The sequence below is a fragment of the Macrobrachium rosenbergii genome, chromosome 15 (assembly GCF_040412425.1).
Source record: "Macrobrachium rosenbergii isolate ZJJX-2024 chromosome 15, ASM4041242v1, whole genome shotgun sequence".
Taxonomy (NCBI): Eukaryota; Metazoa; Arthropoda; class Malacostraca; order Decapoda; family Palaemonidae; genus Macrobrachium; species Macrobrachium rosenbergii.
This window is the reverse complement of record NC_089755.1, coordinates 20701280-20773368: the sequence shown is the minus strand read 5'-3', so window position 1 is coordinate 20773368 and position 72089 is coordinate 20701280. Positions and strand designations below refer to the sequence as shown.

Here is a 72089-nt window from a genome sequence, read left to right as displayed (position 1 = left end):
TTCCCTCTTCAGTCCTGTAATTAATTTGCCTTTATTTTCTCGGCTGAAGATGCTTACAGATGAAAGACGCCGCCTGTATTTCGATAGGTGGTATCATAATTAATCGGTGTACTGGGCAAGGGGTGACGCGGGAGATAGGGAGAGAATGGGGAACGGGGATGATTAAGAAAGAGAGAGAGAGAGAGAGAGAGAGAGAGAGAGAGAGAGAGAGAAAGAGAGAGCTTCTTGGGCCATTAACGAGAAACAAAGCCTTAAGGCTTGTTTATATAATTTTGATTTATTTGTTTGTTATTATGTTTGAAATAATTCAGACAAAAGATTTCTGGGTCTAAAAAATATCATAAGTTTGATTAAAAGCAGTTAAACTTGGAAACTCCCTTTCATTCTCTGCCTTAAAACTTTGTTAAATAACAATGACTTGAGACATACACACACACACACACACACACACACACACTAATAACGCCTTAAGAGAGTTTTCTCTCTCTCTCCAACACAAGGACTCACACATGTACACACATACACACACGCACATAAACTAAGCAGAGAGCGAGCGAGAGCCCGCTTCTGTTCCTCTTCCTCCAGCTACTGCTGAAGCTGAGGCTGAGAAGGGTCCTGGAAATCACTTATGGTATTTGATTATTACAACTAATATCGTATCAAACGGCTGACCTCCGGGTAAGAAGGACACGAAGGCAAGTTTGATATTCGGAAACCGAGACAATTAGTTTCCTCCGGAGATCGAACACCCTTCTCTCTCTCTCTCTCTCTCTCTCTCTCTCTCTCTCTCTCTCTCTCAGAGTTCACAACAATGGGGCGATTGGGACGAGGAGGACTTTGCAAAGGCCCCAGCCGCCATCATTACATTTATGAATTGATCTTGTGGCTGAGGGGATGCTGCACCTAATCTAGATTGCATGAGATGATGATGCCGGGACCCGGGGGAAGGACGGAGCGATGCGCACACCGATACGAACATATAGTAATATTGATTACTTTACCTGCTTTTGTGATACCCCAAGGTGGAAATGGAGTGAGGCTCTGATAATGATGGAGGAGGATATAAATGAGGTGGATATTTATACTCTTCGAAAACACCGACCAATATCTTGCTCTCCTTCGAAAGAAACCTTTGCTGCTCGAGAACTTCCATTTTTGGTGATCGAAGTGAAAAAGAATTAAAGGTGGACAAGCAGGGATTTTCTTAAACGTCTTACGCCCCCTCCCCCACTCTCTCTCTCTCTCTCTCTCTCTCTCTCTCTCTCTCCGTAGACTAGGGACCGTCATTTCATGTTTTTAAAATGCTTATGCTTGTAAGAGTTGTTACATATCTGTGGACTATAAAAAGTACATACTGTTTATGCAAACACAGCAAGTTTCTGCATTGATATATGGTTATGAAAACTTATAAACAAAGCAATAACGCATACGCACAGACAGGCATGAAGCGTATGTGTGTGTGTAGACAATGCAAAGTAAAGTCAAACAGTTATCAAATGCTTAGTATCCTACAAGTACCAACACGTGAAAATCACAAGAAACTTCAAGAGGACGCAAATGCCTAGACTTATTCATGTAAACATGTGTGCATGTGCATGCACATATTTACATATAAATGATGGCCAGCGATGGATTTTTATTGTGTATAAATTGAATGTGACAATTCTCAATATCCATTTAAACATTCATACATAAACACTATGAATATATATATATATATATATATATATATATATATATATATATATATATATATATATATATATATATATATATATATATATATATATATATATATATATATATATATATATATATATATATATATATATATATATATATATATATATATATATATATATATATATATACACACACATATATATATATATATATATATATATATATATGTGTGTGTGTTGTATATATAAATTATATAATATATATATATATATATATATATATATATATATATATATATATATATATATATATATATATATATATATATATACTGTATATAGTATATATATTGCAACAAATCACTGTAGACGTGTGATGATCATATGTGCATCAGCCAGCCAGGAGAAGGGTGAAAAGAAATGACTTGAACCAAGTGCTTTCATTATTTCTACACCTCATCTGAGTTCAGATACACGTGCCAAGGAAACAAATACAGAGTTCCAAGAAGACTTCGTGGCAAGACAAACAATGCTAAAGAGACAAACAACGCTAACAATTACCGAACAGTGGTAATGGTTAATAGCCTACTTGTTTTAAAATACAATTCGTTAAAATTTCATCAACTTTATATAAACCTAGGCTAGGCTGATATTTAATGAATTGCCAGTCTTTTTAAATATACAGGATTCTATATATATATATATATATATATATATATATATATATATATATATATATATATATATATATATATATATATATATATATATATATATGTACATGTGTGTATATATGTGTGTATGTATATATAAAATACTTATATCTGTTTATATATATGATTTGAAGGTAGTATCGCAAAGATATGATATCTTAATTAACTGTTTATGTGTATGTATGTGTCGATGTGAGTAATGTGTGTTAAAAGACTTAGAATGATTTTCTTCTTTGATTTGAAGGTATTATCTTTTAAAGATATTGATATTTTAATTATAACTGTTTAATTATGTATGGTCGATGGAGCTAATCAGAACGTAAAATATAAGAATTTTTCTTTTTAGACATTTCAACTTAAAGACTTCTTGTGTTTTACTGTGATTATAACATGAGACGGAGTAATATATGACAAATATTATTGAGACGTAAATATATATATTTTTTATATTTTGAAGATTGTCAACTAAAACACAGGAAATGTTTTATATGACGATTTTTACAAATGTATATATATATATATATATATATATATATATATATATATATATATATATATATATATATATATATATATATATATATATATATATTCTAAACCCGGAAGGGGACTTACCACGAGGGAGGATGCATTCTGACTACAATTCCTGAGTTGGTAAAACATATCACACATTACCACAGTTGGGAAAATAAGAGACCGGGTGTAGGTTCCGACCGGTGTGACTTTATTTCCAAGCCATAGACGAAGGACTGTTAGAAATCACAATATCATAACACTACGGAGACAGTACTGACAAACATATACAATTATTTCAGACTATAGATCCACTAAAGACAGGTGTCAAAGTAGGAGTGGTTTTAAAACTCATTAGGGCTAGTGGTAGAAATCACAATATACTCTCAAGAGACAATATTGATAAACGTACAGACCGTACGAGACTACAAATCCACAAAATGATTCATTAATTGTTAAAAGCTGATGACTGGAACATCTGCCCAAAACCTTAAACTGAATATTTGCATGATCCCTGATAGAAAATTCGGGATTTGAAAGTTTAGTGCCAGTTCTATAGCTGACAGCTCTATGGAAGACCGTCGATTTGGATCTGAAGTAACGGAAAAAATATGGCTTCCTTGGTGTGCATCCCCTGTCTTCATTTTATTGTTGGGTTTTCAGAAACTTCCGCTTGTTAAATATATATATATATATATATATATATATATATATATATATATATATATATATATATATATATATATATATATATATATATATATGTATATATATATATATATATATATATATATATATATATATATATATATATATATATATATATATATATATATATATATATATATATATATATATATATATATGTATATATATATATATATATATATAGTATATTTTTAACATATAGATTTATATGTATATATTTAACATATATATATATTTATATATATATATATATATATATATATATATATATATATATATATATATATATATGTGTGTGTGTGTGTGTGTGTGTGTGTGTAGAATCTACTGGTCACTTTTACCAGACACATGTAATTCTAATAGCCACAATGCCCTCTTCTCGAATTCTTCGCGCTTTTTTGGATATGCTTGTAACTACAAAGCTGTAAGATCCATTCGCAAGAAATTGAAGAGACTGTGATGGCCGGTCGTTGGAAACGGACCTGCGTCACCATAATCACAAGGAGGTCACGTTGCCGACCTGATCTGCTCGTGGTCAGGTCGGCAACTTGACCTCCTTGTGATTGTGGTTACGCGGATTCATTTCCCGCGACTGGCCATCACTGTCTCCTCAGTTTCTTGTGTTTGGATCTTACGGCTTTGTAGTTACAAGCATATCCAAAAAGCGCGAAGAATTAGAAGTTAAGAGGGCATTGTGGCTATTAGAATTACACACACACACACACACACACACACACACACACACATATATATATATATATATATATATATATATATATATATATATATATATATATATATATATATATATATATATATATATATATATATATATATATATATATATATATATATATATATATATATATATATATATATATATATATATATATATATATATATATATATATATATATATATATATATATATATATATATATATATATATATATATATATATATACAGTATATTTAACAGGCAGAGGTTTCTCAAACTCCAGCATTATGAAGAAGACAGGAAGCACACCGATAAGTCAAGGATGGCATATTTATTCCGTTACTCCAGATCCGAATCGACGGTCATAGGGCTGTCAGCTATAGAACTGGCGGTGAACTTTCAAATCCCGAATTTTCGGTCATGGATCATGCCGATAAGTGTAAATATTCAGTTTAAGATTTTGGGCAGATCTTCCAGTCATCAGCTATTAACAATTAATGAATCATTGTTGATTCAAAAACTGGTGCCATCACTGAACACCCAATCCACTTCTACACCTCTTTATCTCTCGTGAACTGTTTAGGTTTTTTTCGGCTCTCAGTCACTCCTTCCTTTGCTCACACTCAACAATTGGTCTTTACTCATATTTTTAGCCCACTTTTTTATTATAAGTAATTTTATATATTTCAAAATTTTTCACCTAATTTCACTGCACTAATTAGGTATTATTACCTTTGAAGTTTGATAATGAGGCCTGCTGCTTGGCTTCGAAACATTGCAACAAAACGTGAGGTTATCCTGCCTTAATAATATATATATATATATATATATATATATATATATATATATATATATATATATATATATATATATATATATGTATATATATATATATATATATATATATATATATATATATATATATATATATATATATATATATATATATTCTTACAGGTGTATACCGGGGATGTGATTGCTATCTCTTATTCAACTTTCAATGTCATCTAACAAGTTGGACTACACATGTAAACAGATTAGGAGAGTAATTTAACAGTAATTATAATGGAATCTTAAGAGAAATTAAAGGTTTCACTTAATGAATTATAATTAATGAGATCAGAAAAGGTCTACACAGAAGTTTGATTACTAGTTCTGTGGCACTGTAATTACATTAATTCACACATCAATTAGTGCCACTAGCAAGATCAAATGTGGGCTAAACTCTCCAGTCTTAAGATAACACAAAATATACAGTAAAGATGATCACACTGAACATAAGAAATCTCTTATAATAAATGTAAGAATAATAATACTCTTGCTATAGACAATAATAAGAAAATAATCTTCAGATGCAAATATCTTGAAGGGATCTTCTCAAAGTCAGAAGATGGGAATGTCACCGTGGATAACAGAGGGGCACACATCTGCACAAATCACCTTTCTGGAATACAAAATGCAGTGTCACTCAGTTGCGAAAATAATTACACATTCACTTTGGGAGTGCTGAAGGCTGAGAGGGAAATTACTCAAAAGATAATAGATTGCAAAAAAATGGATAAACTCTTATGTTTATGTTATACTGAGAATTAACCACTTCACTACACTCCGAAGGAGAGTTCGAGGGGATGAGATATCTAGATCAATATGAAATAGAGTAATAGATTTGAGCACCAAACAAAATCCAATTTCAACTGTACCTTAGTCTGTCAGATGAGATGTCTTGATGATAAAGCCAGATTTTGAAATTTAAGGAAAGGGCTCAGTGGTGGATATGATCCGAAAGGCACAACAAAGGTAACTGTGTGGGAAAGGGAGTGGGGTCGGAGTTCCGACCAGCAAAGATTCTACCTCTGCGCTGGCTCATGTAGTTCTTGTCTCACGCGTGACCCTTGAACTCTCCTTATATCCTGCCGAACTCCCGCACTTTCTGTTTTGACCAATTCTGGGCGAATACCATTAGATTTTTCCAGCTTCGCTGTTATCTGTTGGCGGGTAAGGCTTTAGCTGAAATAGAAATCGGACGACAGCACAGTGAGTGTTTTCACGGCTCAAGGTTCAGCTACTTGTGTGGTCTTAAATGTATTTCTAATATCTTAATCTATTTCTTTTACTGTTGATTGAATCGAGGAGCCTGCATCATGCATGCACGTTACAGTATATATATATATATATATATATATATATATATATATATATATATATATATATATATATATATATATATATATATATATATATATATATATATATATATATATATATATATATATATATATATATATATATATATATATATATATATATATATATATATATATATATATATATATATATATATATATATATATATATATATATACATACATATATAAACATGAAGCTACAAAAGTCATTTAATATCCAATTCACGCTACTTCAGGAATATCCACGAGGGGGGATTATCAACGGAGGGGAATTTTTAAAGGGATTATCAATGGAAGGAAATTTTTTAAGTGATAAATGTATAGGTATTGCCGGGTCTCAGTTCCTCGACACAGTGCCTTCCAACGACTCCATTCAACGGTCAAACCATTGAGCCACCAAGAGAGGTATAAGTTAATGCCAAATCTGCTGTACTTATTTGCCAGTCGAGAGAGGGAAATTGTACTTGGCTTCGGCATTAACCCACCCCCACCATGATAGCTCATTGGTATGTTTGGAACATGCAGCTGTTATTATGAAATTTTTATCACACCATGATTTCTATACAATCATGAAGATATAAATTTCATTTAATATCCAATTCACACTACTTCGGGAATATCCCCGATGGGGAATTATCGATGGAGGGGAATTTTTTAAGTGATAAATGGATCGGTACCTCGGGGTCTTGATCACTCGACATAGTACCTTCCAACAACCCCATTTGACCGTCAAACCATTGAGCATCAAGAGAGGTATAAGTTAATGCCAAATCTGCCGTACTTATTTACCTGTCGAGAGTGGAGAAATTGTACTTGGCTTTGACATTAACCCACCTACACCATGGTAGCTCATTGGTATGTTTGGAACACGCAGCTCTTATTGTGAAATTTTTATCACAGTGTGATTTATATGCAATCATGAAACTACAAATGTTGTTTAATATCCAATTCACGCTACTTCGGGAATATCCCCGATGGGGAATTATCACCGGAGTGGAACTTTTAAAGTGATAAATGGATCGGCACCACCGGGTCTCGATCCCTCGACACAGTAGCTACCAATGACTCCATTCGATGGTCAAACCATTGAGCCAACAAGAGAGGTATAATTTAATGCAAATCTGCCATACTTATTTACCTGTCAAGAGTGGGGAAATTGTACTTGGCTTCAGCATTAACCCACCTCCACCATGATAGCTCATTGGTATATTTGGAACACGCAGCTCTTATTATGAAAATTTTATCACATGGTGAGTTATATACAATCATGAAGCTACAAATATCGTTTAATATCCAATTCACACTACTTCGGGAATATCCCTGATGGGGAATTATCACTGGACGGGAATTTTTTAAGTGATAAATGAATCGGTACTGCAGGGTCTCAATCCTTCAACACAGTACCTTCCAGCAACTCCATTCGACGGTCAAACCATTGAACCACCAAAAGAGGTATAAGTTAATACTGAATCTGCCTTACTTATTTACCCATCGAGAGAGGGAAAATTGTACTTGGCTTTGGCATTAATCCAACTCCACCATGATAGCTTATTGGTATGTCTGGAACACGCAGCTATCATTATGAAATTTTTATCACACTGTGATTTATATAAAATCATGAAGCTACAAATGCTGTTTAATATCCAATTCACACTACTTCAGGAATACGCCCGATGGGGAATTATCACTGGAGTGGAATTTTTTAAGTGATAAATGGATCGGTACTGCTGGGTCTTGATCCCTCGACACAGTACCATCCAATGACTCCATTCGACAGTCAAACCATTGGGCCACCATGAGAGGTACAAGTTAATTCTGAATCTGCCGTACTTATTTACCCGTCGAGAGAGGGGAAATTGTACTTAGCTTCTGCATAACCCGCCTCCACCATGATAGCTCATTGGTATATTTGGAACACACTCTTATTATGAAATTTTTATCACACTGTGATTTCTATACAATCATGAAGCTACAAACGCCGTTTAATATCCAATTCATGCTACTTCGGGAATATCCCTGATGGGGAATTAACTTATACCTATCTTGGTGGCTTAACGATTTGTCTGTCGAATGGAGTTGTTGGAAGATACTGTGTCAAGGGATCTAGACCCAGCGGTACCGACTCATTTATCACTGGAAAAATTCCCCTCTGGTGATAATTCCCCATCGGGAATATTCCCGAAGTTGTGTGAATTGGATATTAAACGACATTTGTAGCTTCATGACTGTAGATAAATCACAGTGTGATAAAAATTTCATACTAAGAGCTGCATGTTCCAAACATGCTAATGAGCTGCCATGGTGGGTGTGGGTTAATGCCAAAGCCAAGTACAATTTCCCCGCTCTTGATGAGTAAATAAGTACAGCTGATTCGGCATTAACTTATACCTATCTCAGTGGCTTAATGGTTTGACCGTCGAATGGAGTCGTTGGAAGGTACTGTGTCGAGGGATTGATACCTGATGGTACAGATCCATTTATCACTTAAATATTCCCCTCTGATGATAATTCCACATCAGGGATATCCCCGAAGTAGTGTAAGCTGAATATTAAACGACACATGTAGCTTCATGATTGTATATAAATAATAGTGTGATAAAATTTCATAATAAGAGATGCATGTTCCAAACGTAACAATGACCTATCATAGTGTAGGTGGGTTAGTGCCGAAGCCAAATACAATTTCCCTGCTCTTGACGGATAAATAAGTACTGCAGATTCAGCATTAACTTATACAGTAAACCCTTCGTATTTGTGGGGATGCATACCACACCCCTGCGAATAGCTAAAATTCATGAATACTTAAAACCCTTGTAAAAACACTTAGAACTGCCTGTTTTGATCATTCAAACACAAAAAAAACTCTAAAAATGCTGATACAGGTATTATCCTACTTATGATGGGGTTAGGTTCCAAAAAACCCATGGTTTGTTGGAAAAAGTGTATCACGAATACAGCCTAGCCTACACAAGGGTATTCAATACCATGTATACATGTACATGGTAGCCTAGCCTACACTATAAAGTATACTTTGTACATAAACGGTATAGTAATTATTATCAGCTAGTTCTGGAGGTTCATGCAGATTGACTTATGATAATTCAGTACAAAGAGAAACTGAATAACAAACAAGAATTAGTTTAGCCTACACTATGGTATATCGTATACATATGGTAGCCTAGCCTACATTATACTGTGCTCTATATTCACATATTAATATCGTATTATACAAATATCAATATAACGAATATGCATCTTTTCCATGGATCTTTTAAAATGTTATGCTTTACTTCACTGTATCCAATAATATTGTATATATGCTTGTATTGCTTTTGTGTTATAAATTGCGATCATAGCAGCCAATGTTTTGGTTTGGAAATCGATTACGCGGTAAGTTTATTTCGCTGTATTTAGCTCAGTTCATTGTGGTTTTCTTGCTTCTAGTTAGTGTAAATGAATCTCTTAGTTACTTTATTTATATGGGGCAAGGTTATTTTTCATTATACGAAGTGTTTTCAATGTAATGTTGTTTCCATCAAATGTTATGATGTTCTTTCCTTTATTGTTGTTACCCATGTAAAGAAGTTTATTATTGTAACGTTTGTTGCTTTTTCTTATTTGAATTAGTTGATATTTCCTTTATAGTTGCTTTATCATTTCTAGTTTTGTTTGTTGTTAATTGTTAGAGTCCCAAGGACAGTGTATTTTTCTTACTTCATTAACACTCTAATAAAATATACAGTATTTATACAAATTAAGTGAATCATAGTATGAGCCTTTCTTTTTTTCTTAACCCACAACTGATGAGGCTCACGACCTCAATCCTCTAAGGCTCTTCTCTCTGTGTCTATCTTCTTCTCTCTTCTTGAAGCTTGCTTTTGAAGGTTTTTCAAAGGAAATGCCCATCCCACCAATAGGAGGGCAGTCACTTCTGTTCTGCCTTGCAGATGTCCTAAGTGGTTGGAGATTATCTAACGACGTCCCTTTGGGTGTGATTAATTGATTTTAAGTCCTCCTTTGTGGGGAGGACTAATGACATCACCGGGAGTCTTCTGGTTCCGGCGAAAGTTGAAAGGTCAGCTCACATGTGAGATGGTATAGGCATTCCTTAATGATTGCACTTACATTACGCAAGCGCCAATGTTTTGGCTGTGTAATCATGCCACATCCTGCTTTGTTATTCTCTCTCTCTCTCTCTCTCTCTCTCTCTCTCCTCTCTCTCTCTCTCTCTCTCTCTCTCTCTCTCTCCGTCTACCATTTGTCTATTAATGGTTCTCTCTCATTTCTTTTTCTCTCTTTTATATTTACGTTATCCTAACTAATATTCTCCTAGCTATCATTACATCTCTCGGTCACCTACCGAACATTGTCTTCAATGTTTAATTTTAAACAATAAAATGGATACAACAGTAATAATTAAATTGGCAATAAAATGTAATAATGGACACAAAAAAAAAAAATTTCTCCGATTGTGGAGGAAAAGACATTAGTTCATTAAAACATTCTTAAAATATAATCATATTAAAATATCAAACATATCAAACCATAAGTATATTAATTCATAAGTATATTAAATGAACATTCAGAACAATAAACATATTAAATTATCATCATATAACAAATAATGCTAACATCAATTGTCAATTATTATTATTACTGAGTTCTGTCAATATCCCTTGTATTTTTCTGATTACAAGATTTCTCATTATTAGGATAAACAAAATAACAGTTACCACTATAACCACTAGATTTACTAATGATGTAATGAGAAACTTATCCCTTTAGTTATTATTGATTTATTTAGGAATTGATTCATCATCCTTCCCTAATATCTTTACACTACTATTGTAAGAGTGATTGGGACTATAAAATGTTTTCATTTTTGTTGTGGACATCGAATGTGTAGCAGTGTAGTCAGTCCCTCGTTTTGTTTTTCTTTCACTATGAGTATGGGAGCGCTGTCCCTGGATCTTTCATCTGCATTTTGGCAACACTAACAAAACATGTAAGGACTGGAACTCTCTCGAAGGTGTGAGAAGGACGTCAACCAGTCCACCCTTCATTTTGGCTATTTTACCAAATTATTAATACAAATTATTATCTATCCCTTGCAAGGTAAGCTTTTAAAGTCATAATATTACCGTTAGTTCATTAGTTGGAACAGATCATTAACATGAAAGAACAGTAGCAGACGAGGATTCAAGTGTAGAGTTGCATGCCCAGTCGAACGTGATTGCAACGCCTTAACATGGAAAATTTTCATTGTTGTGAAAGATGCTTCACATTCATTAGTTGTCATGAGATTCTGCTGTGTTAATTTGAATTGTAACTTAGCATTTGATAGGGTTGTAAAACGTTAAAAAAAATTATAAGTGTTTTGTTTATGTAAAGTTTTTTGTAAATACCAGTGCCAAAAGGGTACCACAAAATGGCCGTCCTACAGGGCATCTTGGGGTTACCCCTACCTCCCTCATGGAAATTTCCACTGCCGATCACGATCTTAGACTAGGCTATACAGTAATTTAAGAAGACCTACCCTAGACTAATCCTGTTTGAATGAGGAATTATGACTATTTTTGTTAAAAATAGTTAGGCTATATATATAAATGCTTGGAAAACTTAATTACACAGGATTTAGCCTGTACCCTCATTAAACTAACTAACTTTGTGGCCTATTGTAACCTAGTCAAAAATCAGCCATGTAAACTTGGCATAGGCTATCCTTACCGATTTCTGAAGAAGCCTAGCCTAGACTATATCCTATTAAAAGGCACCTTAGCCTAATTTTACCTCAATTTAGTTGAGGTTTTTCTCAGAAATCTTCCAGGTAGCCTAATCCATTGTCATATATTGTGTACAAACATTTAGTACTGTGTGGAGTAGGTTATCAAATGATTTACACATTATTGTGAATTAATTGATTCCAGGGCTGCTCCACATTTGATACTTATCCTGTTATGAAGGAAAGGCAATTCCCATAGTATGTAGTGGATATATATATATATATATTTTTTTTTCAGGTCTCTCAATATAAAGTTATTTTTGTTGTTTTAAACTGTTCACTTATATTGTTTTTCTTGAAGTCAAAGTTAAATAAAAGGAATATATCCAGGGATCTCGTCCAGGAGTTCTAACGAATAGGTAAATTAACCTGGTCCAGGAGTTCGGAAGTATGTAACTTAACCTAGTTCAGGAGTTCTGAAGAATGTGTAAATTAACCTAGTCCAGGAATCGTGAAGAACATGTAAATTAACCAAGTCCAGGAGACTAAGCCTAGGAGAATTTTGGCATGATGTAATGAGTAATAAAGAAAAGAACTGAGGACTAGGGATTTTCTTCAGTACCACCTTACCCTTACCACTTAAAATGGAAATCGGCGCTTCAATCATCTACCAGTGGGAAGACATCACCTGGCCTCATCGGTAATAAGACCCATACACCCAAGGAGTATCATGTAATAGCAGGTAGGACAGGCCTACTCTAATTCCCAGGCAGCGTAAACGTCAGTAGTCTTCACACCCACCCTGTCAACTATGACATGGTACCATTCTCCAACCCCTGTCTCCAGGCAAGAAGACTGACGACAGTGCATGTGTATATTAGTATTATCATTCTCATATCTTAATGTCATGTAGGGGGAAAAATTCCCCCGTGACAGTGATAAAATTGGGGAGACAGTTTCTTTATAGTAGAAATATTCATCAGCACAGTTCAAATTTTCAAGTTTCTTTAATTCTAACTGAGACAACTTAAATTCACCGATTATATATGGGTAATTTTTATATGGCACATGTTTGTTGAATTTATGTGTTGTGAAAAGATGGGGTTCATATTATAATTGGTTTGCTATAACTAACTGACATGATGTTGTAAAAGATTTAGCATTTTTAAACCTTATTTTTATACAAATGCTGTGACATTTAATTTTAGCTACAACATTAAGTCGAAATATAACTTAAATACGTCTCGTTGTGAAATTAGCTATTTTTTCGTTAACAGATGACATTGGCCGTTTGGGGGCATGTTTGATTTATGTAAAAAACAAGGTTCAGTTCGTTGTTTTCACTTGATTTCATCATAATACGAGCTTTACGTATTTATCTTTTATCGCCTTGAAAACAGCAGTAATATGTGTTCTTTCATGCCCAGTAGTTTTGATTAAAATACTTTCTCTCCAATTTTATTTATGGTCGAGTTTCATCCATGTTGCTGATGCATGATAATTTAGTGATTAGCAGCTTGAACATTGTTTTCTCAGCTTCAGTTACAATTTGCAGCTTAAATTTAGCAGTATATTTCCTTGCCTATCTTTTGTCCATACCAAATAAGAGTATAATGTAAAAATATATCAGTCCTATTCTACTCAACGGCATTTGTAACATAACTACGGTAATTTTTACTACCGTACAATGGTTGAAATACAAGCAAAACAGCTGTTGGTATCTGATTCGGTTATAAACAAAACAACAGTTTCTCGTTCGGTTGCTTATGGCTGTGCGCAATTACGCTAGAGTATAACGTTACTAACAATACTTTTATTATTCTCTTTTACTTTTTTAGCTAGAAGATGGGATAAAGAGATGGAGGAAAAGAAGCTGGTCTATTGTAATTTGGTCTCTCTAGCTGCTTGATTGCAAGCTGCTGCCTGCACCCGTGCGAAATTTAAAAATATTTTATAATTATTGTTGTATCAGTATTAATTGCTTACCCCATCACAAAATTCAATTATCGTAAGGCGAATTATCATAATTCGAGCACTACCTGAGTACCTGAGTATTTTAACAGTTTTATCACAAAAGGTACATTAAGTCATAAAAATTATATGAAAATACAACAGTTAGAGAATACTTCTCAGTGAAAAATACCGTGAATGGGCGAATTTTCCGCGAATAATGTGTATATATGTTAAATATAGAAAAATCTGTGAATTGGTGAGTCCACGAATCATGAGAACGCGAATACGGGGGCTTACTGTACCTCAATTGGTGGCTCGATGGTTGGATCATCAAATGGAGTTGTTGGAAGGTACTGTTTCAAGGGATTGAGACCTGGTGGTAACGATCCATTTATCACTTAAAAAATTCCCCTTCGGCGGTAATTCCCCATCGAGGATATTCCTGAGGTAGCATGAATTGGGTATTAAACAACATTTGTAGCTGCATGATAGTGTATAAATCATGGTGTGATAAAAATTTCATAATAAGAGCTGCGTGTTCCAAACGAACCAATGATCTATCATGGTGGAGATGGGTTAATGCTGAAGCCAAGTACAATTTTCCCGCTCTCAGTGGGTAAATAAGTAAGGCAGATTCGGCATTAATGTATACCTCTCTCGGTGCTCAATGGTTTGACTGTCGAATGGAGTCATTGAAAGGTACCGTATTGAGGGATCGAGACCCGGCGGTGCCGATCCATTTCCCACTTTAAAAAAAATTCCCCTCCGGTGATAATTCCCCATCGGGCATATTCCTGAAGTAGTGTGAATTGGATATTAAATGGCAATTGTAGCTTCAGGATTGAATATAAATCATGGTATGATCAAAATTTCATAAGAGCTGTGTTCCAAACGTACCAATGACCTATCATGGTGGAGGTGGGTTAACGCTAAAGCCAAGTACAATTTCCCTGCTCTCGATTGGTAAATAAGTACAGCAGATATGGCATTAACTTATACCTCTCTTGGTGGCTCAAGGGTTTGACTGTGGAATGGAGTCGTCGGAAGGTACTGTGTCGAGGGATTGAGACCCGGAGGTACTGATCCATTTATCACTTAAAAAATTACCTTCTGGTGATAATTCCCCATCGGGGATATTCCCAAAGTAGCATGAATTGGATATTAAACAACATTTGTAACTTCATGATTGTATATAAATCACGGTATGATAAAAATTTCATAATAAGGGCTGCATGTTCCAAACGTACCAGTGAGTTATCATGGTGGAGGTGGGTTAATGCCGAAGCCAAGTACAATTCCTCCTCTCTCAACTGATAAATAAGTATGGCAGATTTGGCATTAACTTATAGCTCTCTTGGTGGCTCAATGGTTTGACTGTCGAATGGAGTTGGAAGGTTCTGTGTCAAGGGATTGAGTCCTGTAGGTACTGATCCATTTATCACTTAAAAAATTCCACTCTGGTGATAATTCCCCTTCTGGTGTATTCTTCAAGTAGCTTGAATTGGATATTAAATGACATTCTTAGCTTTGTGGCTGTATATAAATCACAGTGCGATAATAATTTCGTAATAAGAGCTGTGTTCCAAACATACCAACGAGCTATCATGGTGGGGGTGGGTTAATGCCAAAGCCAAGTGTAATTTTCCCGTTCCCGAGGGGTAAATAAGTACAGCGGATTCGGCATTAACTTATGCCTCTCTTGGTGGCTAATGGTTTGACCGTCGAATGGAGTCGTTGGAAGGTGCTGTGTCGAGGGATAAAAAATTCACCTCAGATGATAATTCCCCACAGGGATATTCCTGAAGTAGTGTGAATTGGATATTAAACAACATTTGTAGCTTCATGATTGTATGTAAACCATGGTGTGATAAAAATTTCATAATAAGAGCTGTGTGCTCCATACGTACCAATGAGCTCATGGTGGAGGAGTGTTAATGCCAAAGCCAAGTACAGTACAATTTCCCCTCTCTCGACTGGTAAATAAGTACGGCAGATTCGGCATTAACTTATAGCTCTCTTGGTGGCTCAATGGTTTGACTGTCGAATGGAGTCGTTGGAAGGTACTGTGTCGAGGGATTGAGACCCGGCGTTACCAATCCATTTATCACTTAAAAAATTCCCCTCTGGTGATAATTCCCCATCGGGGATATTCCCGAAGTAGCGTGAATTGGATATTAAATGACATTTGTAGCCTCATGATTGTATATAAATCACGGTGTGATATAAATCTCATATATATATATATATATATATATATATATATATATATATATATATATATATATATATATATATATATATATATATATATATATATATATGTATGTATGTATGTATATATGTATGTATGTATATACATTATATATATATATATATATATATATATATATATATATATATATATATATATATATATATATATATATATATATATATATATATATATATATATATATATATATATATATATATATATATATATATATATATATATATATATATAAATTTCTGACTCACGTCGGGATCAACCCAGGTCTCTCAGGTGGAAAGCAAAGTGCTATCCACTATATATAAGTCTAAAAGAAGTTGGAACCTGAGCAACTGCACGGAATTACCTGGGCAAGCTAACTGCTTGCATACCAGCGAAGTTTTCCCCAACTTCCCGACTCAGCAATGACCCAATAGACAGCCTTTCATTCAAATTATCCCTTCTGGAGTGAATAAGATAGAAATCATCAACATACAATCACGTGTGGAACAGAAATAAATTTCTGACTATCGATCGATAGGTCTCTCATGAAAAGCAAGAGTGCTATCCACTGGGCCATACAAAGTCTAAAGGTCACTGCACCAAGGAATTACCTGGGCAAGCTATCTTAACTTCCCGAATTCACAATACCACAGTTTCATTCAAATTATTTGATTAAGATAGAATCATAACACACAATCACGTGTGGAACTAAATAAATTTCTGACTCACGCATTCTCTCAGGTGGAAGAACCTATGAGAAAAGGATTGATGATTACCTGTTGTCTTGCACCATTTTCTAATTAGTAAAACTTTCATTCAAATTATCCCTGTTGAATACATCAGGTATTCATCAAAACATCAGAACGTCCCTGACTCACGTCGGGGATCAAGACTCTTCAGTGGAGCAGCGTATCCACTAGAAATCTAAAAGTTGGAACCAGAAAACTGCGTTACCTAGGCAAGCTAACAAACGTTTCCCCAACTTTGACCCAATAGACAGCCTTTCATTCAAATTATCCTTCTGTCATCAACACACAATCACGTGTGGAACGAAATAAAATTGAAGGGTGGAAAGCAAGAATTAGTCACTATCAAACTAAAAGAAGTTGGAACAAAGACCAAAGAAATTACCTGGGCAAGCTAACTGCTTGCATACCACCAGTTTTCCTAACTTCCCGGTTCGATCCCAATGAGTCAGAAATTTATTTCTGTTCCAATACGATGATTGTGTGTTGATGATTTTTTCTTATTCACGTCAGAAGGGATAATTTCTCAGGTGAAAGCAGCGCTATCCACTGGGTCATTGCTGAGTCTAAAAAGTTGTGTTCCAAACTTTTAGGTATGCAAGCAGTTAGCTTATAATTCTATTGCTCAGGTTCCAACTCTTTTTAGACTTGTATGGGTTCCAGTGATAGCACTTTGCTTTCCACCCTGAGAGACCTGGGTCATCCCACGTGAGTCAGAAATTTATTTCTGTTCCACACGTGATTATGTGTTGATGATTTCTATCTTATTCACTCAGAAGGGATAATTTGAATGAAAGTCTATTGGGTCATTGCTGAGTCGGGAAGTTGGGGAAAACTGCTGGTATGCAAGGTTAGCTTGCCCAGGTAATTCCCATAGTTGCTTCAGGTTCCAACTTTTTAGACTTGTATGGCCTAGTGGATAGCACTTTGCTTTCCACCTGAGACCTGGTTCAATCCCGACGTCAGAAATTTATTTCTGTTCCACACGTGATTGTGTGTTGATGATTTCTATCTTATTCACTCGGGATAATTTGAATGAAAGGCTGTCTATTGGGTCATTGCTGAGTCGGGAAGTTGGGGAAAACTCATGCAAAGCAGTTAGCTTGCCCAGGTAATTCCTTTTAGTGCAGTTGCTCTCAGGTTCCAACTTTTTTAGACTTGTATGGCCTAGTGGATAGCACTTTGCTTTCCACCTGAGAGACCTGGGTTTCCCGACGTGAGTCAGAAATTTATTTCGTTCCACACGTGATTGTGTGTTGATGATTTCTATCTTATTCACCAGAAGGGATAATTTGAATGAAAGGCTTGGGTCATTATCGGTTTGGGGAAAACTGACTATATGCAAGCAGTTAGCTTGCCCAGGTAATTCTTGTTTCAGGTTCCAACTTCTTTAGACTTGTATGGCCTCAGTGGATAGCACTTTGCTTTCCACCTGAGAGACCTTATCCCGACGGAGTCAGAAATTTATTTCTTCCACACGTTTGTGTGTTGATGATTTCCTGATTCACTCAGAAGGGATAATTTGAATGAAAGGCTGTCTATTGGGTCATTGCTGAGTCGGGAAGTTGGGGAAAACTCGCTGGTATGCAAGCAGTTAGTCTGCCCAGGTAATTCCTTGGGTGCAGTTGCTCTCAGGTTCCAACTTCTTTTAGACTTGTATGGCCTAGTGGATATTCTTGCTTTCCACCTGAGAGACCTGGGTAATCCACGTGAGTCAGAAATTTATTTCTGTTCCACACGTGATTGTGTGTTGATGGTTTCTATATATATATATATATATATATATATATATATATATATATATATATATATATATATATATATATATATATATATATATATATATGTATGTATGTATGTATATACATATATATATATATATATATATATATATATATATATATATATATATATATATATATATATATATATATATATATATATATATATATATATATATATATATATATATATATATATATATATATATATATGTATATACATATATGTATATATATATATATATATATATATATATATATATATATATATATATATATATATATATTTATACATATATGTATATATATATATATATATATATATATATATATATATATATATATATATATATATATATATATATATATATATGAAAAGCTCATAGGTCACTAGTATTTTATGAATTACAATACACAGTAGATGTTTGATTAATAAGTGTTAAAGGCATTGGGAAGAACCTTGAGATGATGATTAGCTGTTGTCTGGCACATTTCCTAATTAGTAAAACTGTATACGTGTTGAATACATCAGGTATTCTCAAAACATCAGAACGTCCCAGCCTCGCTACAAGACTTTGTGAGTGCGTTCACCAGAAATGTCCAGAAAATGCGTTAGTACAAGCGTTTCTTTTGGGCAGAGTCCCAGGGTGTGAAGGGATTAGTTATCAAACAAATTGTCATTCAAAGACCAACACTGAATATTATTAGCAGTCTTCAGTGAAGACTATGTGGTTCGAGACCTGTCGATTAAGAGTTGTGAACATTTAATATATATCTCACTTGTGTTAAGCATTTATTACATTGTGTACTTTATAAGTAACATGGGATGAATTCCCATATCTTCATTTTTATGCATTTGTTTAACATGGGTTTTATTTGACTTCTTCAGATGTTTCGCTGAGAAAGAGGTTAAAGATGTACTCATTGGAAATGTACTGGACTTTGACTTATTTTGACCTATTGTGGGAAAAGGGTTTAGGAACAATAATTAGTTAAATATGATGGACTGTAATATGACTGATCTTATGGTTAACATGACTATTCCATTTTATTTCATCTCCTGTTTCTTGCAATCCAGTTATGTTAGATTTTTATCAAATAAATTATTTCGGGTAAAGCTTGTTTTGCTGTAGACCTGAGAGAGAGAGAAAGAATGCGTGTGTGTATGTACGAATGTACGTTACCAGTAGTCTTTTTGATGAAGTCACTATCAAGCTACTAATGGATGGGAATTCTTGACTTTGTAGGAAAAGGTAAGCAATGAAACTTCCTGTCTATTGTGTAACATATATATATATATATATATATATATATATATATATATATATATATATATATATATATATATATATATATATATGTTCTAATTTAGTGGGAAGTAACTTAGCACATGGGATGATGCTAATCTGACTAAAATTCCTGGACTAGTAGAACATAAGAAAACGTAATGAGCTGAGGGCCTTACTAGATGTGGGGAAATTGAGATAATCTCTTAGGTTAACTAAAATCACATATATCTACCATGACAAAACCATAAAATGGGAATAATTAAGACAGGTAAATGGGGTCCTGCCGGAGTACAGAATTCTGATGGAAAAATGATAACTGAAGGTGCTGGGAATTCCAAATCAATGGCAACGAGGATTACATTGCGGTGGGGTGACCACTTCAATAAAGCACAATCGAAGCTAAGGATCACAGCGAGAAAACTCCATCTGCAATGGAGAATGCATACGATTACTAGGTGGAATTAGTGTAACTACAGGTTCAAGGGTGCACTGATGGCACCAAGATTCCTCGGCTAAAGAACACCATTAAAAACACTTATAAGCACAAGTTAATAACAAAGTCAGGTCTATAGGAGAATTGTTTTTGGAAAATGGAAAACGATTCGCACAAGGAAAAGAATTGTGTGACTGGTAAACCAAAGATTCCTGGCACTTTATGTTATTCCAGGGAGATGAGTCCTCGTAGATGTACCAACAATGGGCGGCTATATCTGGGAAATTGGCACTGAAAAGATATTGGACTGGATAGGCAGTCAGGTGGGGGGCAACAGGCTCTAAAGGAGCAAAGGTCAGGGGCAATGTGTGTCAGATCCGCGTCGTGTGTGTCTCTGTCTATCGTGAGACATCTGGCTTTTGGCACGCTACCTTTGACCTGGTAGGTAGCTCTGTTGACCACGTGGTAAGGGCTTGACTGTGGGTTGCTTGTGTGTCATGTAGTCCATCCAAGTTTCAATTCTGCCATTGAACGAGCGGGGTTTATCTCCAATGGTGGCTTAACACAGTCACAAGTTCGGCGGAAGGACAAAAAGGTTGCCAAGGGAATAATAACTAGAGATTTAGAGATAAAACAATTTCTCCAAAACCAACTGTTTGTGTCAGCAGTGAAAAAAAATTATTTTACTATAAGTTCTTTGAAATTCAAGGTTCCTGAAGGGCAAGTTGACTTGGGAAGGTTATATGTTGATATATATATATATATATATATATATATATATATATATATATATATATATATATATATATATATATATATATATATATATATATATATATATATATATATATATATATATTTATATTTATATTTATATATATATATATATATATATATATATATATATATATATATATATATATATATATTGGAATTGAGTCTGTAATTGAATAAGCTAAATATCTTAATATATGCACGAGGCCATACAGAAAATCATTGATAAAGACAGCAAAAAAGAAAGGGGTGATAATTGAATTTAGTGATCCCAGATGCTGAGTTTGACCGTTCATCGCCCATTCGAGCCAAAGTGTTTATCTCATACAGCACTGGGCAAAAAGAACTAATTGAGATCTTGACCTTGCCTGGTGACATCTTGCACACCATAATATATACTTGATAACAACTGTAAATCAAAATGTATAGATAATTAAACATGAAACGTTAATGGAAAAGGGAAGCCCATCTGGACGAAGCTTGGGAATGTTATACCAGATTTCGGCATCGAATAACTACCAATATGTACGAAGGCTCTGGAAGCAGGGTCACCTAGAAAAGTTATCAGGGCAGGGAGTGTGTGAGATGTGTAGAGAGGTGATAATGAAGGCTAGAAGTGACTTGTGAACTTATATAAAATTTCTGAATGCCCATATACTAAGTGAAGCTCTAAGTCCAAGAATTTCACAATGTGGCCTTTAAGATAAAGACTTGATCACTACTACCCTTTGAAAAGGTGGAAAAGTTATACAGTTTAAAGACTAAAAGAAATGTATTTAAGGGGAAACATTATTTTCATTTAACCAAAATATATAAAAGGAAAACTTGTGAAAATCTGGAAGACAGCTGACATCTGAGCACGATAAGTGAAGCTCGAACTTAGTTAATTGTCGAACAAATTGTTCCTACGGAAGTGAAAGCATGCAGTACAACAAACAGTTTATAAGAATTGAATACCTTCCCCACTGCAGAATAATTGGTGACAGCTTAGGGGATTACTCGAACTCCACAGCCAACGACAACAAGAGGCAATTAGTGTGTGCTATCTCCAAATCTACAGATCATCTTCAAGCAGGTCCAGCGAAGTTTGTAATAAGACGAGATCAAACATATCAAAATAAGTGAAAGTTGGTTCCCTTATAAAGACAGTTACAAGGTGTAACCAATTATAAGTGTTCCACAGAAGATTCAGTCATTCCACACACAAATCTCCACTCCAAAAATCAAGACAGTTTGAAAATTAAAAGACAATTTAGCCAAAGAGAAGCTCCACAATCATCGATTTTTGTGAAGAAGAAAGAATATTAGTGCATCAAACATAGAAGCAGAAGACGAATTTTACGACCAAATTCAAGAAGATACACAGTTTCACTCAGCGAGAGAGAGAAAATTTTTACCTGACGTAGAACAAAAACGCACTCATTTCCTTTGCAATTCGCGAGAGGCCCCAGCAACACAAACACAAGAAGTTACATGTTTCCCTCACGTCTCCATCCCAGTAAAGCAGCCAAGAAAATCGTACGACCACAGAAAGACGCCCAGATTCAAAGACGGCAAAGATAAGTCCTTTAATGTCCTCACATAAATACACACATAAGATTTAATTTTTTCACTAAAGCTAACATGATGTGAATACTTCTGTTTGACATTTTCAAAACACAAAAGACTTGTACTTTGAGATTCATTAGATACTTAAATTCTTTGGCAACAAATTTTCTTGTTTTACTAATCAGTACAACCAATTACTAAGACTTTTCCAATATTTGTATTTACTAACCTGTATTATATTATATTTTATATTTTTGTATTGCAATTAAGAGATGAATCCTTTGTTAAAAGACACTGTAACAAAAATCCATATGACTGTCATCGCGAAAAGAGTGAAAATCTTGGAAGGCCTGAAGTCCTTTCTCAGGAGTCAAAATACATCATACCTGAGGCAGTGGGTAGACCAAGAAAGTCTTCATGTAAAGTGGCGCTTGAACTAGAAACAAAAAGGGCAAAGAAGAGAAGTTAAAGTGCTGTATATCATGAGTTGAAAAAATCTGGTATCAAGCTATTTCATTTTATCAGCAAACCCAACATCACTCAGCAACAGAGAGAAGACCGTGCATGGTTTTGTGGCTCATTTCTTAAAGACTGTGATGAAGCTGACTTTCTCCATGTTGCCGCATCAGATGAATTCTTCATTTACACAGTCAGGAAGCCAAACCATAAAAATGACATCATTTGGGCTGCAAAGTTGGATGATATCAGCGATGACGTGTGCCACTGCCAAGTTGTGAAATTTCCTGAATGTTTGGGAATTTTTCTGTTTCACAGCCAAACAGTTAATGTGGATCATCAAAGAAAAAGGACAGTCATGGAATGGCGAATACTTCAGAGAAACTGTGCTTACTGATGGAGTATTTCCTTTCCTCAAAGATCCTGAAAATGTGTTATCTGTTGAAGAAGTCACATTTTTGCATGATAAGGTACCATGTTTCAAGGCTCTTCAGACACAGGAGCTGCTTCGAAAGAGTGGTATTGATTTCTTCTCGTCAAGTGAATTTCCAGGTAGCTCCCCTGACCTTAATGTGTGTGAAAACATTGGTAGTATCTTAAAGGATCGTATTGAAGAGCGCACAGTGAACTATGATGGTATACCAAGCCTCGACGACCTGCGAAGAGATGTGACCGAAGTGCTCAGGGAAATGGAGTTTGAGTCTCTGGTATTTTGCGATTTGCTGAAATCGTACCCCTCAAGAATGCAGGCTGTGGTACAGGCAGATGGAGGCCACACAAAACATTAAATACTCAGAGAGAAACTTAAACAAATACCTGTTCTGAATTACTTTTGTTTTTGTCCATATCAATTTTATTTATGCTGTAGAGGGGCCTATAATTTCAAAACACCCTGTATATATATATATATATATATATATATATATATATATATATATATATATATATATATATATATATATATATATATATATATATATATATATATATATATATATATATATACAATGGGATAGGTCTATCACCAGAAATAAATTCCGAAATTCTTCATTGGCCAGTCGGAGAATTGAACGCGGGCCAGCAGAGTGCTAGCTGAGAATGGTGCCCACCCCTGCAATGAGGAACTTGGGGGTAGAACAATAACTGCTCTTCAAGCTCCCACCCCCAATCGGATGTTTTTTGGGGGTTAGGTAGCTGCTAGGCCCATCGGGGCAACTTAGGGATGTGAGTGGGCTGCTCTCCTTACCTTTAAGAGTCTTAGCCATAAGATTCATTTCCCTTTGACCTTTGTACTGGTGGAAATTGCATTTCAGGTTGACCTGTGTCTTGTGCTGATGCCAAAAACAACTTCGAAGGAGATGCTTCACACCCACACCTTGCACTCCACTATACTCCACCAAAGGGGCTGGACACACATTCGTGCAGTCCCCAATTCCTTTGTACCCTGGCGTTGTGAACTTCTGCAGCTGACGGGCGTTCTCCACAAGTGAGTCCAGCCACAGATGCAATCAGGTACGTCTTTTAAGTGCAACATCGCCAGTATCTGCTTTTCTTTCTCATGAATTTTTCTCCATATTTTCATTATTTCCAACTTTTCACTCTCCTAACAAAGCCCCTTCGTTAAGCAAACCTACCAGCAAAGCAGCTCAGGATTCACTCCATAACTTGTCCTAAGCTTAAATTAAGTCAGTTTAGTGATCAGAATTAGATTATTCCCACCATAGTGTTAACCAAGGGCTAATTAAATTTAATTGATCAATTCCTCCATGGTGCATACATAAGTGTCATACGAGAGAAACTCCTTGATTTGGAATGCTAACTTAGATTTTTCTTCCAGGAATCCTGTTACTCTGCTCCTGTGCAGTCGAAATCAGCCTTGTGAATTAATTATACTTAGAGGTACTGCCATTTCTGATAAGCCAGAGAGTCTGATATGCAGTCCTGGGGATTACTACCCAGTTCCCTTCCCATTGTGCACAAGCGCCGGATCCTTGCAACTCATTCAATCAGCATTATCCGCTTACTATTTCAAAGACAGGCTATTCACGGTCTAATAGTGTTTCACATTTTATTTGATTGCCTGCTGAATCATCAGTTTTCAAATTAATTTTATGATTGCTTCATTTGTAAATAAATTCATCTTCACGTGCTAGTGAATGATTCCCCATGGCGACCTTCCACTACCTGATTTCATTGCTGATGATTAAGGTACGTCACACCTAGTTCCCATCCATTTTATTACATTCTGTTGGCCCTCAAAGGCAGTCTGTGATAAAAACCCTTGCATTCTTCCAACAGACTCCAGAACTTAAGAGTAGCGACCTTGCCAGGATTCCTAGAGATTAGCTGATAACTAGCCTAGAGTAGACTAGGAATGAAACGAACCATGGATTGATACATTTAATTCCTAAATTATTTAATCCCATTATTCACAAAGGCAATAAAGTGTGACCGGGGCAAAGCAAGAGTACACAGGTATGGGTTATTATCATAAGCCTTGTAAAATTAAGGATTTGTTAGGACAGGGGAAAGTGTTGTTATTATTAAGAAAAATAAAAAGAAATATGCCACGAGTTGCGTAGTTAGAATTTTATAAGATAGGTGAAAGCGCACAGGTTCTTAAGTTAACGACACAGAGTAGCTGCCCGTGAAATTTTGTATCTTCAGAATAGCAGCTGTGCTGGGTTGCCAGATGACTGATTGTTAAGAATTAGGAAGTGCTTTGCTAGGGATTTATTGCATGTGTTAGCCATGAACAGTTAGCTAAGAGTGTTGTTAGGAAAACAGTTACATTGGAGAAAGTGTACAATTTCTCTGTCTGTGATGTAGGCTTTGAATTCGTGTTGTTAAAAAGCACATAGCAACCTCTGGCAGTCCACGGCTGGATGAGTCGGTCGCACTGGTTGGCACATGCGTCCTCCCTCACCCTCCAACAATTCCAAGAACATCATTCAAGACAAACTTGCCTTCAAGGTTACGTAAAGTAAAGGCATTGCTGAAGTTAAAGTGAAATAATTCGATTTTGCATTCAAAACCCTCCTTCAGCCAAGAAAGTCAAGTGTTCTTTTTCTCTCAAATTCTAAGTCGGCATTATGACTCGACCGAGAACAAGTTAGTCATCAGCTGTTTCCAGGCGCACCTCAGTTCCACATCTCCCATTCATGCCAAACGAATTTCATTGCTTTTCGCCCTAACGTAGCCCTAACAAAAATACCTTGGTATTTTGAGAATAACTTGAAAACCCTTTTTCCCCAATATAAATTGTCATAACGGAAGCTAGCCAGTAAAATTACATAAATACCAAAAGCCATTTTTAGAAAAAAAAGTAACTTAGCATAATTTTGCACAATGCAATTTATCATAAGAAAAGTTTGAGTCACTTAAATCATAACAAATATGTTCCATTACCATACGCTCTCAGAGAGAGAGAGAGAGAGATTTTTTCTTTTCATCATAACAAAGGGCATACAAAAAATTAATCAATGAGTATTGGAAAATAAACCCACTAATTCATAAAGTCAAGTACAGCAAAAATTTTCTTTTCATTTTACCCAACCTTTGATCTTTTAAGATCCCATTCAATTATTCCTTTTACTCATTCACACATAGCGTGCAAATTTATATACACACCAGTGTCCACTGAATCGTCTCCCTTCTTTAGATTTCTATTAAGTGCTTCAGCCGCGGAGTGAATTCTCGTGCATCATAAAGCATACGTACCACCATTTAATAACAGTTATCAATTGTCGTGCACAAGTGGGTATCCATTACTCAAGACTTGCGTATACCGCAAGCACCAAATCGCATACTGCTTGCAAACCCCATAACCTCCCTTTTCTCATGTCAGGGAGCAACCACTAGTTCTTAGGACTAGCCACCCATGAGTGCAAAGCCCAAGGGTTTCCCTTTCCACAGTGCCACTAATCTGAGGCACTGCCAACCAATTAAGTTACTGAAGCACTTACCTTTCTACTTTCCCTCTTACTCCTTACTTACCTTCCTCCTCAAGCAGAGTGCCATTTCTTTCAGTGCAATTTGGTTGCACTGCCTTTTAGTGTTGCTCCCCAGAGCCCACCAGCACCCTAGTGCCACCCAATCAAAGTAATCAAATATAAGCTACTGCGCCTGTACCTGAGATAAAGAGTGCCACCAACAGTGTATCCGGCCATAAGGACCTTAGCTCCTTCAGGATCACTACCCTTTACCAAGTGTTTCCACCCATAAGGAATTATACCTTCAGGATCACTTCCATATACCAGCGTATCTGCCCATAAGAACCATTTCTCCTTCAGGATCGCTCCATCAGTGTGACCTTTGCACAGCACACTCAACCACAGTGCAACCTCAATGAAAAGGTGCCACACCTCTGACGTGCCACCAAACAACAGGACACTTCCCCATCGTCACAGATCATTTCCCCTAGTCATCCTCATAAACTATAACCATGTCTCTAGAGCAGCGTCAAGCTCTCATAAACATGGGCAAGGATGCAGGTTTCGCGGGACGGGAACTCACCCAGTGGGTGAAAGAACAGTTGGAAGAACAGAAGATGTATGCAGATGAACAGTGGCAGCTGGAAGATGACAGAGAAGAAAGGAGGAGTCACCACAAATTAGCCCTCAAGGAAAGTGAGCAAGCTCTTAGGGCAAGCTGCTACAAGTTGGGCAACAATAGGCAGCCTACTAACAACCACCAGAACTCCTCACCTTCTATGTCCTCTCAACCTTCTCCACCGACCATCACTGTAGGAAGATCAGCCCATCCCAAGGGACCCTGCCAAGACTGTGGAACTCCAGGCCACTATTCTGCCGGATATCCTGGCTGCCCAAAGCATATGTCCTCTACCAAACACATCAACCTGACTTGTGCCACATCCTCCATGGCTGTGCCACCAGAGATGTCTCACCTTCAGCGAGTCTGGACTCAGTCCATCTCAGTGGCACCTCTGGATGGCTCTAGCCTACCAGTGAGCCTGCCAGCTACAGTAGAAAAAAAAGTTAAGTATATCTTAGTTTAACCAGACCACTGAGCTGATTAACAGCTCTCCTAGGGCTGGCCCGAAGGATTAGATTTATTTTACGTAGCTAAGAACCAATTGGTTACCTAGCAACGGGACCTACAGCTTATTGTGGAATCCGAACCACTTTATAGCGAGAAATGAATTTCTATTAGCAGAAATAAATTCCTCTTATTCTTCATTGGCCGGTCGGAGATTCGAATTCACGGCCAACAGAGTGGTAGCTGAGAATGGAACCCGCTTGCCCAACGAGGAACTAGCTACAATAGACACTAGCTCAGACATTAGCCTGGTTGATCGGGCCCAAATGCCAACCAGTGCCACTGTTGATGAAAAGACCAGGTGGATGATGACTTGGATAAGAGGAGCAAACCAGGACCATTCCCACAGCTGAACTTTGGGTAACCACCCCTTGGGGCACACAACCTCACTGCCTTGGCATGGTGAATAGCATCAGGCACGGAGTGGAGTTCCTATTGGGACGGGACATCCTCTGGGGCTGTCCGTCCCCCATGCCACTCTGTTGCCTATCTACCTCCACCAGGGAGGCCACTCCACAACCACCTGACCGGGACACCGCCACTGTGACAGGCGTGCCACTGTCAGCCCAACCTTCCATTCACTGAGGTGTCCAACGGAAGGGACCTTCTCAAAACAATTCCAGGCCCAGTCCTCAATCCTCACAAAAGGATGGCCACCAAAAATCTCCTCCCTCACCACGAAGGGAAATCACTAGGTACCACTGCAAGAACTGCAACGTAACAGGGCACTCTGCAAATTAGGCAAGACGCCTTAGCAGGCCAGCTGCAACGGATACCACATCCAAAACCATTCCCGGAGGCTCTGCCCTCCACCCAAGACAGGACTCTCTGTCTCTCCTTACCTCAGGTACACCGAGAGGTTTTGCAACTCCGGGTCCCTCGTCAGCCATGCCTGACTCCAATCCTCTGCCAGTGCTGCTTGAGAGCACTGTGCAGTGCCAAGCCCCGTCTGTCTTGGACAGAGCCCCTCTACTAACCTTAATCCCCGTGCCTGGCCCCGAGTTAGTGTCAGTGCCGGATCCAAAACGTGACCCGGATCCTTCTAAGGGAGATCCTCCAAACCTCACCGAACTAGTCATCACAAGTTGTGAGCCTCCGACCCCTGACATTTCTTCCAAGTCACTTTCATCTGCTGAAGATGACCCTCTGGCAGACCCTACTGTTACACCTACTCTGGTCGACCAGGAACTGTCTGGCTGGGATGCAGATACTGGTTCTACCCTTATGACGGTTGTTGCAGCAGCCGAAGTAGGGAGCCAGCCCGTAGCTACTAGGGGTACCCCTGATCCTGCTCCTGACTGCCCTTCTGGTCTTTCCTCAGAGTCGGTGCCCTCGTCACCTCCTAGGAATAGCATAGCCAGACCTTGGAGGCCCACGAAGAAGAAGAAAGGGCGGAAGAGATCCAATTAACCAATAGGAGCCACAAGCTCTCCTTAGCACTCGTGCTGTCATTGGCACAGTGCCTCTCTCTATCTCAGAGTGATCCCGGCACCTACCCAGAGAAGGTAGCCTGCATGATCTCTGCCCAAGTAGACTAACATCTAACACCCTAGGTATTTTGTAATATTAACCCTGTTCATACCTAAAAGACTATCCAATACTCAAGCTGGCATACCCCCTGGCCACTCACCATAATTAACCCTTCAGGTTGCTCATGTCCAAATTTATTGCGTGTTATTCCGTAAAGCCTTGCGTAACCTACAGTTAATTGCATTTAGTTAGGTCAGTGTCATTTAATTTAGTGCCAGAGTCATAGGATAGCAAGCAATGTTGAAAGACACATTTACCATCTACCATTGCCTAGGAGTAGAGTTCCCCTGTCGTCAGAGACAGCCAGTAGAAGTCTGTACATACCGTTGCATAGGTTAGACTCTGCTGTAGTAAGTTAGCAAAACTAGTACCCCTCTTAGCAGTTAGGTAGGTCCATTTAGCTGTTGCAGTGCAAAAGCACAACTCATTCAGGGAAGCTAACTGCCTAGTCGAGAGGAATAACTTACTTAGCCAAGGCCTTCATGCCCGAAAGGGAGTGAATGCCTTTTTAAAGGGGGGAGCTCTTCTGTATTTTCAAAATTCGTCTCTCAGTTGTCAGCTTTTGAGTAGGATTAGTGGTGGGGAAAAGACGCCATGTCACATTTGAATAAGAGATAGGTCTAAAAACCCCCCAGGTCACCAGATTTGGCGGTAGAGCAATAACGCTCTTCAAACCCCAACCCCCCATCAGATGTTTATTGGGGGTTAGGCCCAAAAGGGCGACTTAGGGATGTAAGTGGGATGCTCTCCTTACCTTTAAGAGTCTTAGTCATAACATCCATTTCCCTTTGACCTTTGTACTGGTGGAAATTGCATTTCAGGTCGACCTGTGTCTCGTGCCGATGCCGAAAACAACTTCGAAGGAGATGCTTCGCGCCCACACCTCGTACTTCACTATACTCCACCAAAGGGGCTGGACACATGTTCGTGCAGTCTCCAGTTCCTTTGTACCCTGGCGTTGTGAACTTCTGTGGCCAACGGGCATTCTCCACAAGCGAGTCCAGCCACAGATGTAATCAGGTACATCTCTGAAGTGCAACACCGCCAGTATCTGCTTTTCCTTCTCGTGAATTTCTCTCCATATTTTCATTATTTCCAACTTTTCACTCTCCTAACAAAGCCCCTTTGTTAAGCAAACCTACCAGCAAAGCAGCCCAGGATTCACTCCATGACTTGTCCTAAGCGCAAATTAAGTCAATTTAGTGATAAGAATGAGAATATTCCCTCCATAGTGTTAACCAAGGGCCAATTAAATTTAATTGGTCAATTCCTCCATGGTGCATACATAAGTGTCGTACGAGGGGAAACTCCTTAATTTGGAATGCTAACTTAGATTTCTCTTCCAGGAATCCTGTTACTCTGTTCCCATGCGGTCGAACCCAGCCTTGTGAACCAATTACACTTAGAAGTACTGCCATTTCTGATAAGCCAGAGAGTCTGATACGCAGTCCCAGGGGGTATTACCCAGTTTCCTTCCCATTGTGCACAAGCACCAGATCCTTGCAACTCATTCAATCAGCACTAACCACTTACTATTTCAAAAACAGGTCATTCACGGTCTAATAGTGCTTCACATTTTATTTGATTACCTGCTGGATCATCAGTTTTCAGATTAATTTCATGATTCATCTTAACACACTAGTGAATCATTTCCCATGGCAACCTTCCACTACCGGATTGCATGACTGATAATTAAGATAAGTCACACCTAGTTCCCATCCATTTTATTACATTCTGGGTGCTTTCTGTTGGCCCTCAAAGGCAGTCTATGATAAAAACCCCTTGCATTCTTCCAGAGACCCAGACCTAAGAATATATATATATATATATATATATATATATATATATATATATATATATATATATATATATATATATATATATATATATATATATATATGTATATATATATATATATATATATATATATATATATATATATATATATATATATATATATATATATATATATATATATATATATATATATATATATATATATATATATATATATATATGTATATATATATATATATATATATATATATATATATATATATATATATACTGTATATACTAGCTGACCAACCCAGTGCTGCCTGGAAAATCTCTGAATGATAACCTATAAACCCTCCCTCTCTCTCTCTCTCTCTTTATCATTCCTATCACCCCTTCTATTCTCTCTCTCACTTTTTCTCTTTCTCACTCTCCCTCTCTCACTCTCTCCCTTTCCTGTTAAGATAGTTGCTTCAATTAAATTGCCCAGCATTTTTGACATTTTATATTTCACCCCTTCTCACCCCCCATTCTTTTTGGGGCCGAACTTGGACGTAAAGGGCATTGGGAGTGTCACCATTCATCTCAGTGACCTTGGAAACTATGGACTAGACACTAATATCTCTGGTTTTTGGTTATTTTTATGTGTCACCCCTTCCCACCCCGTACCCCTTTAGTGCCAGTGATGTCTTACCCCACAGTATTCTTTTCCAGATAGTAAGTCATATGTATACCGAAATGAGGTATGATAAATTCGTAGAGTTTATTGAGTTACTAAGTCTACGGGCAGAACCAACCCCTTTTCAAGAAGCCCTCCCCACCCCTACCCCTTTGGTGCCCTTTCTTGCTAGTGATGTCTTACCCCACAATATTCCATTCCAGATAGCAACCATATGTATACCAAGTTTGGTTGAAATTGCTCAATTGCTGGAACACACACACACAGACACACACATACATCCATTTATATATATATACATTTATATATATTATACATATATATATATATATATATATATATATATACACACACATATATATATATATATATATATATATATATATATATATATATATATATATATATATATATATATATATATGTGTGTGTGTGTGTGTGTGTGTGTGTGTGTGTGTTGTGTGTGTGTGTGTTTGTGTTTGTGTGTGCGTCTACACTGCTCTTAAAACACTATTCTCGAAATTATAAATATATGCTAGTTCCTTAATAACACTGATTACGTTATATCTAAGGTTAACTTAGAACAGGACGAACCGAAAAACATAGCTAATTGTTGTGACCACCTGTTACATAAGTATAAAAACTCATTTCCCTAGACGTAATTACACTGACTGATCCAAGAGAAGGCGTGACACGAGCTGGCCCCGAGAGATTTCGAAATGCAAAGGATGATTTAGATAAGGCTTATTTCCAAGTTTTTTTCCAAGAAATCGGGCGATTCTCGAGCAAACATAGGCAGCGAAGAGAATTTGCTATACTAGCAATTAAGGTATTCTTAAAAGGAGCAAAACAATAGATAATGAAAGGAAGAGAGAAAAGGACGATGAAATGAAAAAAATAAAATGACGAAAGGCAAAATGAAATTCGGTAAAACTTTGACTGCACTATTCATAGGAAGGTGGTTACGTAAATTAAAAGAAAAATAGAGGGAGAGAGAAATAAAGAAAAAATAATGAAAGACATGCATCGCCTTCATGTATGTAACCCAGAGCGATTGCAGCCATTTGTGAATTAATTATGGGTCTGCTGAGATGACTGAAGATTAATTATAGGAGTGGGTGGCTGTAATGATTGGTCGATGGTGACTCTGCCTCATCGGCCTACCTGACCAAATTGGTGATCGATGTCCAGATATCTCAGACTGTGTGTATGTGTGTGTGTGTGTGTGTGAGTGTGTGTGTGTGTGTGAGAGAGAGAGAGAGAGAGAGAGAGAGAGAGAGAGAGAGAGAGAGAGAGAGAGAGAAAATCAGTTCAAAGCAAAAGGCGACATAAGTCTCCGTACAGCGGCAGAGCTAGATTGCGACCTCATTACTATGAATGATACTATTGGTTTTTTTGGTTTTTTTTTCTTTTACAAGGCAGTTAGACTGAAACAGAAACAATAATTGTTTCCTGATGATTTTAATCCTACTAAAGTTCTTGAACAAATTTTCGGAAATCGTAGACATCGGTTGATCTTCTCCGATGAAATGGCACTTATAAATATGCCTAATTCTACACTTGTGGTAAAGCAGCATCAAAGGGACTAATGTTTTCATTAAAATGTGAAGAGAGACTTTGTTTCTGTCTAATGGGACACAAACAACGGGATCCTCTTTCTTTAACACCAGTTTAACTGTCTTCTTATACTTTTATGCCAGGACATGTTTGGCGTTTGCATGCATCGGTATGATTTACTTTCAAATGAGAGACGCGTAGAGTCGGAAGAACAAGATTCACCACTCAGCATCTTGCCCCCGAACTTGGGACCACGCAGCCAAAACCTGATCGATAGATTCTCAAGAACTAGCGTCACAACTTAGCCTACAATGGTGACAGAAATGAAGTTATGAAAATTCTCGCTTGCACGTCATCACTGTAACGAACACATGCAGCTTCGATTGTGCATAAATACAAAAAAATATTTGCTCATTGATTAGCTTCTTGCATAAAACTAAAGACATTACCAAGACAGTGTCAGAAGTGGAATTTTTTTTTTTTTTTTTTAGTATATTTGCATGAAGTATATTATAGAGTTACGTCTGAACTACTGCATTCTTGTCTACATTTTCTCATTTTGAAATATTAGTCAGATTTGTAATTTTGTCATCGATAATCATGGAAGATGTAACGTCAGTGTTCATAGTGTCAATTCAGTCTGTTTATTCAGCTGCTTGTCAGCAGGATTATAAAAAAAAATTACTTTTTCCATTTGACGAAAATTTCTACAAAGGTTTGGGAGAGATGGAAATGCAACTTTTGGGAAGAACCAACCATTTAGAGGAGTGGACCGCTCAGCTCTGGTGGAAATTTACAGTCTCCATGTGTAAGTGCATAAGATTTGTATACAATGATATCATTTGGCATATTGATATTTCATGCATAAAACGAAAGTCAAGGTCTAGTACTTCTAACCATCACCGAATCAGCTTCGTTGTCGTAGGTCACATTTAATTATTTGATACTCCCCCTTGAATTCATGAAGGGAATCAAGCAGTCCGTAAACAGCAGAGCATTGTAATCAAGGGATTTCTTTGTTAGTTCGTCAGCTGATTCACCAAAGATGTATGAATTGCCTGTTATTATTATTATTATTATTAATATTATTATTATTATTATTATTATTATTATTATTAACGAACATTCCTTTAGACAGAACAAACTAAGAGGCTGTGATCATATTAGCAAGCCTTACGCTGTAGCACAATGCTCTGCTGATATCTAGACGTAGCAAACTCGTCTTTGAATCCTACGAACTCTGAGGACAAACAAATGAAGAAATATCCCAACAGCAATGTCTTACTGATCTTTAATTTTTGCGATTCCATAAAATTTCCCCATTATACTCCTAAATTCCTTTCATAATTCACAAACGCACAATTCCACACCATCTACTTAATAGCCGGGTAGGCAATGGATCCCAGGAATGAGACGCTTGGGTGTTGGGTGGGCTGTGGAACAACCCCCAAACCCCAACCCCGACCCCAAGGAAGAGAGAGTGGTTGGAATACCTGGCAAACGTCGACCAATCAGACACAAGCGACCTACCCTGTAATTGAGGTAAATGAAGGCCCCGCCCCCTCCGCCCCTCCCTATTGTTGGTAATTTATACAGGAATGCATAACCTTATAACTTCAGGTGACGCCATATCTGTGATTCTCTTTGTTCATGTCACTGGACCGTGGCTGGTTAGCTCTCTCTCTCTCTCTCTCTCTCTCTCTCTCTCTCTCTCTCTTTACCGTCCAGGTATTAATATCAAGCCCGGGGCACTTTCGGGTTGGACAAGGCTTTGTTTGGCTGATATTTCCTGTAAGGTCTTTCGGTGTAGCATTTCGCGTCTCATTTTTTTTTTTTTCTTTTTTTTCTAATTTCTTTCTCATTTTTTTTTCGTGCTTCCTATCTCTTCCACATTGTTATTCTGTTGTGGATTTTGTTTTCAGTTCTCTCTCTCTCTCTCACTCTCTAACCCTTTTCTAAAACCATTCTCCGCTTTCTAAAACCATTCTAAAACAATTCTAAAAATCATTTTGCCTTCGTTTTAACTTGGAAATTAAAACGCTTCTAAAACCTGCTGTTAATCAAACATAACCTCGTGAAATGCAAAGACCCTTGAAAGCAAAATGTTCCTTTTCCAAAACTCGCTTCTCTTTTAATGTCTTAAGAGATAGACAATCTCTAGATGTTTCACAGTCACATATACCTCCTTCCAGCAATGTTAAAGTCACCGCAAAATAATCGAAGTTCTATTCATTAAACCGCATCCTTTTACGGTAAAATAGATTCTATATTTTGCAACTAAACACCTTCTTACTCATGTTAGTTAATATTAACATTTCCTTTTTCCTTGCCTCTAATTTACGTTGATGGAGCTCCTTACTTTGAAATATTGTTAGAAAGTTTAATTCCATGTTCCTTAGCTCTTCCCGTTGATAGAGCTCCTTAGTAACCAACATTCCTCCTGACATTTATAGAGCATCCTCATGTTTATACGCAGGTACCTGGTCCACCTCTGTTAATACTGGCATTCTTCTGTTCATTGACAGAGCTTCATCTACGTTACTAGCAGGTATGACATTACTTGTGCCACCTTAATTAATGCTAGCATTCCACTAATCGTTGATAGAGCTTCTTCTTATTTACACACGGGTACGTTATTACCTGTGTCACCTCAATTAATATCAGTCCCACCGGCACATGTGTCTTCATCCATCACTTTCTGTGACTTGAGACTTATTTCACGAGCGGGACCCATCGCAAACATCCAAGATTCCGCTGATATTGTCATGAGTGCCGGGGACGGTTCATCATTGCCATGTATAATTACGGATTTTCTCGTAATCGTTCCCGTCATTTATCAGCATCAACCCCCTCTACAGCTTCAAGATCGAATTTAGATGGAAATAAGATCACCTGGTCCACCGTTCTTCTTTCATTTTTTCATTTTCATCATTCATTCATTGTTTGTTAGTTTTCTGTTTTGTCTCAGTCATAAAACGATGACCTTTATTATTATTATTATTATTATTATTATTATTATTATTATTATTATTATTATTATTGATAGTGAATATATATTTGACATGAAACCAACCATAAACCTTCTTTCACTCCACCACACACATACACACACACACACACACACACACACACACACACACACACACACACACATATATATATATATATATATATATATATATATATATATACATATATATATATATATATATATATATATATATATATATATATATGTGTGTGTGTGTGTGTGTGTGTATGTGTGTGTGTGTGTATGTGTGTGTGTGTTTGTGTGCGTGTATTCATTTCCTTTCTTCCAAATGCTCATATGATTAAAAGGAGGGGCTATCTTTCCAGTTTCCAGCAAGAGTTTTGTGGAGTTTACAGTGGAATCATGGAATCATCTGAATTATAAAAACAGGGTCAGTAGTGTGCTATATCAAATAAGGGGACAGTTAAAAGAGATTACCAGAAAAATAGAAAAACAAATAAGCAAATAAATAAATAAATGCATAAATAAGTAAACAAATAAGTCAAACAGATGTGGTGATGCTTCTGGAGATAACTGAGGCTATAGAGAGAATCTAACTGGTTCAAGGACAAAATTGAACCAATATTTTCTCGTTATAAAAATAAATGACGAGCCTTACGGAGATTAATTTTGAAACAAAGATGTGAGTTAAATGAGATTCTAAGTATCCTTAATCTGAAAATCCAGAGAACAAGTATAGTCTGATCAGGATGTGGAGAGAGAGAGAGAGAGAGAGAGAGAGAGAGAGAGAGAGAGAGAGAGAGAGAGAGAGAGAGAGAGAGTTGATACAAAAAAGGACCTGTCAGCATCTCAAATGATACGAGGTGTAACAATAGAAATAATACTTCCAAGGAGATTAAAAAAACAAAGTACAGAAGCCATTTCTAGTGCAGTGTTTATTTTTGCCAAAATTGTCAGGTGGAGAATTGGCTATAGCAGAGGTAACCCAGAAAAGGGTGTAGTTAAGAGAGTCAAGAAGAGATGAAAGGAAGTAAAAGTTGTTCCCACGATGCGAAGAAAAGAAAAGGTAAAGATATTAGCTACATGCTCATACTGGTCTGAAACGATCTGTACAGCACTATTCTTCAATTGTTCATAGTAGTACAAGTTCACAGCATTACACGTACTTGGCGTTATTAGTCAGAAATCCAAACAAGGTGTTTGACGAATTGATCCAAGTAGCCGAGATCACAACCATCAGGATTAATCCTATGGGAGATTTACAGATGGCGGTGCAATGCCTCCAATGTCCCGTGGTGGGTAATCAGGTAGTTGATAAAAGAGAGGTATTGTTGTGATAGATATCGCGGCAGCAACACCAATGAAAAGAGTTGGCAGAATAGCAAAGAAAAGGCTGATATTATAGGCCCTAAGTTGTTAGATGCTTGGTGCTTACATGGCAGCGAAGTCCACTTTTAGAAGACTGATACGACTATAATATACATCTCAAATTGGACTGCTAGAAGCATCTCTTGACTGCTGTGTTTCAAAGATGAGAATAAGATTTGAGGAAGTAATAACAAGTGTACAAAAGATGAGTATGTGGATATGAGGACGCGAACCTGGTGAAAAATGAAGGTCTATTACCGTATGATATTTCATAGGGGGATATGTCCACCCCAACGTAACTAGAGTTGTGGACAGGGTTCACAAAGAAATTGCTTGAGTTCATAGTATTACTTAAAAAAATAAATTTAAATGGTGAAAGAGAGATGGAAAACAAACATGATGTATGAAGATTTGTTTGCTTTATAGAGGAAAATAAAGATCCATCAACGTGATAGAGAAAGGTTACTTTAGCATTCATACACAGATAGATAGATAGATAGATCGATAGATAGATAGACGGTGTTACTTTCCAGCCTCTGATGGGCAATGGGATGCTATAAAATGGCTGACAGTAATACAAAAAACTGAGAGGAGTGGAAAGCTGATGAATACTAACCTTAGTTATTGTTGTAGGTCAAGTTACTGCAGGGCGTAATTATACTCAGTTAACGATTAACTACCTTTACTTAACAAATGATGACAATAATTCATAAATTAATTACACGCATGGGCACACGTGGGTAATAATAGATCGTAAAAGTAAGCATTTAACAGTGCTGTAAAAGATGAAATTCCTTTGTTCCATCACATGGAGGATTCCAACAATGAAGGAAAGAGTGAGCTGAGATTTGCCCTACATCACACGCTTTACAGGCATCACTCTGAAAGAGAGAGGGGTTGAATTAACTAAAGGAATGGCATTCATCAGGGCCCTAACGATATATCTTCGATCTATCCTAACTCACTACAATGTCACGCCCGAATGCTTAAAGATTGCTCTAACCACTCGAGCAGGCACGTGGATGGCATAGCCAGTCAAAAGATACATTGTTATCACTGTTCCTAGTCGGGAAATTAACTAAGCATGCAAATAATGGGTGGCAGTGGCTTGAAAAAGGAGAGAGAGAAGTACATGTGGTGGTTCACGGGAGTTACTTGGAGGGGTTTCGTTAACAAAGATTAAGAAATAATTCAGTAGGAGGAAAACCAGGAAGCCAAAATACTCAAGTTCATCTCAGGCTTACTGTAGGAGTTCAAAGAAGCAGTCCAGTAGGGTTATCCTGAACTGAGACACGAGGCTGGAGCCGATGGTGGTGGTCCTGTGAGAAGTGCGAGCAGGAAAATGTGCATCTGCTCATGACAATAGCCATGAACAGAAATGAGGGCCAATTCAGGCGGCTGCGGCTGAGCTGTGAGACCGGATCGCCTTAGGGTCCAATATGGTTGCCTTCTCAGGTAGGGTCATTCCAATTTTTGCAGCAGCTCTCCCTCTCTTGGCTACCTAGAACGAAAAGCATTCCAGCAACAGAAGGGAGGATACAAGGGGATACAATGAGAGGATTATGCTAGATGGGCAGCCATCTGCACTACGTTTGCATGGGGGTGGCCATCTCTTGAGCGAGGGTTAAGCCCTGCCTGTTAAATATACCTCATTTTAGTAGACATTCTGTCCTCAACAGGACGGAAGGTCTGCAAGAACAGGATTAACCTGTTTGAATGTAAATTACTCTAAATTAAGGGGTGGTTTTGGCTGGCTGGTCATCTAAGCATGCTATCTTTTACATAAAATAAAATAGCACTGCACTACCTAATGCTAAGAACATGTGCCTGCACTTATTTAAATGAAGTACTGTCTGTGGGATAGAATTTAATACCTGAATATTAAGTTTCAACATGAAGGTCAAAAAGGTGAAATAACTGAATTCCACTCAGACTCAAGATAACCTAGCACTATCAAAGTGATAAACTAGCTCATATGCAAATGATATATCCCTAAGATAAATGAACATGTTAAGTATAAGTGGGAACATTGAGTTGCATCCCAAAATTCAGTAATAATCATAAAAATAAGGTTAAATATAATACAACTGGGTATTATAATTGAATTTTCACAAGTTGGCAAATAAAATACCTAAAACATGGGCATGCTGGAATGCAAAAAAAAAAAAAAAAATAAAAAACATGGAGCTAAGACATGTCCTCAGCTATGCAGCTGGAGGACAGTCTTAACTAATTACAAAATAAAATGATTCTTAGATACAAGCCACTTCAGTGGCTACAGGTGAAGAGACAACCTGGGCATCCTTCTCTGGGCAAGGTGCTAGGATTGCTCTTCTAAAATAAGGCACTGTATATATATATATATATATATATATATATATATATATATATATATATATATATATATATATATATATATATATATATATATATATATATATATATATATATATATATATATATATATATATATATATATATATATATATATATATATATATATATATATATATATATATATATATATATATATATATATATATATATATTATATATATATATATATATATATATATATATATATATATATATATATATATATATATATATATATATATATATATATATAGGCCATGAGTGCCATGAGAGCTCAGTGGCTCTGTTAACCACCTGGGCCTTTCATACCCCTTACTCCACTTTCTTCTTGATTTCTTCTGCCATTTAGGTTGAGGTCTCCTAGCTGCGACCTAGGCACACAGCTCCAGAGGAGGCTGAGAAGGCCCCTGGGCCAGGTTTGGGCCTGCAATACAACTACCCTTGGGACTTAGTCCTGGATTGGCTGTGGGCGTTACGTCCACTGGCAAAACAGGCACTGAGTTGGCCACTGCCTCGGCTGCTGCGGCAACCTGGGCAGCAGTGGTTCCAACTAGTTCTGCTAGTCTTATCTTCTGGGGACGGCAGTGAAGAAGAAGCGGTAGCTGCTGATGCGAGAGGCTAGCAAGTTACAAGGGCCAATTCAGGTGTGGGTTGCAAAGCTGTGCTGGGGGACGAGCTTCTGCTGTGATCAGGGGAATCTGGAAAAGACCCTACTAAACCTCGGGCTGGCTCTCAGTCGGACACTGGGAGCAGGGCCAGACCAGTAGATGCGAGGGGGGACCAGATTGGGAGATTAGCAGTGTGCACTGGCATGGGCACTGAGGCAGGCTCAGGCACAGGATTTGGAGAGGAGACGTCAGTGGCCTTGGAGCCCAGAGTACTGGACGTCCAAGTTGGTACATTTTGCAAAGAACCAGGATCTGGCTCTGGTGTGGGCTCAACAACTGGACTGGGAGGAGCACTACACTGGCCAGGCACAGGCACTGGCTGCGGCTCATCAGCAGGGCTGGATCATCAGCCCTTGACGGAGACTCGGAAGGGGCTGGACCCATGGAAGGCCCAGGAAGGAGCTCAGGAGAGAGATCCTGTCCTAGGAGGAGGCCATAGTCTCCAGGAATCTTAGTGGCCACTCCCAACGTACAAATCCTACTTTTGTAGGGCTAGTGACCCTCAGTCGGACCACTGGGAGAGTCAGCTTCCAATTATTAATGCCTATAATAGTTACAGGCTTCTTATCTTCAATGATGGCCCCTTTGGGTACTTTGTCTCGACTTATAAGGGAGATCTGATGGCCAGTGTCCCTAAATGCAGAGACCTGTTGAGCTCTATAACAACCTTGAGGAGGTGCAACAAAATTAAGCTTTCCAGCTGGGGGTTCTAACGAGTGTGAATGAGTGGCCACCAGAGCAATAACGATAGCAAATTTCCTTCCAGGACACTCCTTGAAATTCGGGGGGCCCTCGTATTGCTTGCAAGTGTGCCAATAAACTTTATTGTAATCTCTACAAGGAGTGGTTATGGACTAGGTAGGCTGGGAGTACTGGTTAGAGGGGGCTTTGATATGGCTCCCTCTCCAGCTTTACATTGGGCTTCCAAATGCTCTATTTTCTTGCAATAAGTGGACATAGGTGGATTTGGAAGGTGCCCAGACAAGGTAGTGGGGTCAGGAGGGACTGTGCGCCTATGGGAGGTGCTAGAGGATGGGTGGTACATCTCATAATCATCAGCCAGGTGGCAGCAGTCGGTAAATAATTCCAGCTGTTTCTTATTTAATGTAGAGAGCCAAGGGACCAGGTGCATAATGGAGGAAGTCCTCAAGTTGGAGCTGATTTATTAAGTCCTTGAACTCCTTACACTCCAAGCTGTTGATCCACTGACACAAGGCGCGAGACTTTTTGTAGCAACAGTCAGACCAAATTTGGTTGACCTCCTCAGAAAGACCTTGCCATCTCTGTCTCCAGTGCTCAGGAGTAATCTCATATGCTGTTACTACAGCCTTCCTGACTGCCTCAAGGTTTCCTTGGTTGCCATTCTCCAATGAGTTGGGGGCGTCCCGTCCCACGCTGGCCATGTGTTTTGCTAGAATCATGGACTTCTCTGTGTCAGTCGGCTTGCACTCTGAGAAGAGGGTTTCTGTCTGGTCCAGCCACGCCTCTGGCTCCGCGTCATTCCAGTGAGCTATGAGGCTGCTTATGTTTGACATAATGGAATGAGAGGATGGATTAGTGACTCGGTGTTGGGTCAGTGCCAGGGCACTGTCCTGCTTGGATTTTTTGAGCTTGAGTTCCTTCTCCTCTAAGGCTATCTCCTTCTCCCTTAAGGCTAGCTCATGCAACCTTTGGGTTTCTTTTTGCCCCTTTCTCTCTTGCTTCAAGGCTAGTTCATGCTGTTGCTGCTTTTCTGCCACTTGAGGCTTCTTCTCTTCCCTTTCCTTTCTCTCTTGATGCTCCTTTTCTTTGTCTTGATGAACCCTTTCTTCCTTCTCTTTTCTCTCTTGGCCTCCCTTTCTTCCTTTTCTTGTCTCTCTTTCCTAGCAGCAGTAACCTGCACTTGGGCCCACTGGGCCAGCTTTGTCCCCTACAGGGCCATGCCTTTCCCTATGTTGGTGAAGGTTTTACTCCTCAGCAGACACTGCTGGTGCTTAAAGTGGAGTCTGGTCTTCCCCAAAATGTTCAAAGTCTTAGGGTAGCCACACAAGCAATTGCATAGAAAAATGAAATGGCACTCCGAACTGGGCAGAGCATATGCAAAATAAGGAAGTGGGCTGGTCCAGGCTACACTTGTAAAATGGAGAGCACCTCTGAGGTGACTCTAAATAGCAGTGTAACTTGATAGGCTACACTGGAATGGAAGTGTCCCTGTGATAGGGATAATGCTGGGACTGTTGTGCAAAGTGGTTTCCGAAGAACCAGCATATGGCACTCCAAGGGACTGGCACGCGGGTGTAGGTGGTACAAAATGTGCGGCTCGTCTACACATAAAGTGGATCGGCACAGGTAAATGTACTAGACACTAGCTAGGGTAGATATAAAGTGCAAATGTCATAGGCTACGTATATAAAAAGTTAAATATAAGACCACTAGGGGATAGCTATGGGCACAGGGGTGCAACTGACATAGGCTACAATAACTGCACTAGGCAGTTAAATAAACATAAACACAATAGTGGCTAGTGGTGGGAACATAGGTGCAACCAACGCTTCTAGAAGGATGGACACAAATGCACTAGTGGCTAGCTAGGACCAACCTAGGCTAGATAAATAATCATAAATTCACTAGCGTCTAGCAATGGGACATGAAGTAACATCAGCATAGACTAAGATAAATGTACCAGGAACTAGCTATGGTGTACATGGAGCGCAACTGAATAGGCTAAGATAAATGCTGATCTCTGCTGGCAATGATTTAGGGTTAGTTAGCAACACGGGGGTGTTGGCTAAGCATTTAATCTGAGAATATGAAATTCTATATAGGACTGCTTATCGTGATATGAAATCAATATAACGCCTACTTCCCTCTGATAGGCTAAATAATCTTGGTGGTTTTGTAAAAAATAAATGGCTAACAACCTAGATAAGATTTAAGAATATGAAACCTCTCTCTCTCTCTCTTGAAGTCTAACGATTCTAATATAATATGCCAATGAACATTCCCTAGCCAATTGTATATGCCTATCCCACTAAAATTGAAAGCAAATATAAATAGCATGCATAAATTTACGTTATCTAACTCTTAGCACTGAGGAAATTTGCCTTCTTATGCCGAAACTCCACAAGAACTAATTTGTAATGGCTATTCACTAGCAATAAATGCTTTCCTAACATGCACTCCAGCTAAAGTTATAGCATGCACGGACAACCTAACCATGTAGCAAGATTGTGAAATTTCCCTCACTGAAATTGCGTAGGGTTCGGAGACAAAAATCTAGCTCTTGTTTTTGGCTTTTAGTGACCGAGAGCAATAATCTAGGTCCACTAAATCAGACTTGCCTTTGTTTACCTGAACATGTGCTTGGCTAAAATGGACTAATTTTCCTAAAAAGAGCAGTGAAATGGGTTTTACTTTACAGTTCACCGTAAATAAGCATGAAATCTTTAAACTTCCTATCGCTATGACGTGTTAAGGTTGCTAACCTGCCTGAGAAAATCAATACTTCGATTTCATAGTCTGCTAGACAGAGCTGTGTGGATTTTAAGGGTGGTATCGCCCATGACATAGAATCTTGGCTTGTGTTGTTAAGTTTTTAATTTACCTGTGTTTTTACTTGGGGAATTTCTATGATAATTTAATAAACTGATCTTTGGCAAGGTCGTCAGTGTTACTTGCCAGCCTTGGATTGGCAATGGAATGCTCAAAAATAGCTGACAGTAATACAAAAAACTAAGAGGAATGGAAAGGAGATGAATACTAACCTTAGTTATTATTTTAAAGTCAAGTTATTGCAAGGAGTAATTATACTCAGTTAACAATTAACTACCTTTACTTAACAAATAATAATAATAATAATTCACAAATTAATTACAACCATGGGTGCAGGTGGGTATTAAGCGATCATAAAAGTAAGTATTTAACGGTGCTGTAAAACAAGAAAACTCCTATGTTCCGTCGCACATAGAGATTCCAGCGACGAAGGAAAGAGTGAGCTGAGATTTGTCCTACAGTACACATGATACAGGCAACCCTCGGGGCCCTAACGATATATCATCAATCTATCCTAACTCACTGCAATATCATACCCAAGTGCTTAAAGATTGCTCTAACCACTTGAGTGGGCAGATGGATGGCATAGCCAGTCAAAAGACATTTTGTTATCACTGTTCCTAGTCAGGAAATTAACTAAGCATGCAAATGACAGTGGCAGTGGCTTGAAAGGGGTTGACTTTGGAAAGGGGATTCACAGAAATGACTGGAGAGAGAGAAGTACATATGGTGGATCACAGGAGTTACTTGGAAGGGTTTCGTTAACAAAAGTCAAGAAATAATTCAATAGGAGGAAAAATGGGCTGTTAAAATACTTGATTTTGTCTTAGGCTCACTGTAGAAGTCAAAAACCTGATCTGGCAGGGTTATCCTGAACAGAGACACATGGCAGGCGCTGATGGTGGCTGTTGTTTGAGAATGTGCTAGCAGGAAAATATGCATCCGCTTGTGACGATAGCCAGAACAGAACGGAGGACCAATTCGGGCAGCTGTGGCTGAGCCGTGGTGCCGGATTGCCTTAGGGTCCAACACGGCAGCCTTCTCAGGTAGGCTCTTTCCATTTTTTAGCAGCGGCTCTCTCTCTCTTTTGACTACCTAGAATGAAAAGCATTCCAGTGGCAGAACGGAGGATACAGGGGGATACAATGAGAAGATTATGCTAGATGACCAGGAATTTGCACTATGTTTGCATCTTATGAGCAAGGGTTAAGCCCTGCCTGTACAAATAGTTAGAAAGATACTAGGAGGGATCGGTCTTAATAGCCAAGAAACACAACAGTTTGTGCAAGATAGAGGTAAATGGCACATTGTCTACATAAGATGTTTGACTCGATGGTGATGAGCCTTACGTGTGAGGTTGCTATCATGAAAATTTTCTGCACAGGAGGTTTATTCATGATTCAACAATTAAAGTATAAATGTGACATTACCACTGTCCATGTTTTTTTTTTCTCTAGAGCCAACCCCTCGGCTTCATGTTTGAAAAATATAGGTACTGCTTATGTGCTCTTATACATAAGGATTTTAAGCTCACTGTTCCAGATAAACAAGCATATGCATACTGTTGAGTATGCATATGCTTGTTTTTGAGAAATAAACTAATTAAGAATAGTACGCCAAATTCAAACAATAGTGTGTACAGTATTCCTTGCAAAGAATGTAATAAGATTTATATTAGTCAAACATCAAAAGGACTAAAAGTGAGATGCTCCCAACACAAATATGCCATTTCAAGGGCTTAACAAATAATGGCATTATGAATCATTGGCTTACAACAAGCCATGTGATTAAGTGGGATAAGTCATCAATAATCTACAAGGTCAATGACCATCAGAAAAGGAATCTGCTGGAGATGGTGTTTATTGAAGCCACGTGCCCCAGGAATGTTAATCTCCACCCTGGATTACCCCTTGATCCTTTGTTCTTGTCTTTTTCGATTAAAAAAAACGTGCTGCCCAGATTAACAAACTGTAACCCGCCCCCCTTTCTGTTTTTGTATATAAAGCTCTGTCAACTTCTTTTGTATTCAGTGTGAACTTGAAAATGTAGGATAAGCTACAAAAGTACTTGCTCAAAGTTCTAGTTTTCACTCACTTTTTTATGTGGATTTTGTGATATATATATATATATATATATATATATATATATATATATATATATATATATATATATATATATATATATATATATATAATATATATATATATATATATATATATATATATATATATATATATATATATATATATATATATATATATATATATATATATATATATATATATATATATATATATATATATAAAGTCTGCTAAGTAGAGGACTTGTGTCGAAAGGCCTCATAGCACTCCAGTGTTTCCGTTTCCTTTGTGGATTTTATCTTTATTTATTATATTCATCACGTTCCATATATTCGTGATTCATTTATACACACATATATATATATATATATATATATATATATATATATATATATATATATATATATATATATATATATATATATATATATGGCAGTCAACATGCATAATCAGTCATTACGGCGTAATGACTAAAATTTCAGTCATCACGCTGTAATGCACTTAGGGGACATTTGATCACTCCAGGAGCTAGTACTAAACACGGCGAAACAGTGAGTCACCTACACTATTTCGCCGGTTTAGTACTAGTCCCTGGGGGTCAAATGTATTTTGCCGTGTTTAGTACTAGCTCCTGGGGGATCAAATGTCCCTAAGTGCATTACGTGATGACTGAAATTTCAGTCATTACGCGTAATGACTGATTGCGCATGATGACTGTAACATATATATATATATATATATATATATATATATATATATATATATATATATATATATATATATATATATATATATATATATATATATATATATATATATATATATATATATATATATATATATATATATATATATATATATATATATATATATATATATATATATATATATATATATATATATATATATATATATATATATATATATATATATATATATATATATATATATATATATATATATATATATATATATATATACAGTATATATATATATATATATATATATATATATATATATATATATATATATATATATATATATATATGTATATATATAAATATATATATATATATATATATATATATATATATATATATATATATATATATATATATATATATATATATTCTTGTTTTTCCTGGCGATTTAGTTTGAAATATTCTCTGTGAGACAGGTAGCAACAATTTAAGGTAATTTAGCCTTGTGATTCTGACTTTGTGGGTCCAGGAAAACATAAAAAAGAGGAAAACAAAGGGGAATTTCATATGAGCTTAAGGCTCTTGCAGGAGTGTATTTACATAAATAACATTAGTACGGGAAAGAGGAATGTTAGTAGATTATTGATCCTGAAGGGGATTCCTATGGGATGAATGAAACTGGGGAATTCCAGACACAGTCCAAGAAGCTTCCACGATGTAGGGTCCCTCTGAAATGAGAGATATGCACGTTATATGCCAGAAATTAAAATAGATAAAAGAATAATGAATTCGAAGCTGCACTGAGGGTGTCAAGGGGCTTCGATGAATTAATGATAGCTTAGCACTGCCGACACTCGAGGAGCACGGACATTTGACAAAAGATTTGGTGATTACTGGCTCACAATTTAAGTAAATATTACGAGACAAAAGCGTGACTGAATGAAGGTCTTCCAGAGCACATTACCGTAAGACAGGTTTGGTTCTAGCGTGGAAAGTGGTCCGTGGATGACTTGCGATTTCTGAGGGCGAGTTTCTTCACGTGTTAGGATGGGGGGGCTTCACATAAAAAGGCAATGCGTGGGAATTTCACGAAGGGCCGGGCAATGGCATGTGGGCACCACGCAGGTCAACGGTGGAGCGAACATGTGGCTCGCGGTCGAAGGGCACGAGGAGAAAGTATACTTTGAAAAGGGACACGTGGTTAGCTAAGGGCACTGCCAGGGGCAGGTGTTCGGGGACTTCTTCACTCCCTGTCTTCCAGCGCACGTGTGAGGCCGAACCTCGGTTTGGTTTCTGCTTTTATCTCCTCCTATGGGGCAGGGGGCACGTCCAACACATAGGGGGAGTTGAGTCATGTTCAGCTGATGCCCGCAGGGGGGTTTTGCCTGGAAGAAAACGACCAGACAGATTTACTTTTGCCTCGAAGAAAGATCGACTTAAAGGGAGTGGCCTTAATCTGTTTTAAACCCTTGTATTCTGACCGTGCGAAGTCAATAGACAGATGTGTCTATCGATCGAGCAGCTTGCAGTAAATGAAAACAACAAAACAAACAACAACAAAAAAAAAAGGGGGAGGCAATTTGCTAGCAAGTTCTTGCTAATCATAATAATATATATATATATATATATATATATATATATATATATATATATATATATATATATATATATATATATATATATATATATATATATATATGTGTATATATATGTGTGTGTGTGTGTGTGTGTGTGTGTATGTGTTGCTACACGCATGTCCAAGGGATACTTACTTGATTCTGGGCTGCAACAGATGAATGCAGGGAGTTCCTTACATTATCAAGAAATCTACTGTATTTATTACACATCTGGCTCAATATTAGGACAACTTCGTAGACAAAAAAGGGAATCTGTGGCTTATGGCCTTCTTCAAGTGAGGGAAATTACATAAAACTCAAGGGCTCTCTTTAACTAATTACATTTATATAACAAACACAGATCAGAAGAATAACGAATTACTGGCCAGGTAATAAATAATAAGGGCCTGCTAAATGAATGACTCCTACACAGAATGAATATTCTACGCCAATGATGTCATCATAACAGGAAACATCGCAGTGGAGGTAGAAGGGGGACTGCACATGGATAGAGCTGAGGGATTCCACAGTCAATGCCTATCTGCAATATATATGCAAGACGGTTACTTGCGAGAATAATAAGACGCTCAAAGGGGACTGAGGGATTGCACAGATGGTGCCAAATAACTCAGTTCACCACTAAATGCATAATTTTATGAACACTGACTGCTCCAATACAAATTACAGAAGGTGATCGCACAATGGAAAATAAATGAAAAATCAGACAGAGAAATAACAATAATTGTGACTGACTAAGAAACCTTATTCCGGTACATTACCCTCGTCAAGATGACAGTGTCCTCGTTCGATAGGGTGCAGTCGATGGAGGAGGGAATTAAAATGCCACTACAAAAGTATACTGGTTTGAACCTCAGGGTCGAACATGTGGGAAGTTTGAGGGTCAGGCAAGATTAAGGACATATGTCCTCGGTGGTGTTCGGAGCGTTTCTCTCTCGATTTCCATTGCATTGTCTATAAATAACCTTTGAGATTAAGCCATTTGCGTCTGGCAGGTGGCACAAAGGTCAGTCTTTGTCATGTTTTCTATATAGGCCATATGACAGCAGTCAACCTCGTGGAGGGTTAACATAGAGGCGGCCCCGACTTTCTCTTTTTTTGGCTCCTCCCTTGTCGCTGCTTGATGCCAAGAAGGCCTTAGGCAGGAATTTGGACAGAGAGAAGGGTTAGGCTTAACCATTTTGGGGAATGAAGGAGAGAGTTATGAAGGGTGAGTGGAAACCCACAGCAGTTCTAGTAATTAAAACAATTGAAATGAATTTTATTTCTTTCTCTACTGCGTTACAGATGTAAAAAAAAATGGTGAGGTGGCTTGGAAAAGGTCCCATCTGTTGTACCTCCCCAACCAAATTAGCATTCACACCCCAGATCAGGCGAGAATGATTACCAGCGAGCAAACTCACTTAAAGACTTTACTTCTCTCTCATTTCCCTTTGGTGCCTTATAATTTAACTTAAACTTCTGCGTAGCAATTAATTTCAAGAGGCAAAACAACATTGTGACATTTACGTTAAAGCAGAGTAAATACGTGCTGCTAAGAATGAGATATTCTTATCATTGAATTCCTATTACGTTAAGGCAGCATGAATCAGAATATTTTTCACAATGTAATGGCACAGTTAAAACAATGAATTAACACTAGGTTAATTCTAGAGATACTTCATGCACTCTTAATAATAATCAATTACAAATTTTGCACACAAGTGGTTAGTCTGCCTCAAAGAGGCATCACAGTAAGATAAACGTGGTCTTGGTTAGGTGTTTCCACGATACTTGAGCAACAGCTCAGTGCATTCGGGCACTATAAACACAAGGTTGCAACCCTGAGACTTGAGATCTATTACAGAGATTCACAAACAGAATAGGTGACAGATTCAGAGTAATCAATGATTGTTAGCAAAACATGATGATTAAATATGCCGAAATTACATTCCTTAGCCTATGGAAAACAGCTAGGTTCATTCTTAGCCCAAGAAGGCCACAAAGGTAGCCAGAGGGCGCAACTCCTCTGGCAGGATCATTTGCCAGCATCTACAATAATGGCACTGTGACATGTTGGCACTCATATAATAATAACTAATGGTGATGACATATCATATTTTAAATGCATCATGCTGTGGTAAGCATGAAAGGGAAGTTGTAGGACTTATACAGTTGGCATATCTGTCAATGGCATTCTGCATGGGCAGAAGGGATTAAAGTAAAATGGAGGCCTTGGTAAGGCATAAAATAAATGTGAGTAATAATCAAAAGTAAGGAAGGGAAATGTTAAAGGGAAGAATAAGGGATAGAGTTATAAAGGAAATAAATATGTGAAGGACCCTCACATCCTCTTCTGGATAGAGGTGCCAAAGTCTTCGTAGGAAAAAGGGATGGCACTGTACCATTTTGGCACGGGTGCCAGGAGAGCTCGGGGACTCTCTTTAAACTACGTGGAATTATCCATGCCCATGGTATTTCCTACACAGACCTCTCTTACCTTGATGGTTTGTCTTGATCGGGGAATTGGTGGAACCGAGCCCGGGGAGGGTATTTGGGTGCCTCCTGTGTCGGCTTCTTTGACGGCTGACACAGTGGCCCTTTTTACGAGCTCTATCATGATCCATCTCAGTTCCTTGAGTTCATCAGCCATTTGAGACATGGCAGAATCCTTACTCACTGTTTGTCTGCAGTGGACTGAGACAAAGTGGAAGCAGTCATGGGGGGCATGAGAGGCTCGCAGGTAAGATTGACCAGCTCAGGCTGCACCTATGGGTGAGCTTCCACTGTGGCCGGACGGCTCCGTCTCTCTTAACGGTACTGGTAGTGGAGCCAGGCTGGGAGAAGAGAGGGGACCTGGGCTGGGATCTCTGGAATGGAGATCAGGGGCATGCTCTGGCGCTGGCACTAAGGTAAGGCCAGGTACTAATAATTGATTTGGAAATTGCTCATCGTTCGGGATGGACGGAGCTTGGCACTGCTCAGTGGACCCAAGTGACACTGGCAGAGATTGTGAATCAAGTGTGGGATCTCCTAGAGGGGGATCTATTTGGGGCCCTGGCACTGGCTCTGGGGCAGGGCTGGTCATTGGAATGGGATTGGGAATCGATCTTGATGGAGGGGGCCACTGCACATTGCACTCAGGTGGAACTGACAGTGGAACAAATGCAGGCGTTTGAGGCTTACTCGTGCCTAATGAATAATTTGGGGGATTTGGACCCCTGGATTGCTGTAACTTAGACGGGGACTGGAAGTCCTGTCCCAGGAGGAGGTCATAACTTCCGGGAATATATCTGGTGACTGCGAGGTCACAGATTTCAGACCTATGAGGTCTCGTGATCCTCAACTTGACAGTAGGAAGCATCATCTTAAAGTGATTGATACCTTCATTCGTGATGAGTTTACATCTGTTAATGGTAGCTCTATGGGGAACTTTGTCTTCCCTTATGGCATTGTAGTGACTAGCATATCCAAAAAAAGTGCTAAGAATTAGAGAAAGTTAAGAGGGCATTGTGGCTATTACAATTATATATATATATATATATATATATATATATATATATATATATATATATATATATATATATATATATATATATATCTTTATATATGTTTCCTGTTTCTAGGAGAGTAGATTTTAAGTCTCAAAATTTATTACTTTACTCTATAGTGACCTTGTAAGATATCCAGGAGCATATAAAACAGTAAACAAAAGGAGTTATACAGGAGCTTAGGGTTCTTACTCAAAGGCAAAATGTGTGAAACATGTGGGTACAAAAATAGGTATATTTACATAACAGGCAAGTTCAAAGGAAAATGAATTAAATAAAAATTAAATTGCTGCTGCATTTGAAAGTCCTCCAAGGGTGGGGAGGGAAATCTTGGGGGTGCCAGGAACATAAGCCAAGGAGAATTCCGCTACTATCGTCCTTCTGAAACGATATGGAACACAGGTTACGGCCTAATGCAGGAATTGGAAAATGCTTTCTACTCGAGGCTTGACTAGTGACTTTAGTAAGGGGGTAGTGAACACGTGGGCCGGGACTGAACCAAGAAATTCAGGGGAAAGAAACGACACTGGCCCAAAAGTTAATGAATGCACAAGGGCGCAAGTAACGTGACTAAGCAATCTTTCAGGGCACTTTACTGTCCTACAGGAGTGTCCAGTGCTGATGTTGAGATGGGGCTTCATTCCAGTCCTTCCCAAGGGGCGTCAGCTATGGTCCACGTGGTTTGGAGACAAAGGCCGCCCACCAAAGGTGTGCTTGTGTGATGTGGATCAGTGGAGTGGTGGAGGGGTGCCCCTGAGATGATATAGGGCTGCAGTAGTGGAGTTCTGCTCGCAATATGGTTGCACTTCACCGTTTAGCAATGATACTGGCCATGTGGTTGGGAGACAAAGCCAGGGGTGGCGGTCCACATGGCGGCAAGGGGGTCGGGGAAGGAGACGTCTTAACATGTAACCTCCTCCATTTAGGTCTGAGCTGTGTGTGAGGCTGGCCCGAGCACGTTGGGGCCTTTTATGGCCTCTGCCCGGGCATAGGGGGTGCGATGGCCTGACCCAGGTCAATGGTCCTGCACCAAGAAAGAGTGCCAAGCAAGTTACTGCCCTAGGCGAAGATTATCTTCTGTGTGTGCCTTAATACCCTCTAGAATATTCGGTTCTCAACCCTTCACAGTCTCACTAGCCCATAATTACCCTGACACAGGTCCAAATAGACAGGAGCCTGTCTATCACTTCTATCGATTTTACAAAGGCAGAACGGGGGAGACTGTTTTATTAGCTTATTTTGGCTATTCCTTTACAGCTCCTCCTGCTCAACAGTATTCTAAGTTCTGCTTTGCTACAACTGTTAGCTTACTTTACTTGCAAGACTCTGCTGTAAAACTGATAAATGACCTACTCAAAGGTTACTTTAGATGCAGGGTGCAATTTGAGACCATACAATAAGAAGGCTTTATTACATGGGAAGGCTGGTTACTGCTGAAATGTTTTATAAATGATCATTCCACAAATGCTTTACTAACTTTACTTTACTGAGGGTAATAAGGCACTCAACATAATATAGATGTCACAATAAACAAAGAACAATTCAAAGGCACAAAAAAGATCAACATAAAATAAAAGACAGGATGTAAAAAAAAAAAAATGTAGAGCAACTGGCTGCTCAATGTGATGCAGGAAATAAATGCATGCTGTTAGTCATGCCTTGAAGAGGCGGTATAAATGATAATACAGTGTTGGTTCCAACTAACATCCCTTTTTCAGTTCCTTGTAATGACGGTATGCGTTACGTACTCTTAAACTCCAGGGGTAGTAATTATTGATAGGCGTAATGCTGAGTTACTAGTTCAAAGTATCGCCAACTTGACAGTTGACAGTTCACAACGGGAGCTAAGTTTAAACAATACTAAATTTTATACTTCCACGGCCCACAACTTTGGCGAAGGCTATAAACAAATACTCTCTCAATGTATGAATGGGAAAACAAACAAATGAAAGGGGACTGGACAAGAATAGATTTCTCAAAAAATAAAATGAAAACTAAACAGAATGACACAAGTGAAGGCATGACCGCTTACTGAAGGGTGGGACATGCCTCTGGTATTACAAAGGTGATGTTAAAACTCACAAGGGCAGGAGTCTTATGACTTGAGATTTGTTAATCAACTAGATAAAAAAGAAAAATAAAATAAAAGAGTAAATGATATACGCAGAGGAGCCAATGATAATAGAGTGAGGTATTTATTGTTTGTGCATAAATTTATCATCCGTTGCCTATAAACGACGGCCAGGACTATCCCTCAGCCCAAGGGCTGGGAAAGGGAACCTAAAGGGCGCGACCCCTTCAGGAAGAGCTGACACGCATGCCCTGCGCCAAAGTACAGGTGCAAGGGAGTGTCACTTCCCACTCTGTATCTCTCACTGCTTCATAGCAAAAATGATTGATGCCTTTAACTGACTTTTGTGGTGGTAAGAAATGAAAGTTAGCATGGAAACGTCGATGGAAAGAAAGAGTGATAGAGTTCCAAAAGGAGAGGAAAAAACAGTGGAGGGCCTTGACATCCCCTTCTGGATGAGAGGTGCCAAGACCTTCGAAAGATGAAGAGGTGGCACTATGCCAAGATGGCACAGGTGCCAGAAGAGCTCTGGAGCTCTTTGTGGACTATCTGGAATTGCCCACACCCATGGTAATTCTGCCGCGAACCTCTCCTTCTTGGACCATTGTTCTCAGCCGGGGAATCGGAGGGCCTGAGACTGAAGGGCGGCAAGGGGTGCCATCTGGGTCAGCTGCTGCGACAGCTGACACAGGAATTTTGTTCGCCAGCTCGGACATTAATCGTTGCAGCTCGCAGAATTCATCGGCCCAGCAAGGCAGGGTAGAATCATGACTCGTGAGGGTATCTGCGGCGGGTGGCGAGAGAGGAGACAGACGGAGGGGGCGCGGTTGACTCGTAGGCAGTGGTGACCAGTTCAGGCCCGGGTTGTGAATCCGTGCATTTGGGTGAGCCTCTGCTGGGGTCGGGAGAACCTGTCTCTCTTTCTACCGACACTGGCAGCGGAACCAGGCCAGGCAAAGAGAGGGGGTTTGGAGTTGGATCCCTTGGAGGGGGATCAGGGGCGTGCTCGCTCGGGCACTGACCTTGGCACTGGCACTGGTATGGGTTTGTCATTGGTCTCGCCGGCCGGGGCGGATGGAGACTGGCACTGCTCAGTGCGCCCAAGTGGCACTGGCAGAGGAGTTGATTGGCGAGATTCTCCTGAAGAGAGATCTGGCTGGGGCCTCGGCACTAGCACTGAGGCAGTGCCGGGCACTGGACTTAGATCTGTAGGATTATTTGGGGAATTTGGACCCCAGAATTGTCTTGACTTGGAGGGGGACATAAAGTCCTGGCCCAGGAGGACGTCATAGCCTCCTAGAATGTACTTTGCTACAGTGAGATTTAGTGTTCTAGCTTTTTGGGGTCTAGTGACCCTCAGTTGGACCATAGGGAGGATCATCTTGTAGCAATTCACTCCCTCGATCGTTACTAAGTTCCTTCTATTTATTCCTGTATGAGGGAAATCTGGGAGCCCTGAGTCATCGATTGCCGTGACTTGGCGCGCTTGGTACTTATCCCAGGGAGGGGCTACATAGATGGGACCTTCTGCAGGAGGACCCAAGGACTTGGAATTAGTCACAGCTAAGGCGACAGTGTTTGTATTTGATTTGTTATTAGGGCATTTCGCCCATGATGAGGAATGCCCATAAACCTTACAGGTGGGGCAGTAATTTGTGCTGTAATCTTTTCACACTGCCCCTGTGGAGAGCGTGCGCATGTTATGGGAAGGGTGGCAGGGAGAGGGCTTTGCATTAACGGTGGGCTTAGTCTGACATTGTTCGGTGGAATACCCAGTCTTATGACAGTAACCCGCATACTGCAGGTTTCGAAGCTTGCCCATTCTTTTGCTGAGGGGTGCTCGAGAGGCATGGAGGAGGATGAATTTTCTTCTTCAGGGAGCTCTCCTGGGAGTGATGGGTATCCCAGAAATCAGCTAATCTACTGCAATCTGCTAAGGTTGGGGGCTCCTTCTCTGTGATGTGCGTGGCGAGGGCAGGAGGGGTGTAAAGTAGAAAGTGTTCTATTTTCATTTGTTCGATGGCCTCGTTGAGGGTCGTAACCCCCATGGACTCGAACCACTTGGCATGGGCGCGCTTGGACTGGTAGGCTTGTAAGTAATGACGGCCTTCCCTCCAAGGAAATTTCCCAACACCAGGGGAGAGTTCAGCGGCGCTCAGGGGGCAGGCCTGTAGGACTGTCTCGGCGGTGTCGAACCATACTTCTGGCTTGTCCTCTGTCCATTTTGGCATTTAGGCAAGTGCCTGGCTGAAAGCACTCATCCCCTGGGTGGTGGGTGGGGGCGAAGGGCCACATCGTTGCAGCAGCTCAAGTTCATGGGCGTGCTGCTTGTCCTTCTCTTCCCTTTCCACGGCCTCTCTTCTCTCTTGAGTGAGTCTTTCTGCTTCTTTTTCTTTTCTCTCTGCTTCTTCTCTTTTCTTCCTGAGCAAGTCTTTCTGCCTCCTTTTCTGTTCTCTCTGCTTCTTCTCTTTTCTCCTGAGCAAGTCTTTCTGCCTCCCTTTCCTTTCTCTCTGGCTCTTTTTCTTTCTTTATCTCATCCAGCCTCTCCCGTACCCATTCTTTTAGCTCCCTCCCAGGGCCGAGTTCCTTCCCAGAGGTCATGAAAAATTTGAAATCTTCGCTCTGATGAGCTCTTGCCGACATTTTGCAGGTGGGGTGGACTCAAGTAATACACAAAATTGCTTTTCCAGAGCGTAGGAAGGAGTTGTCCAGGTATAATAAATACACCCAAATTTTAATAGAGCGGCTATCGGTGACTTTACAGTATGAAGGGTTTTTTAAACTTAAAGTGGGGGGCGCATCTGACCCTGAACCATAACCTGAAGGGTGTCGTGTAGGACGTGAGCTTAGATTGGAATTTGGAATTATCCCAAAGGACGTCTGAATGATCTCCTGCACTGATGAAGCAGGCTATAGCGGGGATTTGGAATTGGAATCCTTGTGTCTCCTAAGTTACTGACGAGTGGGCTGATTGGGGACAAGAATTAGCAAATGATTGGTCTCCCAAGGTACTGACAAAACGGGCTGATTGGGGACAAGATTGGAATATATAGGTCACCCGATTTACCAATGAAGAGGGCTGATGGGGGGAAGGATTAGCAAATGTTGGTTTCCCAAGGTACCGGCAAAAGGGGCTGATTGGGGACAAGAATTAGCAAATGATTGGTCTCCTAAGGTACCGACAAAGAGGGTTGATTGGAGACAAGGGTTAGCAAATGACTGGGTCTCCCTAAAATAGTTCCTGCACAGATGATGTCTGATTAGTGAGAGCTCAAGTTTTTACATTTATGGACTTACGTGAGAAGTCTACTCCTCAAAGCAATTAAGTGGAGGGTAAGTCCAAAGTTATAATGAAATGCAACACACACAGCAGTAGTAAAAGCACAAGAACAAAAAAAAAAAAATATAATGTCAGACACCCCAATAATACAAGAACGGAACAATTTTGCAGAACGAGCCGAGGGAAAACAAAGTGAAATTAAACAAACAAATTCTCACACCTCACTATCTGTTATTTATAGGCTGCTGGGTCGGCTTTCAGCGACAGAATGAATGAATGAAGGTAATGTTGGTAAACAAACGCAGTACTTCCCCGAACCCGAGGGAAGGAAATGACTTTTAGTGAACTCTATGAGTTCTACGCTGTGCCTAGCATGAAATATGATTTCTCCCTATTGCTAGACGAGAGAGAGGGTGAGGAATCAGCGATGCTAGTTTGACTGTTCAAACATGTGGTTGTAGTCAATTTTGGTGCCTACTTAAATATTCGATTTCGAAATGTCTTCTGTTTTCACAGGAGGAATACACACACTATTCCTTGAATGGGATAGAGACTAAATAACCTATTTGAATGGCATGCAAGCCACGTGCAAAGGCTTACAAAAGCTAAATTTCGGCAATCCTCTCTCTTGCTTTCTTTTGGCATGCGCCCTAATATACCAAAATAAAAAAATTTCCCAGGTTTAGTCACGTTTGCTCAAATTTTCCTACGCTAAATAAACACAATTTACTTACACAGAATTTCCTTGGCCTGTTCCGCTGGCTTTTCAAAGGTTCGTAATCTGTCTCATATCCAGCTCAGCTGAGCTAAGAGCTGATTTTACAGATTGCAACACAAACAAAGCAACAAAGGGAGTTGGGCGGGTGGGGAATACAATCATTACGAGAATCACTGGTCAGGTTGCCATTTTTATGTTTCCTGGTGCAGGTAGATTTTAAGTTTCAAAATTTATTACTTTGCTCTACAGTGACCTTGTAAGATAACCAGGAGAATATAAAACAGTAAACAAAAGGAGTTATACAGGAGCTTAGGGTTCTTACTCAAAGGGAAAATGTGTGAAACACGTGGGTATGAAAATAGGTATATTTACATAACAGATAAGTTCAAAGGAAAATGAATTAAATAAAAGTTAAATTGCTGCTACAGTTGAAAGTCCTCCAAGGGTGGGGGAGGGGAAGCTTGAGGGGTGCCAGGAACATGAGCCAAGGAGAATTCCCCTACTATCGTCCTTCTGAAATGATATGGAACACAGATTATGGTCTAATGCAGGAATTGGAAAATGTTTTCTACTTGAGTGTGCGCTGAAGGCGACAAGGACAACCTCGAGGCTTGACTAGTGACTTGAGTAAGTGGGCAGTGAACACATGGGCCGGGATTGAACTAAGAAATTCAGGGGAAAGCAAAGACACTGGCCCAAAAGTTCAATGAATGCACAAGGGCAAAAGTAACATGACTAAACAATCTTTCAGGGCACATTACTGTCCTACAGGAGTGTTCAGTGCTGATGTTGAGGCAGGGTTTTGTTCCAGTCCTTCCCAAGGGGCGTCAGCTATGGTCCACATGGTTTGGAGACAAAGGCCTCCCACCAAAGGCGTGCTTATGGGACGTGGATCAGTTGAGTGGTGGAAGGGTGCCCCTGAGATGATATAGGGCTGCAGTAGTGGAGTTCCACTCGCAGTATGGTTGCACTTCACCGTTTAGCAATGATACTGGCCATATGGTTGGGAGACAAAGCAAGGGGTGGCGGTCCACGTGGCGGCAAGCGTGGGGGGGGGGGCCGGACGGAGGAAGGAGACGTCTTAACATGTGACCTCCATTTAGGTCTGAGCTGTGTGTGAGGCTGACCTGAGCACGTTGGGGCCTTTTATGGCTTCTGCCCTGGCGTAGGGGGGGCAATGGCGTGACCCAGGTCACTGGTCCTGTACCAAGAAAGAGCTCTAAGCAAGTTACTGCCCTAGGCAAAGATTATCTTCTGAGTGTGCCTTAATACCCTCTGGAATGTCCAGTTCTCAACCCTTCACAGTCTCACTAGCCCATAACTATCCTGACACAGGTCCAAATAGACAGGAGCCTGTCTATCACTTCTATCGATTTTACAAAGGCAGGCAGGACAGGGGAGCTATTCTGTTAGCTTATTTTGGCTATTCCTTATATATATATATATATATATATATATATATATATATATATATATATATATATATATATATATATATATATATATATTGTCAGGCTCGTCCAGTTGTTGGATTGTTTCTTATATATAACAGGATTATTTCGGGGTTTGGCTGATCTCTCGTGTTGGACATGTAGAGTCAGCGAGTTATTGTTCACCTTCTGATCTCTCGTGTTGGACGTTTTCCCTGCAAGTCAGACAGGCTTTGGAAGGAAGAGCGACCGGTTCTCAACAGCTTTTGGTTGAGGATGTAGCAGCAGTTGGTTTTGAAGTATCACCTTGGAGTCGGAGGTGGTCTTCAAGCGGCATGTGTTGGTTGCTGGCTTAGTTGCTGAGGAGTACAGCTGGATAAGTTCCGAAGGTCGAGGGCTGATTAAACCATAGTTGCCAGTGTGGAAGAACGAATTCTTCATTGGCAGCCTTATTGCTGTCGCACTGTCTTGATCGAGCTCGTCCGGTGATGGAGGATCGGAGATTGCTCGTCGATGTGCGGTGGTCGTCCTTGTGGATCTTTTGCTGTTACTCCAATGAAAGGCAGTTTATTATTCTGGATGAGTTGTAGTACACTGACAATTGTCATTGCTTTTATTTTGAAGGGCAAGAGTAATAATTATTGGAGCGTTTTAAGTATGTCATTGTGTTGAGCAAGAGGCTCAAATGATTTATGTATTTTGAATGGCACAAGTAAGTTATATTGAGCGAGTATGTCTCTTATTATTTTTTAGTGTTATTGCTGTTATTATGCCTTAATGCCTTGTTTTGGTTATTGCCTCATTGTTTTGCCCTGTTGTTGACTGCTGCTGTTAATTTATTATTTGTGATTACTGTACTTCACTAATGTGGATTATTTATTGAAAGTATTAATATTATTGTGGCTATTTTGTATTTATTTTGGTAATTATTTTAATACTCCAGTGTTTATAGTAATGTACACTGTTTTGTGAAGTCGCTCTTCATTTCAGAACCTGACTCAAAGTTGTAAATATGTAAAGAATAAATTAGGTTTAAGGCTACACTGACTATTTTCTTTTACACCTCCTTTGGTTGTTGCGGACCACCAGTCCATTCCAGTCTCAATATGATGTATGGTTTAAGAACCTGGTAGTTACATTGAAAAGTGACCATAACAATATATATATATATATATATATATATATATATATATATATATATATATATATATATATATATATATATATATATATATATATATATATATTATATACTATATATATATATATATATATATATATATATATATATATATATATATTCCAGAGGAGAAAAAGGAATAAAAAAACTCTAATAGCTCGATAATTTCGCCTTCCATCAGGCCTCCTCAAGAGACCTGGTGCAAGACAGAATTATCGAGCTTTTAGATTGTTTCGTTCTTTTCTGCTGCGGACTATATTGACATATCTTTGTGGTATAAAGGTTTTATATATATATATATATATATATATATATATATATATATATATATATATATATATATATATATATATATATATATATATATCTATTATCTATCTATCTACTTGATGTCCTGAATTTAGTAATAAATAACAGTAGGTAGTTCAAACTCGTGCCAAAAAGCACTGCACACACTGACTGGACAAAGTGTTAAACACATTCTCGTAGACAGTCTTCCATTCACTTAAACTTCCCATGATTGATAAAATACTTAAACAGATCCTTGACTGATTATGAAATTTAGGTCTTGGAGACCAAGCACCGGAACCCATCAGGATTATTCAGCGCCTTAAACAGGTCATAAATAACGTGTAAATATTTTCCCATTTCTAATGGTTTTCTTATGATGTCAAATTAGCAACAAAACGCTCAAGTCAACAAGAAGCTCCTCTTGGTCTTTCCCGGACCAAGTATTTGTCTTGAATAAGAGGGGGTAAATACAATCAGAAATGAGTAAAATAAATAATATATGTTATTCGACATGCCTGTTTTCTTTTTGTGGTCTGAAAAAAATTCTTATGGTACAATGATACCGAAAACTGACGTTAACCCAAAACATCCTTGCAAGATTCCATCTGGAGGTCCTCCCATCGGCCTCCAATCATGAATATGCAAATGAAATATGTATTACAATTCACAGGACTAGCGAGACCATATCCAACCATTATCATTAGTCTATATTTTGAAGGCACGATGCTTGCCTTCTAAACAGCTGATGGGTCTCAGGGAAAAAAAAGAAGAGAATAATGGAACGAAGAAATTGTACAGGTAAGTGTCGAGGATAATGTGTTTACTTTGATAGTTGGTTAGGTAATTAATGGGCGCTAATGAAGAGTTTGTTAGAAGGCGTTATTGCTGGCCGTTGCAGTCCGTCCGGGTCTTTTTCGTTTTACGGCCGCCGTAAATCAGGCCAATGACTGACTCCGAATGGCAGAGAAGTGGGAGGCGTGGTTCTCTTGAGCGTCGTGGTTGCAGTGCCGTGTGATAACTTGCAAATTGGCCGCCCGTTCAACTTTTGACGAATTTATAGGCTGCGTTCCGGGGATGCGACCGCGTTTATGGGCCGTTTCTCTTGCATGCATTTGGGACTCGCAGGAGAATCCTCTCAGCAGCCATTCACATCGGTGCTAAAGACCATAAAGGTCTCTCGCTCTTTATTCGCCACATTAGGAACGGAATGAATAATGAATAAGAAAACACTCAAGTCGTCCACTCCCAACCTTCGATTACCATCGGGTCGTCCACGAGCTCCCGAGCTTCTGCTGACTCATCCGATGTCAGCCTCGCTGACTTCTGAATTGGCAAGACTTGGGAATTTGAATTCGTTGCCTTTCAAATAAGAGTCGATGAACTGCATGGGCGAAAAAAATAATTCTTTCGGAAGACCTCCTCAGCTATTTTCTGTTTTGCCTGTCTTGCTTTAGCACAAATGGACATTTTTCTTGATTTTGTTTTTTTTTTCATGTTGAAGATAAAAGAGACATCAACACAAACCGAGAGAGAATGCGACAGAGATATATGGTAATCAGGGTTAAAATGCAATACAGTTCAGACTGACGGGTTAAGAATACAATAAGGTAATCCTTTATATATATATATATATATATATATATATATATATATATATATATATATATATATATATATATATATATATATATATATATATATATATATATATATATATATATATATATATTATATATATATATATATATATATATATATATATATATATATATATATATATATATATATATATACTGGGTGTTTCAAATTAGAGCCCCCTCCACAGAACAAATGGAAAGTTATGAAGTTTTCTGCTATAGCCTATCTCCAAGTACATTATTTTAAGTTTCTATTAAGCTATTTTTCATTTTACATTTCTTGTATTTTCAGACTGAGTGATGGAGTTAGATACAGCCATGGCTAACGACTCGGAGGAAATCAGATGGATTGACCGAATCCGGGCTATAACCTTTAGAGAGGCCAGGAATGCTGGCGCATCCTTCATTTCACGTTCCTGGATAGCTAAATACATCAAAAGAGATGAATCCTTTGTTAAAAGAAACTGGAACAAAAATCCATATGACTGTCATCGCGAAAAGAGTGATAATCTTGGAAGGCCTGAAGTCCTTTCTCAGGAGTCAAAAGACATCATAACTGAGGCAGTGGGTAGACCAAGAAAGTCTTTACATAAATTGGCGCTTGAGCTAGAAACAAAAAGGAGAAAGAAGAGAAGTTATAGTGCTGTATATCGTGAGTTGAAAAACTCTGGTATCAAGCCATTTCATGTTATCAGCAAGCCCAACATCACTCAGCAACAGAGAGATGACTGTGCATGGTTTTGTGGTTCATTTCTTAAAGATTGGGATGAAGCTGACTTTCTCCATGTTGCTGCAGCAGATGAATTCTTCATTTACACAGTCAGAAGCCAAATCATAAAAATGACATAATTTGGGCTGCAAAGCTGGATGACATCAGCGATGAAGTGCGCTATCGCCAAGTTGTGAAATTTCCAGAATGTTTGGGAATTTTTCTCTGTTTCACAGCCAAACAGTTAATGTGGATCATCAAAGAAAAAGGACAGTCTTGGAATGGCAAATACTTCAGAGAAACTATGCTTACTGGTGGAGTATTTCCTTTCCTCAAAGATCCTGATAATGTGTTATCTGTTGAAGAAGTCACATTGTTGCATGATAAGGCACCATGTTTCAAGGCTCTATAGAAACAGGAGCTGCTTCGAAACAGTGGTATCGATTTCTTCTCATCAAGTGAATTTCCAGGTAGCTCCCCTGACCTTAATGTGTGTGTGAAAACATTGGTAGTGTCTTAAAGGATCGTTTGAAGCACGCACAGTGAACTGTGATGGTATACCAAGCCTCGATGACCTGCGAAGAGAGGTGATAAAAGTGTTCAGGGAAGTGGAGTTTGAGTCTGCTTATTTGCGATTTGCTGAAATCATACCCCTCAAGAATGCAGGCTGTGGTAAAGGCAGATGGAGGCCAAACAAAATATCAAATACTCAGAGAGAAACTTAAATAAATACCTGTTCTGAATTACTTTTGTTTTTGTCCATATCAATTTTAGTTTATGCTGTAGAGGGGGCTCTAATTTTGAAACACCTTATATATATATATATATATATATATATATATATATATATATATATATATATATATATATATATATATATATATATATATATATATATATTATATATATATATATTATGTATATATATAATATATATATGTATATATATGTTATATATATATATATATATATATATATATATATATATATATATATATATATATATATATACATATATACATACGTACATACATATATATATATATATATATATATATATATATATATATATATATATATATATATATATATATATATATATATATATATATATATATATATATATATATATATATATATATATATATATATATATATATATATATATATATATATATATATATATATATATATATATATATATATATATATATATATATATATATATATATATATATATATATATATATATATATATATATATATATATATTTATATATATATATATATATATATATATATATATATATATATATATTTATATATATATATATATATATATATATATATATATATATATATATATATATATATATATATATGTGTGTATGTATAGAGTATATTGATTGTGTGTTTTTACATAATGTTATTATATTTACTGTTCTAATTATCATATATTCTGTATATTAATAATAATTGTTGAAATATCATTTGTAATGTTAGATCTCACAAGAATTAATAGCGAGTTCTAGAAGATTCTTCTTTAAGTTACATCACTGGGCAGTCGTGCGGTCTTTTGTTTTGACTCAAGTGTCGTGTGATATCATGCCATGTAACCGATTGGACACAGTGTTCTGCTCAACTTTCGACGGGCGCTTGGTCATGTAGTCAAAATTCACGTTAAGACGAACGATTGCGTCGTTTTTCTTTTTTACTCTTAGAGAGAGAGAGAGAGAGAGAGAGAGAGAGAGAGAGAGAGAGAGAGAGAGAGAGAGAGAGAACCACGTGTTGGTTACGTAATTTATTGCGTGGACGTGTCCAAAACATCTTGCCCCGACTATTACGTCATCCATTGAACATGTCCATTACGACCGGAAGTCTAGAACCTTCTATTGAGTCTTGGTTCTGACTAGAAATAGAAAAAATCGCCATTCAGAGACACGGGACCGTGCGTGTTGCATTAAAGTCTCCTTCTCTCTCTCTCTCTCTCTCTCTCTTAGAATTCAGTGTGTGTAAATTTAAAGTAAAGTAAAATAATTAATTGTCAGTCACTCCGTTTTGGTAACTTTTTGTGAAATCTAACGTTTAGGATTATAACAGTGTATGTGTAAAAAAGCGCCTTTACAAGAACAAGGTATTTTTGGTAACGGGCATAACTGCAGTTCTCAGGTACTGAAATTTTTTGCGATTTTTTAACCATGGTTGAAGCTTAATTTGGAAAGTGAATTGATTTTTTATGAATTTAATACATATACATTTCTTGTATATCTTGTATAATTGTGTGTTCTTAGTGTCATTTGAATTGTTTGTTTAGTTCTTTTTAAATCTTAAAAATTTTTACTTATTAAGGGATTCAGAGCCGATGAAACGGTTTTTCGGCAACACCTTTTTATCAAAGCATCGGATAAAGTGTATATTTTATAACCCTACCTAATTTTTGCAAGTATTACTCAGTACCTAAGTTCGATAATTTTGATATTTATAGAGTAAAATGAAGTCGCCGATGCCGGAACCGAGAAAATCACAGACAAGGATCCTAAAATTATTCGTGACGTAAACATAATATGACGTCATGAGACTCCTCCCGTCACCAGGTAGGCAGTAAGTCACTAATGCGTAACAGTCTAGGCTTCAATAAATTTGATATTGGCCAGCAGGATATGGAAATGTCTTCTTGGTTGCAAAAATTTTGTGCTATGGCTTGCCACTTGGTATGCAAGCGAGAAGACCCATAGCAAGATTTACTCTAGCCTGAATAGGTAGTTATTTCTATAGTGGTTAATAGTTACTTGGCCACCCCAGAAGTGTGGACAGGAATTGTTAGACAATCCTCTCACTTTGAGGAGGAGTACTGGAAGTCGGACAATATCCATGAGGGCATGGAAACAGTCATCACTGACATTGCTGGCGACGATGAGGACGGGGATGATGACCTCTTCCTCGAGAGTGACGATGAAGACATTTAGTAAATAAATTATGTATAATGTTAAACGTTTTATTTGTACATCTACAACATATTTATTAAAACACTATGATTATAACAGTATGTTCCTCATTGAAATTGATTTCAGCATATTTTCCTTTCCATGCATATTAATATAAATCGTGTTACATTTGACTGATATTAAGTAGGTAAATAATAGCTTGCCCTCAAAATCTTGACTCCTACCATTGCAGCGAGTATACCAGCGCTGTTTAGGGTGCTGTATGATACAAATAAAAAAGAAACAAAGTAAAAAATAGCAATGAGTTACAATAACGGAAATAAAACAATGACACTGACCTACAGTGTCAAAACCTGAGGTAAAGCAAAATGGATTTTCTTTTTGTATTCCTGCCCCGAATAGGTGTAGATCTAACAAATGAGCTATAGACTAGTTCATTATGTGGATGAATTACATACACTGAATTATTTGTAAAGTAGAAACAATACGAATATCAAGAAAATGGAAGAATTCCAAGCTAACAATTTAGTCCTAACAACAACTGTGGAAGTAGTGATGAAACCTCCACAAAATAATAATAATAATAATAATAATAATAATAATAATAATAATAATAATAATAATAATAATAATAATAAATGATTGAGAATGATCATGCAATCAAGGGGAATGTGACAAATTCTACTCGCCATCATTGACATAGCTAAAGTCTAGGGTGGGTCCTAACAAGGCCAAGAGAAAGAGAATGTCTGCTCACTTCTGCCTGACTCCCCCATCTATGCGGAGCTTTGTCTACCTCCTTACTACATCAGAGGTGAATTGCCATAATGAGCAGGTACCTCTAAGATATGCCATAGTGTATGTTAGTTACCCCAGGTGGGAGGCGACTCCACCCAATTGGTTAGACCTTGTCTCTCTTGGCCTTGGGTACTAATATCATTTAGTGAATATGTCGTTGGCAACTGACAAGTGGGCAGAGCTACAGTGAAGAACGTTTTCCCAATACGTAACCTACTCGTTACTGTGGGTGGAGCCTCATGACGTCATAGGTTAACGTCACTCTTGTGTTCAAAATCCTTACCTGCGACTTTGATAGGAAACACACTTTTACTCTAAGTACCAGAACTGTTGAAGGTAGGTTCTAAATAATACTTGCAAAAATTAGGTAGGGTTATAAAGTATCCACTTGCTAACTTTAACCTTTATCCAATGCTTTGATAAAAAGGTGTTGTCGAAAAACAGTGTTTCATCGGCTCTGCATCCCTTAGTAGGTGGTTTTTGGACTTTTACAGTTTCATGTTTAGTTTTCGAATTTAGCCTTCTTCCACATATTAATATTTTGATGGTTCAGTTTTGCTTCATAACTTAGATTACGAATTAATTTAAGTTGTGTTTCCCAAATAATAATAATTTAATTGTAAAGTACTTATAAATTTTGGATTAAAAATAACCTTTGGTATTTAAAATTTTTACAACAGTGTTTCAATTATTGACTGCCAGTGGTAGGATTGATTAGTGGTTGTAAATAAACTACAGTGATAAAGTTTTGTTCCTTCAGTTGTTTGTTGAAGTGACTCAAATCGAGGAGGAAAAGTTACAGTTGGTCAGTGCTTAATAGAGTGATGCCCTTTTACTTTAGTATATTTCTTGTTTAAATATTGATACCTTGCATTGCTGATAAGCTTTTTAAGGGATCACTGTTGCCTTTAGAGTATTCAGTCGTATTTTTTTTTATTTTGTTTTGTTATGAGAGGTAAGTTTTGAATTCTATGATTAGAAAGTGTAATAACCAAGTACTTGGAACACTTCGTGACAATATATATAACCAGGTCACAGCTTCATAGTAGCTATCAAGGGGGCATCAAGGAAGAGGCAGCATGTATATTAAAACAACAGTTTATTTTGTCAATGGCATTTTGCAATATCTGATTGCATCTTCAAGGTTGAAATTTACAAAAATATTACTTAAAATCTTACAAAAAACAGAAAAAAATAGTAAAATAATTTAAAAATCAATATAAAGACGGACATAACCAACCTACTGAGTTAAAAAAGAAACTACTAAGGGATTCAGAGCAGGTGAAACACGGTTATTCGGCAACACCTTTTTATCAAAGCATCGGATAAAGGTGAAAATTGGCAAGTGTATATTTTATAACGCTACCTAATTTTTGCAAGTATTATTTAGTACCTAAGTTCAATAGTTCTGGTACTTATCAGAGTAAAAATGTTTCCTATGCCAGATCCATCAAAATAGCAAGTGAGTGTTTTGAACACAATGGTGATGTTAACCTATGACGTCATGAGGCTCCACCACAATGAAGAGGTTTTACATACGGGGAAAACGTCTCCTTACTGTGGCTCTGCCAGCTTGCTGATGACATATTCACTAACTGATATAAGTACCCAAGGCCAAGAGAGACAAAGTCTACCCAATTGGGTGGAGTTGCCTCCAGCATGGGGTAACTACGTAGGCGATGACGTATCTTAGAGGTAGCCACTCATTATGGCAATTCACCTGCTGACGCAATAAGGAGGTAGACAAAGCTCTGCTTATATGGGGGATTTAGGGGAAGTGAGCAGACCTTGTCTTTCTCTTGGCCTTGTTAGTACCATCCTAGGCTTCAGCGATATCAATGACGGCGAGCAGGATTTGTCATTGCATTATCATTCTTGATAATTTTTATATTATTATTATTATTATTATTATTATTATTATTATTATTATTATTATTATTATTATTATTATTATTATTATTATTATTTTTATTATTATTATTATTATTATTATTATTATTATTATTATTATTATTATTATTATTATTTTGTGGAGGCTTCTACATCTATTCAGGGCGGGAATACAAAAAGACAATCCGTTTTGTTGTACCTCAGGTTTTGACACTATAGCCTTCTATTTGCAGTAAGTCAGGAGCGGTCACTAGACGTAGAATTCAAATGAAAAGTAATGACACCTCATTTCCCTCAATGGTTAGAGGTAAAGGTCAACGCCATTGTTTTTATTTATTTCAGTTAATGTAACCCATTGCTATTTTTCTTTCTTTTTTTTATTTATATCATACAGCACCCTAACCAGTGCTCGTATACTCGCTGCAAATAAAAGGTAATGGTAAGAATCAAGATTCTAAGGGCAAGCCATTATTTACCTACTTAAGATCAATCAAATGTAACACGATTTATACTGATATGCGTGGAAAGGACAATATATTGAAATCAGTTTGATTGAGGAACATATTGTTATAATCATTGCGTTTTAATAAATATGTTTTAAATATACAAATAAAACGTCTAATACTATACATAATTTATTTAAAAAATGTCTTCATCGTCACTCTCGAGGAAGAGATCAGGATTGTCTAACACAGTGGTTCTCAACCTGAAGGGCGCGCTCCCCCTAGGGGGGCGTCAGCAATTTTCAGAGAGGGCACGAGCCCTAGGGAAAAATTAAAATTCTCTAATCATATTCGCTATTCTCTTAACAAGAGTCACTAAAAAGTAGTGTCAAGTGTCACACTAATTCATTCCCAAAAGAGTAAAAACACCCCTTCTCTTTTTCTTTTTTTTTTTTCCTTTAAATCTGGGAGGGAATTTTACTCACAGATGCAAAGGGGGCATCAAGGGAAGGCCCAACTCTTAGAGGGGGCATGGTAAGAAAAAGGTTAAGAACCACTGGCCTAACAGCTCCTGCTCACACTTCTAAGGTAGCCAAGTAACTATTACCCACTATAGAAATAATTACCTATTCACGCTATACGTAGCACAAATGCAGCCTTGCAACCATGGGGCATATTCCATATCTGCTGACCATTATCGAATTTGTTGAAGCCTAGACTGTGTAAGCGTTAGTGACTTACTGCCTACCTGTTAGATGGGCGGAACCTCATGATGTCATAATATTATTATGTTTACTCCACGAATGGTTTTAGGATCCGTGTCTGTGATTTTATTGGTTCCCGCATCGGCAACTTCATTTTACTCTATAAATATCAAAACTATCGAACTTAGGTACTACATAATATTTGCAAAAATTAGGTAGGTTTATAAAATATACACTTGCCAACTATCACCTTTATCCGATGCTTTGATAAAAAGGTGTTCCCGAAAAACCGTGTTTCATTGGCTCGGAATCCCTTAGTAAAACATCTAAAAAAGAAAGAGGGTAAGTAAAGGTTGAAGTACAGACCAAATTATAAACAAACAAGTAGTTATGCCATGAATAGCTGTGTGGAGGCTGTCCGGGTGGTTAACGAGGCGATTGTAGTTTTAATTATGATGAACTCTAAAATGGTTAGTTCCCCCTCTTCTTGCAGGGAAGATATGACTTTAAAATCTGCATAATTGATGTCGGTTTTGCAGTGCGACGCATGATTACGTATGTCGGAGGCTTCGGGTCTGAACAGTCTGCAGCCATTTCTGAAACTGACTCCCTGGTGACAGTGGATTCGGACCTGTAACACCGCTTTGTGAATCCAACGTAAGTTCCCCGTTCACACTTGGGACATGTGTAATTATATACAATGTTGGCTGACAAAAGCGGGTCAGTCTGTCATATCTGAAAAAATGACGTATTACTAGAGGATTTTTTAGAATAAATTTGAAATTAACTGCTGGTAATTCTCTGTTTAATAGGTTAATTAACTGGTATCGACGTTTTTTATTGTAAATGAAAGGAAATTTTGCATGAAAAACCAATTTCGGGACTTTATATACCAATGGAGAACTATGTAATGTATAATGAAGAAATTTCTTGAGGGATCTATAGAAGTACTTTACTGGAAAACTATTGTTTTTGAAAAATTGTAAGAAAAAATTAATTTCTTCTTGAAAGGCGCTCCAAGAGGATGTCAAGGAAAAAG

At 38.0% G+C, this 72089-nt stretch overlaps 1 protein-coding gene across 1 annotated transcript; it reads right to left on the bottom strand.

Annotated features, from left to right (window-relative positions):
- Window positions 1-52161: 52161 nt before the first annotated feature.
- Window positions 52162-56406, bottom strand: LOC136846290 (uncharacterized). Its single transcript, XM_067117094.1, has 2 exons — window positions 56048-56406; window positions 52162-52885 (listed from the first exon to the last, which is right to left on the bottom strand). Exons 1-2 carry the CDS (start codon window positions 56404-56406, stop codon window positions 52162-52164), a joined length of 1083 nt encoding a protein of 360 aa, XP_066973195.1.
- Window positions 56407-72089: the final 15683 nt, after the last annotated feature.

Excerpts from the sequence above, each read along its gene's own strand:
- LOC136846290 (XM_067117094.1), bottom strand. The coding sequence starts at position 56,406 with ATGATCCTCCCTATGGTCCAACTGAGGGTCACTAGACCCCAAAAAGCT. Across the intron at positions 52,886-56,047 it reads ATACCAGTGCCAGTGCCAAG|CACTTTTTTTGGATATGCTA; the intron begins GTCAGTGCCCGA and ends TCTAATTCTTAG.